This window comes from Cupressus sempervirens, chromosome 5 (assembly GCF_028749045.1).
Source record: "Cupressus sempervirens isolate cs-2001-9-10 chromosome 5, ASM2874904v1, whole genome shotgun sequence".
Lineage (NCBI taxonomy): Eukaryota > Viridiplantae > Streptophyta > Pinopsida > Cupressales > Cupressaceae > Cupressus > Cupressus sempervirens.
In genome coordinates this window covers 328,823,021-328,895,109 of record NC_143122.1, presented here as the reverse complement: position 1 = coordinate 328,895,109, position 72,089 = coordinate 328,823,021, and the positions used below count along the sequence as shown (strand labels likewise).

The 72,089-nt window shown below is 33.7% G+C and overlaps 1 protein-coding gene and 1 long non-coding RNA gene across 2 annotated transcripts; both read left to right on the top strand.

Annotated features, from left to right (window-relative positions):
• The first annotated feature begins 45,918 nt into the window (after positions 1-45,918).
• Positions 45,919-69,661, top strand: LOC149556015 (uncharacterized). Its single transcript, XM_089830130.1, has 4 exons — positions 45,919-46,398; positions 66,081-66,821; positions 68,594-69,035; positions 69,145-69,661. The coding sequence occupies exons 1-4, from the start codon at positions 46,111-46,113 to the stop codon at positions 69,339-69,341; spliced, it is 1,668 nt and encodes a 555-aa protein (XP_089686256.1). The 5' UTR covers positions 45,919-46,110; the 3' UTR covers positions 69,342-69,661.
• On the top strand, positions 47,431-48,386 carry LOC149556016 (uncharacterized). Its single transcript, XR_016364614.1, has 2 exons — positions 47,431-47,762; positions 47,908-48,386. It is a non-coding gene; the product is annotated as an uncharacterized LOC149556016 (long non-coding RNA).
• Positions 69,662-72,089: the final 2,428 nt, after the last annotated feature.

Here is a 72,089-nt window from a genome sequence, read left to right as displayed (position 1 = left end):
AACCTAGTGGGAAAAACACTACTCCAAAAAGAGAGCAGAAAACCTAGCGAAGGATTGCAAAAGCCTCCAACTAGTGGATTGTTCCTAAAAATAGGAACAATTAGAAATCATGAAGAAAATTATTGAAGAATGTAGAAGCTACAAAGATTTGTCAAAAGTAATTGCTAATATGAAGAACCTCCACTAAAATAGAACCTGACCAAGTAGAGAAGATTGTAATTTGCATCGAATCAGGAGGCATAGAAAGGTAAACAACTAAAATTGGAGATATAGATGGCATGAAACACCAAATATTAAAGAGATGATCAATCAAACATGGAAGGTTACAACCAAAGTAGGCCCAAAAAGAAGAGTCTCAATATGGTAAATGATCCATCTCACTAAAATGCATAAGTACCCAGCCACTGCATCCTCCTAGTACATAGGAACAAAAACTAAATACTAGCTCACTCCATTGAACCAAGGAAGCATGAGAAACAACAGAACCTGCCCCCTAATGCAGACATGAGTGAGTTGACAGGCAGCTGGAAAAGTGGGGCAAAAGAACTGCAAGTCAAGGAACCACGATCAAGATGTAGAAAAGAGTACATATGTGTGTATTGAGGTGATCAATCTTAGACACATCATGAGGCTAATGTCTCAAAAGGGAAGATCATTGGAAAAAGGAAGATGGAAAATAAAGGCAACACATCAACCCCCATGGCACTTTAATCATGAGTAATGCATGTACAATAAGGCACAAGATATGGTGAATCCCAAGAATACATGAATCTACACGAGTGTCCTCAGATGACACTACTTGAATCAAAAGCAAAAATAAGGAAAAAATATTGAAACAACAATATAGATGCAATATGACACTTTATCTTAGCGCATTTGCAAGAATGTATACAAATGATATCAATAATGAGCAAAAAGGGCAAAGAGCTATTACAACAAATAATACAACCCAAAAGAAGAAATCCCATGCCACAAAAATGATCCCCAAACCTAAAACATCCTAGATATCCATAACAGTGCAATAAAAAAAAACCATAATAGAAAGAGCTTGGAGTAGAATCTATAAAACACACTAGTGTAACGCCCCGCCAAGGCATCCAAAAGAATTAACCTAAAGTTTCACTAAGTTTGCTAAACATTTTTTTTTTTTTAAAGTAAGAAAGTATAACATACACATCAAACACATAGTAGCGGAAGCAATAACATGTAATCATCGACAAACATACATTGTAAGTTACATTTCTTAAAGATCCCAAGATGTTGAGTCACGTTTAAATTTAATTAATTCTAAGTCTAACAACTATCACATACATAAGAAAGAATAATCAGAAAGTCCCATGTCCATAATATACATTTGTTCTGAATGCCTCTCGGCAAATTAATTCGGAATGCTCAATCATCCACTGTACAAGTCACAGGGTATGAAAGGCTTAAAAGAATATACATATGTAAAGATAAAGATACAACATCCTCAAATCCATGATACAAAGTACAGTAAAAATATATGAAACTATTCCCCATACATCATACATCCATACATCCATAATGATAAAACATCTATCATAAAATCTAACCATCCATCATAATAATCCAAGAACGTAGTGAAGGTAAATGCCAACCACGAAAACTTCAGCCACGGTGACCACAGAACGGATCTCAATGGTAAGAGTAAAAGCACTACCACCCGACCGCGTGGAACCTAAATGGTCCACTCCCACCGCGCTGAGGAGATAGTCTCAAGTCCCAAATAGGATAACGAAACCTATAATCATAAATACTCTCTAAGTCCAGGAAATCCTATAAGTATGCTAACTCAAGGGTTCCTAAAAAGATCGACATCTAAATCCCAGAGGTACCACAAGACACGTAGGAAACCTAATATGCAAGTGGGAAAGTGTCATCGCAAAATTCACGTAGAAGTTACCCGAGCAATCCCTTAGGAATCCCGGGTCCCTACTGATCCTGCGGCCACTAGTATCCTCTCGTACTGATGAGGCCTACTATGGAATGCAAGGTCGTAACCAAGTGTTCTCTCTACCCCATCCTAGTCTGTACTAGCACTCAAGGCATGGGAGAGAACATACAATTATCTTGTTACGTTCATTTTCTCTCATTTAGTGTAAATGTTTTCACTTATTAAAAATGACTTACAATGGGTTTCTCAAGGCAGCCTCTTAGGGCTCCGACCCCCATTGCAAGCCACTTCCCAACTCTACACATAGATAACCTACCCTAGGCTCATGAAATCATAAATCAAAGAATCATAATAAAACCACCTCATTCCTATACAAGCAACTGAAAAACATCATAAAAGGATAAGCCAAAAAATTACATCAGTTCTTCATGAGCAATAGATAATATCAAATAGTAATCATATGATCACGACAGTTCTCTATCAGCAACTGAAGGCATCAATGATAAGTCACAAAATCCAATGGTTCTCCAATGAGCAACCAGAAAGTATCCCAATAGAAAGTTACAATATTGATCGAAGACTCCAAATGGTCAAGTCAACACATGGCATCATCAAGAACATAACAAACATTTCAGTCTAAGCAACCAGAAGGTAATACAAGTATAACTAATCGAGACTCAGAAATGGTTATCAAATATAACCGATCGAGACTCAAAAATGGTTAAGTTAGGTATCTTAAATACATACACCTCAGCTTCACACAAGGAAACTGGAAAGCAATAACAAACAGTAAACACAATCATGTCATAGAGCACTTCATCACATTACCATGGTCGGGTTAAGAAAGATCGAGACCAAATCATCATGACATCACATTCACAACCCCGAGCCTTTGGTAACAACCTAAACTGGTCAACGCTAAACCAACCTCAAAACATTCAAAGCACAAAGATAACATTAAAGTTTCAGAGATTGGATTTGAAAGTATATTATTGAGTTAAGGTAAGGTTTATGTTTCAGTTTAATGTCGAATTTCATGTAACTAAGTTTTCATATCTACCCCTTACGATTAACCCATTTCTATAATAACTTCAATTAAGTCAATCTTCCAAATCTACTATTTAATCAGATAATATTCATTATTAATTAACTTTAATTAAACTAATTTTAATTAAATTAATCAATAATCATTTGTTCTAATTACTTATTTTAATCTATCCATTAATTGTTAATTTATTAATATTTAACCAAAATTATTAATAAATTAATATTTACAAACTATGTTAAATGCATTATTATTTAATTATTAAATATTAATAAAAATTAAAATATTTATTAATTAAAAAATATATATTAAAAATTTATTAATTAAAAATTTTAAATAATAATTAAAAAAAAATTTATAAATAATAAAAATTATATATAAAAAAAAAAAAAAAATTTATTTTAAACATACGTTTATAGCCCGTCGGCTAAATAGACCTCTGCGGTCTGTCGCAGGCCTACGGCGGTAGGTACTCTGTACCTGTCGTCGTAGTACCTGCGATGCAGGTACTGTTGGCCCGCCGACAGTGGGGGTGGGTACGGGGTGATCCCTCTCCCCCACTTAAAATTACATTATTATATATATATATTTTTTAAGGAGTACGAATATGTGTTTTATCAAATTTTTTTTTTTTTTTTTTAAATTTAAATTTGTTTGGATATAAATATATATATATAAATTTATAACTATATATATATTAAAATAATTTCTTTTAATATATATATAAATATATGCATTGAAAAATTGTTTCCTTCTCTATATTGATATAGAAAATATAGTCAATCATCCAAACGTTTAATTAAAAATTTCAGTCTAAGATTCAGCCCTTCCCATTTAAATTTTGTATACAGAAGTTTATAGACAAGTATCTGATAAATTCCAATATTGTAATGTTTAAACATTCATCATAGAGAATTCAGATTTACAAACCCCAAACACGAAGAAGACAAGAAAGGATAATTGCGTATTTAATCGATAATCAAAAACACAAGACCCTACCTGATCCTGATGCTATTATGAAATCCCCAGGAACTGTAAGAGAATTCGCTCCTCTCAATAACCTTCTTCCCAAAATCTTTCTTTGGTATTCGCCTTCTGAAAATCGCTTCCAAAAGTTGTCTCCCCAAAAATTCCCGTCCAACTTCGTATATCCCAAAAATGAACCCCCAAAGTTGTGATAAGCAATTTTTCCTCGAATCGGGGCACTAATTGTGCGTTTACCCGAGAAGACTCTTTGCACAACTCAGTTAACTCCAAATTAACCTTTATTATCTTTTCTTTTATTTTGCATTCAACTTTCATGCACATTAAGTTAATTTATTAAATAAATTTATTTAATATTCTACTTGACTTCTATTTTAAATTAATTTATTACTTTAATCTCATGTGCACTTTTAAGAAATTAAAATAACATTATTAATTTCTATATTTTAATCTTTTAATTTATTACTCAAATTTAAACTCATGCTTAGATCATGCGATCTAAAATTCTTTAATAATTTAATGTCTTTCAACTTTTTAAATTAATTTTAGAAACTTAATTGATAACATATTTAATTAATTTAATTAACAATAATATTTAGCATTTATTTAAAAATGAACTCCAATTATAATATTATTAAATTAAATAAATATTATCCTGTTCTAAATTTATCTTTGAACTTTAATCTCCAAATTTAGTTCTTTTATTTAATTAATTTCTCAATTAATTAAATATTAAAGATATCATAATAATTCTCTATTAAATTAAATCATTAATTAATATTTTTAATTAGACTTAATTAATATAAAACACATCAAGGACTCATATAACAATATACGAAAACCCTACATAGAAAAGCATATACTAAATCAAAACAAAAAGGTTATAATCCTGAAATTACATCATTTGATGCATTCAGAGGGTACTTAACTCAGATACTTGTTCTAATTATCAATTAGGACAATTGGCTAAAGGGTTTAGGAATTGGACTTAAGAGTTTATCTCCCCTCTCTTACCATTGAGATAGTGCGATAGGGTACGCTCATCCTGACAATTCAGGGAAGTCGATACCCGGTACCTGCAACCTGCATAAAATTCACGCATGTACAAACACAATATTCTAAGCTAAACAGACAATGGCAGGAAGTGGTGCATCGTGTAGATCCCGACTAGCAGGTGACTACGACTCCCTTCCTTAACCATATCAGAAACACCATACATAAATAAAACAACACGCACCCCATACACATGCAGTATGGGGTAAGTATCCATAAGAAGCACATGGAATAATAAACCATCTAACTAATCATCATCGATAACTAAAACCATTGAATAATCATCATACATGCATGAAATATAGAGTACCAAGTAATCTCATCACATAATAAACTGAGTGTAAACATCATCTGATAATCTCTAAAATAATAATACTAATCATCAAACATAAATTGGCCTAAAAGAGTTTGGCAATGATATCAGAAATGTAACTCGAAAATGTAGACTAGGGGTAGGCACTACATCCACCCCCCCTAGACTTAGGCTTACTCTTGGAAGCCTATAAAAAAATAGGGATATAAATCCCGTAATCTAGATGTATCCTCCCATGTAGCTAAAGAGTCATCAGTAGGGTCCCATTGGTCCCTTACCTACTCTATGGTTCGACCCCCGAGGGTCAACTCCCGCTGCTCCAGAATATGAATTGGCTCCAAAGCCAGCTGCCCGTCCTCTACCTGCAATGCATTCCAATCAAGAATATGTACAACATTAGGGATATACTGTCTAATTACTGAAACGTGGAAAACATCATGAATGCGAGCAAGGCTGGGTGGTAAAGCAAGACGATAGGCAACTGGACCAATCCTCTCAAGAATATCGAATGGTCCCACAAAGCGAGGTGCTAGCTTTGAGCCCTTTCCATAACGGATCAGACTCTTCTGTGGACACACTCTCAAGAAAACCTTCTCTCCCACAGCAAACTGCTTATCTGACCTATGTGCATCAGCATACTTTTTCTGCCTATCCTGTGCCGTTGTCAAGTGCTCTCGGATACGCACCACCTATTGCTCCATGTCACGAAGCATCTCTGGACCCAACAAGATGTGATCCTCAAGGCTATCCCAACTCAAAGGTGTATGACAGGGGCATTCATATAAGGCTTGGAAAGGTGCCATGCCAATAGAACTGTGATACCCGTTGTTGTAAGCAAACTCCACTAGATAGAGATAGTCCTCCCAATGAGTCTGCCTATCCATCACGTACATCCTCAACATATCTTCGAGAACCTGAATCACTCTCTTTGTTTTCCCATCTGTCTCTGGGTGATATGCTGAACTGAAATTCAACTGCGCTCCAAGATCATGCTGTAGTGATGTCCAAAATGCGGAAGTGAAAACATGATCCCTATCCGAAATGATCTTTCGGGGAATACCATGTAGTCTCACAATGTCACGCATGAAGACATTAGCTACTGAAGCTGCAGTGTAGGAAGACCTGATTGGTGAAAAATGTGCCACCTTAGTCAACTAGTCAACAGTGACCATGATAGCATCATGACGACGAGGAGTCATAGGTAATCCTACTATGAAATCCATAGATATGATGTCCCACTTCCATGAAGGAACGAGATTCGATTGCAAAAGTCCTGCCGGATGTTGGTGTTCTGCCTTGACTCTCTGACACTCAAGACATCTAGCCACAAAATAAGCAATGTCGCACTTCATCTCGGACCAATAGAATAAACGTCGCAAATCTACATGCATCTTCTTGACACCTAGATTTGCTGAGTAAGGTGCACGATGGGCCTCTGATAGGATCAATATGCGAAGCTCATCTAGTAGCGGCACATAGATCCTTCCTGAATGTCTCAAAAGGCCATCTGACTCTAGGACATAGCTTGAAAACTTACCCTCCAAGGGTCTCCCTGAATTGATCTCACTGCACACCTCCAGATACCATGAATCAGTGGGGAGTGCCTGAAGTATCTGACACCTCAAATTGACACTAAGAGTCATAGATGATATCACATGTTTCCTGCGACTCAAAGCATCAGCTACAACATTCTCCTTCCCCTGGATATACTTTACCTCAAAGTCATACTCGCACAAAAACTCCATCCAACGCCTTTGCCTAGCATTCAGATTAGGCTGCGTGAATATGTACTGAAGACTACGATGATCACTATGTAGTTTAAATCTGTGTCCCAACAAGAAATGTCTCCATCTCACTAAGGCATGAACTACTGCGGCTAACTCAAGGTCATGTGTAGGATAATTCAACTCATGATCCTTGAGTTTGCGTGATTCATAAGCAATCACTCGACCATTCTGCATTAGAACTGCTCCAATACCCTCAAGGGAAGCATCCGTACACACCATGAAATCACCTTCTGGATCAGGTACTGCTAAGATCGGTGCACTAGTCAGAAGCTCCTTGAGTTTCTGAAATGCTTCTACACATTTTTCTGTCCAAAGAAACTTCTTTCCTTTCCTCTGAAGGGAGGTAATAGGGTGTGCTATTCTAGAGAAGTTTTGAACAAATCTGCGATAATAACCAGCTAGACCCATGAAACTACGAATCTCTGACACAGTAGTGGGTGCAGGCCAATCTACTATTGCCTGGATCTTCGCAGGGTCTACAGAGATACCTTCGCCTGAAATAATGTGTCCCAAATACTGTATCTCTGATTGAAAGAAATCACACTTTTCCGCATTGGCATAAAGTTGATTATCTCTCAAGCACTGCAAAACTAAACTCAAATGTTCCTCATGTTCCTTTTGGGACCTAGAATATATCAAAATATCATCGAGGAACACAAGAACAAATCTATCAAGATAGGAACGGAACACCCCATTCATTAAGCACATGAAAACTGATGGAGCGTTCGTTAGTCCAAAGGGTGCCACTGTGAACTCATAATTCTCGTAGCGAGTTTGGAAGGTGGTCTTATGAATATCAGCCTCCTTGATGCGAAGTTGATGGTATCCTAACTTAAGATCAATCTTAGAGAACACTGTAGCCCCCTTGATCTGATCAAATAAATCGTCAATCCTTGGTAAAGGATACATGTTCTTTATTGTCACCTTATTCAGCTGTCTGTAATCAATGCAAAGGTGCAAAGAACCATCCTTCTTCTTCACGAAGAGCACTGGAGCTCCCCATGGTGATACACTAGGTCGAATACTACCCTTGGCCAAAAGTTCCTCTAATTGCAAACGCAACTCACTTAACTCTTGAGTGGTCATACGGTAAGGAGCTCTAGAGATAGGTTCCGCTCCTGGAGTGAGCTCAATGCTAAAATCAATGTCTCTCTTCGGAGGCATGCCTGGAATCTCACTCGGAAAGACATTAGCATACTCCTGTAAAATAGGGTGATATAGGTCTTCCTTGTCGAGTCTTCCTCATCTAGCTCATTTATCGTAATGGCAAATACCTGACATCCCTTACGAAAGCTTCGCTTTAATTGCATAGCAGAGATCATCCATAGGGATATAGGCTTCAGTATCCCCACAATCTCAACATCCTTCCCTTGGTCATCCTGACACATAATGGTCTTCTTTTTGCAGTCTATACTAGCCCTATGAGAGCCAAGCCAATCCATACCTAAGATCACATCGTAGGAGCCAAGAGGAATAACTCAAAAATTGACTGAAGTCTCAAACCCTCCTATGCTAAGTCCACACTTATGAACTACAAAATCTGTGGAAACTTTAGCGCCTGAGGCTAGTTCCACTTGCCAACCATGATCTTGCTTAACCGACTCCAGCTTACACTTATCAACTAGAGATGGAGAAATGAAAGAATCTGTAGCACTCGAATCAAATAATACAGAGAGAGGTGTACCTCGAATAGCTCCTGTAGTCTCAACTACTGTCCCCTGATGGTCTGCCTGACAGTGATCCACCGCTGCAAATACTTTATGAGATCCACCTACATTTTCGACTGTAGGCTCAGATGCTGCTGGCCTAGGTCCTGAATACTGAGATGCTCGCTGTGGGCAGTACGCTGCAATATGACCAATCTGTCCACATGAATAACATCCCGTGCTTCTACCAGATCCTCTCCCTATAGGTGGTGCATTCGACCGCTGGTGGCTACCCCTGCTAGCAAAAGACTGGCTGCTTTGTGCAGGCCGAGATTGCTAATACTGTTTATTACATTGAGCATTGCGATTGATCCTAGAGTTGGATCTACCGCCACCACTCTATGCTTGAGGGTAAAATCCCTTATGCTGCTGAGGCTGTTGCTGAGAATGTTGATTCCTCCTAGGGAAGGGAGGCTTCCTGATTCCACCGGAGTTGTGGTTGCCCTTAGATCCTACTATAGTAGGTGCTCCCACAAATCCCCCTTGCCCAAAGTTGACACTCTGCTCTACTAGGATAGCTCGATGTACTGCATCCTTGAGGGTCTTAGGCTCAAATACCTTAACATCCCCAATAAAACGGTTGTTCAAGCCTCGAATGAAATGTTGTGCCAACTATGCTAGGTTGTCACTGAATCTCAAAAAAGGCATGAGCTCATAGAACTTGCGCTCATACTCTACAACGGTCATAGTGAACTGTCTCAGGTTATGGAACTCATCTACTCTATGCTGCTTCCATTCCTTTGGTAGGAATCGCTCATGAAAACTCTCCAAGAAAATATCCCAAGTGACACTACCCATGTTAATGCCCAACTTCTTCTCCTCAATAGTCCACTAGGTGGCCCCAAATAACTCTAGATTGGTAATGGCATCATCAAGAACATAACAAACATTTCAGTCTAAGCAACCAGAAGGTAATACAAGTATAACTGATCAAGACTCAGAAATGGTTATCAAATATAACCGATCGAGACTCAAAAATGGTTAAGTTAGGTATCTTAAATACATACACCTTAGCTTCACACAAGGAAACTGGAAAGCAATAACAAACAGTAAACACAATCATGTCATAGAGCACTTCATCACATTACCATGGTCGGGTTAAGAAAGATCGAGACCAAATCATCATGACATCACATTCACAACCCCGAGCCTTTGGTAACAACCTAAACTGGTCAACGCTAAACCAACCTCAAAACATTCAAAGCACAAAGACAACATTAAAGTTTCAGAGATTGGATTTGAAAGTATATTATTGAGTTAAGGTAAGGTTTATATTTCAGTTTAATGTCGAATTTCAAGTAACTAAGTTTTCATATCTACCCCTTACGATTAACCCATTTCTATAATAACTTCAATTAAGTCAATCTTCCAAATCTACTATTTAATCAGATAATATTCATTATTAATTAACTTTAATTAAACTAATTTTAATTAAATTAATCAATAATCATTTGTTCTAATTACTTATTTTAATCTGTCCATTAATTGTTAATTTATTAATATTTAACCAAAATTATTAATAAATTAATATTTACAAACTATGTTAAATGCATTATTATTTAATTATTAAATATTAATAAAAATTAAAATATTTATTAATTAAAAAATATATATTAAAAATTTATTAATTAAAAATTTTAAATAATAATAAAATTTGTTTTTATAAATAATAAAAATTATATATAAAAACAAAAAAAAACATATTTTAAACATACGTTTATAGCCCGTCGGCTAAATAGACCTCTGCGGTCTGTCGCAGGCCTACGGCGGTAGGTACTATATAGAAAATATAGTCAATCATCCAAACGTTTAATTAAAAATTTCAGTCTAAGATTCAGCCCTTCCCATTTAAATTTTGTATACAGAAGTTTATAGACAAGTATCTGATAAATTCCAATATTGTAATGTTTAAACATTCATCATAGAGAATTCAGATTTACAAACCCCAAACACGAAGAAGACAAGAAAGGATAATTGCGTATTTAATCGATAATCAAAAACACAAGACCCTACCTGATCCTGATGCTATTATGAAATCCCCAGGAACTGTAAGAGAATTCGCTCCTCTCAATAACCTTCTTCCCAAAATCTTTCTTTGGTATTCGCCTTCTGAAAATCGCTTCCAAAAGTTGTCTCCCCAAAAATTCCCGTCCAACTTCGTATATCCCAAAAATGAACCCCCAAAGTTGTGATAAGCAATTTTTCCTCGAATCGGGGCACTAATTGTGCGTTTACCCGAGAAGACTCTTTGCACAACTCAGTTAACTCCAAATTAACCTTTATTATCTTTTCTTTTATTTTGCATTCAACTTTCATGCACATTAAGTTAATTTATTAAATAAATTTATTTAATATTCTACTTGACTTCTATTTTAAATTAATTTATTACTTTAATCTCATGTGCACTTTTAAGAAATTAAAATAACATTATTAATTTCTATATTTTAATCTTTTAATTTATTACTCAAATTTAAACTCATGCTTAGATCATGCGATCTAAAATTCTTTAATAATTTAATGTCTTTCAACTTTTTAAATTAATTTTAGAAACTTAATTGATAACATATTTAATTAATTTAATTAACAATAATATTTAGCATTTATTTAAAAATGAACTCCAATTATATTATTATTAAATTAAATAAATATTATCTTGTTCTAAATTTATCTTTGAACTTTAATCTCCAAATTTAGTTCTTTTATTTAATTAATTTCTCAATTAATTAAATATTAAAGATATCATAATAATTCTCTATTATTTAAATCATTAATTAATCTTTTTAATTAGACTTAATTAATAGAAAACACATCAAGGACTCATATAACAACATACGAAAACCCTACATAGAAAAGCATATACTAAATCAAAACAAAAAGGTTATAATCCCGAGATTACATCATTTGATGCATTCAGAGGGTACTTAACTCAGATACTTGTCCTAATTATCAATTAGGACAATTGGCTAAAGGGTTTAGGAATTGGACTTAAGAGTTTATCTCCCCTCTCTTACCATTGAGATAGTGCGATAGGGTACGCTCATCCTGACAATTCAGGGAAGTCGATACCTGGTACCTGCAACCTGCATAAAATTCACGCATGTACAAACACAATATTCTAAGCTAAACAGACAATGGCAGGAAGTGGTGCATCGTGTAGATCCCGACTAGCAGGTGACTACGACTCCCTTCCTTAACCATATCAGAAACACCATACACATGTAGTATGGGGTAAGTATCCATAAGAAGCACATGGAATAATAAACCATCTAACTAATCATCATCGATAACTGAAACCATTGAATAATCATCATACATGCATGAAATATAGAGTACCAAGTAATCTCATCATATAATAAACTGAGTGTAAACATCATTTGATAATCTCTAAAATAATAATACTAATCATCAAACATAAATTGGCCTAAAAGATTTTGGCAATGATATCAGAAATGTAACTCGAAAATGTAGACTAGGGGCAGGCACTACAACTAGCATTTCTAGAAAGAGTACTAAACAATCTTTCCAAAAATATAACGTTTTCAAAAGATAGAGTTGGGATACTCAAGATATGCCCTCTGGAGAGAAAAATAGAAAATCCAACTTTGATTGCCCAAATAGGCAACCAAACTACATCAAAATCCAAAAATTCCCATACAATTGTCTCCATCTGGAATCAGCTTTCTCGTACTTCTTTTGGATCAAAAAAAGACATTTATATAATCAAGATACAACCAAATAATGATAGGGCTCCTAGAAATGCATAAAAAAAAATTAATATATATATTTTAAATAATAATAAAAACTTTTTTAAAAAGGCAATGCTAAAAGAGGCGGTGGCAAGTGGTGGGCCATAGCCACTAAGAAGTGACTGCCAACAGAGATTGCAACAGAGCCGCACCAGTTATGTAACTGTAGTGGTGCAAAAATTGCAATATTTCTTTTTTTTGCAATTTTTAATTAAAAAATCTACCTTAGAGTGCATGCAAGAGGTCATACGACCTTTTGGACAATTTTTTTTGCCTCCCAGGTCAACGTTGTCCAAAATGGACAAACTTTATATGGAAACATGGGTTTTGACCCCTTCTCAATCCATTTGTGAAGTTTTTTTGGCCTTAGACTGCTCTGAAAATTAGTGACTCCCCTATTCTCTCAAGAAATACCCAAAAAAAATTAGATATGATCTGTCAAATGAAACTAGCTTTCTAGAGATATCTCTTTTGTTAAAAAAAATATCCATATGCCTGAGATATGAGCAAAAAAGTGAAGATGGGTCCAAATAGAGGTCGAGGAGATGATAGGAAGTGGTGATGCAATGTTGACGGTGGTGCTAACATCAACAAGTGACAAGCCCAAATTTGGTGGTCAAATGGCCGTCGAGGCAAAAAATGCCTAAAAAATACCCCTATCAAAAAAAATTTGATTGCTGAAAATAAGACAAAGCTGAAATGATATGATATGATATGATAGATTTTAATGAAGTCCATGAGACTAAAGTAGTCTATGGGACCCATGCAATCGCCCTCCCGAGTCAGGAGCCAAACTAGTCAGTTGCAAAGTTTTGGTTAACTTGTCTCTTCTTCTCTGAATTTTGATAATCAACTCCGCTGTTCTCTTCACTTGATCTTCCTCAAATAAATAGTTGAAGTCCTTGTTCTGCAAAATTTTTGTATAATCAGATCTGATGTCGTTGTAAGCCAAGCATTCCATGACAAAGTGTTGCTCTGTCTCCACTATTCCCATATTGCAAAATAAACATGTTCTGTCTGCCCACTCTTCCTTTGGAACTTGCCATCTACCAGTTTCACATCGCAGCTGATGTGAACTAGTTCTAATTTGTGCCATCAACATTTTTGCTTTCCAGTTAATAGGTGCCCTTATATAGGCCTTTTCATTATGACTAGAAGTGGGATTAAATTCTTTAATGTAATAAGATTTTTTCCTCCCTATGTGTCTTGTCCACAGAATATTGCGAAATTTTTCATTGACAAACTTTTTTATTTCTGTAATGTTATCCGGGCAAGCTTGGATGTTGATATCCCATTTTTGCATCCATTTGTCATTTTGTTTCATCCATGTGCTTTTCCGCCTCACAAGTTTTTCCTCTATTACCAACTTGGGCCAACGATGTGTTTCTAGACCTTGGGTTTTCTTTAAATAGCTTAGCATTCGGGTCAATGCGACGGCTTCTAATGGAAAGGAACCCACCTCCGCCAAAAGGATTTCATATGGAACTGTGGTCTTGACTTTAAGATTGCATGTGATAAAGTGTTTTTGAATTCTTTCTACTTGCCACCATTTCTGTTTGGACATACTACCGCCCCACACTTCACATCCATATAGAATAACCGGATTGACCAGCAAACTAAACAGAGTTTTCATGGTCGTCCAATCCCATAATTCTGCATTCCTGCACTTGTTTTGTAAAGAGTATAACGCCTTCCAGCCCCCTTGGATTCTTTTCGATCTACAAGTATCCCAGTTGAGTTTGTTATGAAAATCGATGCCCAAGTATTTGTACTCTTCCACAATCTCAAGGGGGCTATTTTCAAACAGAAACTTGTCTTGTATGCCCCTATTCTTCTTTAGTGAGAAGATCATAATTTTGGTTTTGCTAGTGTTAACTTGCATTCCTACATCATAAAAATCTATCACTAGTAAAAAAGATGGTGCTAAAGAAAAATATCAGGTGGCCAAAATGGTTGCCATGTGTTAAAATGAGATTGGTTGTTAAATAAAACCACTTATGCATGAGCACAAAAACCGATGTTTGCCAAAAAAATTGCAAAAACCTCCAATGCAAAAAACCTAAACAAAGTGATGGCTTGGAAAAAACTACGTGGCAGTCATGGAGGAACATCATGGACAGATGTAAAAAAAATCCTCACCAAACCGCAACACCACCGATGTGATAAATTGCTAATCAATAACAAGGGCATGAGCAACCACAAGCACTGAGGTGCAATAAATAGACTAGAGTCCATGAAGGATAAAGTGTATCTTCAAAATTGGGGGCAAGTTCAAATTGCATATTCCAAGGCGCAAGTCCCCCACATTTTCTCAAAAAACAAGGCTCGGGTCTCCCACATCGCCAATCGTATTTGACCAGCTAGAGTCTAAGAGTCCAATTTGTCATATGCAGATTCCATAAAATAGAGCCACATGGGATTGAGTGCACAATACAAAAGGAGAATGAGTTGTTGGAAAGGCACACAACTCACATTTCCACCTATCAAGGAGAAAAACATACCAATCATGGCCCAAAAAATAATTGCCAAAACACCCGATGAAGAGGAAAGCCATCCACATCAGACTACCAATGTGGGAGTTCACCAAACGTAGCATTTTTTATGGTGAAGTAGAGATGGTCAGATAGTTGTGACATGATCTCCAAAAAACCATGTTTTTAAAAATATGCCTTGAATTTTACAAAATTACCATCAACCTCCAAAAAAGCTTGGAGGAAACAATGGTGCATGAAGGCAAAAAGCACCAAATCTGCCTGTGAAACCAGCTAGAAAACCTCAAGAAACCAACAGTGTAAAACTTAGACCACTCCAAACTGCATAGAAGCTGGTAGCACCAAAAATAATAAACTCCACCAAAACTTGCACTCCATATTGTTGGCTCTAATCATGCCAAAAATGATTGGCACCAATAGAGTGGGGACAACTTTCATGCATTTCACCATGTGTGGGATGGAAGGCTGAGTTTAAGAGATAAACTACCCATGTATGCACCAAACCACCTTATTACAAAATTCTAAAGAATAAGCCTCAATTAAGGGGTAGAAAAATTAGAGGAGGACAGAGGATCCTTAGGTGTGGCAGAGGGCACACTGACTTGGCTTCCCATGTACATGAAAAAGTGTGTAGATCACTCTTCAAAAAAAATGTTGAGGTGAATCTTGTAAACATATGAATGCTCCTTCAATAAAAATCATTAGTACTGACCAAAAATTTGGGATAGCCCATGTGAACAGATCAAATTGCCTCCCAAGGTTAAAGCCAAATTGCAAGAGGAGGCACCTTCCAAGAAACAAGATTCGCTAACAACATAGGCACGTGAGCATGGAAAATTTCACCTTTCAACCATAGAAAAGCATGTCGTCCCATAACACAATTAATTAACTCCTAAAATCCTCAAATCCATGGAAGACCTTCACAAATTGAGAAAGCTCGTTGACTGTGATCTACTAGTGTGGAGGCCAAAGGAGGAGGAGAGTGCTCAAGAAGGCTGGGGCTGATTCCCAAAATTGTGAAAATAAAATTGAAAAATCATCATCTCAAAAAAACTGCCCAAGTCAATACGACCTAGGTGCAAAAAGATTTTGCCTTAGATTTCAACAACATCCAAATTGAATGTATTTTATATGGAAATGGGGGTTTTCAAGTGCTCTAAGCTCAACAGTGATGTCCATTTGGGGTCCAAGTGCCTCAAAAATTAGTGACCCCCCAAAATTAATAAGAAATTGTTGAAAGCCCCCATCTAAAAACTAATGTCAAATCTCTTGTTCTCCATTTTCTCCAAATACTGAACAAGCTACAATAGATCTAGCTCTGATACCATGAAGGATTTGAGCAAATATGCAAAACAAATCCATGAAGCCCTTGAATACCTACATGTACAAAACCTATAACAAAGAAGAAAAAGACAAGAGGAGGCAAGGGTTTACTTTGAAAATATGCAAATTGTATTCTTAGATAAAGAAAAGATGTATATTATTAAAAAAGATCAATCCTTATTAAAGGAGATTGAAACTCGAAAGGGTAAGCTAAAAGGTAAAAGCTATTTAATAATTACTAATTAATTATTAAATAGAGAATGCAAAAAGCACATAAAACGAAATCTTAAGAAGGGAGAAAAGGTAATTTAATTAATGAAATTAAATTAACCTTTTTCTCTAACATCATTAACTTCAACAACACACACATAGAGTTGAATATTTTTTCTTTTACAAATAAAGGAACACTATAAATTTGAAGTTAGAGTTTTAGAGAAAAAGTCATTTTATTTAAGTGTTTATGAGACTAATCTAAATTACTTTAAAGAATAAGTAAAATTGACCATTTAATTTACACTCTAGTAATAAATACAAATACAAATACAAATAATAAAACTTATTTAATATACAATTTTACTGAAAAAATCTATATATTCATTATAGGTATTGATGAGAGGAAATTGAATCTAAATTAATTAATCTATTTCAACTTATAATGAGAAATTTAAATTTAAAAAAATAATATTTCTACTTTTCCCTATAAAATTAATGTTAAATTTCTATATGAAATGTTCATGAATAGTACTTTCCACTATTTATATATTTTTAAAACTATTAATAGTACATTTTCATATTTATTTATTTGTAAGTACTTTTGTTTAAATGAGACGAGAGTAAGAAAATAACACAAAATCCATGATCTTTATTTCAAATGGAGAACACCCAAAGATAAATGTAGAATTCAAAAAAGAAGTTATTATTTCTAAAGTAAACCCCACATTCAAATGCTTTATTACTAGCACTTGCACCATATGACATGCGAGGGAACAACCAATAGGCAACTTTGGATGTGATGATTTTGATAATTGTTAACTTATTAAAAAATTTAAGGCTCCATGATGTGAAGCCCCTTCAAATTTTAGTTCATTTAATCATCCAAGACACAATGCCTTGAAGTGAGTGAGTTAACCTTAGTGCCAAGTTGGAGGTTAGTTACATGCACATGTGGAACAAACTCATAATACTTTACATGATAAATGATACACTGATACAAGGGTGCTTAGATGATAATTAACTCAATAGACATTTTTACCTTTATTATTAAAGTGAACATTTTATTGAATAAGGATTTTGTAATTAGCATGTCTTTCCTTTTGACCTATCTCATTTAGATAGAAAACTTACTCATTTGCAAATGATTTCTCAAGTTACACCTCTAGAGGAATCGTTCATTAATCTCTAGATGTTGCCTAACAACATCTGTGCATGGCATATCCTAAACTATTTGTTATCCATGACATCATAATTTGTATGGGTAATTTTTCAAACACATTTCATGCACCTTTAATACTTCCACATTTACCATACATAGCGACCATCATTTCCTACAAGCACATATGATTTGAAAGAATATCTCAAAATCCATGCATATGCTTCTAAGAAAATATCTCAAGAGTTGATTGTACAAAATGATGCAATAATATCTTTCAGAAAGAAAAAACACCATTATTTGTTTTAATCATCTTGTAGTCTACCTTGACTTTGACATTATGATTTACAATTTGAGCACAACGCCCTAAAAGGATGGGTCTGTCTAATGCTTCAAAGAAGGAACCTAGATTGAAGCATGCAATCATCAAGTATAACTTGTTCCTCTGATTGAATCCTACAATATACGACTAAATTGTTGTGCATTAACACACATAATACTCATGGAATCCAAAATTTCATTCTATTAAACCTTCCTAAAATTAACCTATAATGATTGCATTTGATGAGACAATTTGAGCCTTGCCCATTTCATCAAACATTTGGTGTGCATCCTCAATTTTATTGCACTATGCAAACATGTCAATTAGGGAACTCTTAATGAAATTATTAAACTCGACAAGAAGTCCTAATGATCACACTATGAATTAGCACTCCCTCACTTAGAGATGAAGTATAGGCACTCATGTGAATCAAACCTGTAAATATGTATGTGTGTATCATCACTCATCCTCATTGTATTTTCTAGTTTTAACTAGTAATCAAAACATATTTACATTAAAGATAATGACCTTCTTCACTTCTTGAGCACTTCTCAACATGTTGTTTCTATATTACTTCCTTTGTTGAGTAACAATCCTTAACTTCTATGAAAACCTACATGCTATAAGAAATCCATAGTTCTTCCCAACTAGAATTGTTAGGGTTAAGTCCACATTTGTGCTTTGGTAATAATTGAATGTTCAATTCTTTGGAGACCACCCAATGGAATTATCTTCACACTTTTCCCCAATACACGCAAAATTCACATTTCCTTACACAATTTGGCATGAGAAAAGCTGATTAGTTTTTGGGTTATAGAGATGGTTCATTAATTTTTCTCACCACACAAATCCTCATGCACTCGTTGCTCAGATCATGCACCCCACCTTGCATCATTTCTTCTACTATGTATATCGAAAGGAATACACAAAATAAGAGCTAAAAAAAGAGGCATTGGAGAGCATTGGATAAAAAACACGTAAGTATTCCATAACACATAAAGGACATCATTGAAATAATAGAATGAAAAAAGAAGCATTCAAGTTCTAAAGATTGATTGGAAAATACATACCTCTTTGTGTTTGTACATCCTCTACTTTGAAACAATAAATGCAAACTCTTTCTACACAAAATCCAATAAAGATAGTAGTTAGTATCTTAAATGAATAATTAAAACTTAACACTATATGAAATAGACAACTACAAAAATTTTGACAATTGAAAATTCAATTTGAACCTAATTCATATGAGGGTTAGTGCAAAAAGTTGGGTCACACTTTTGGGCAAAAAGTGGTAGTGTTTTTCTTGCTTTTAGAATTTATTGTCAAATGATGTTAGAATTCAAGGGACTTATAGTTTGAATATTAGAAAACTTTGGTAATAGTAATTGTAGTGCTCAAAGTCTAATTTTTGAATATGTAATTTATTTGAGTACTTGTATGACTAATATATTTTTTTGTATGGACCTTTAAAAACCACTTTTTCAAAATATTTATTTAAGAATCATACTGCACTCATGTACAAACACCATAATTTGACACAAATAAATGATTTTTGTGAATCTTTTTAAAGGAAGGAACATGACACACCAAATATTGATGAGAATATTCTTCCTTAATATTTTATTGAATTTTTTTATTAATTTTTAATTGATGACTAAGCTGATTTTTAAAAACTCTCATGTACATACACCATAAATTCATCAAAATTTCACTTTTTTCAAAGATTTTTTTTTAAACTTCAAAATAATTGTATGTAGATTGATGGCATGCAAATTTATTTAAGAAATATTAAAAATTAAAAAGTTATTAAAGTTTTAGTGAACCTCACTATTTTACATTTAGATGACTCTTTTGATTGATAAATAATGTTAAAATGGTAAATAAAATCATAACACTATAAAATTTGTATATTTGAAAACATGACAGTAAGAGTTGTAATGGGTTTTCATTTCATCAAAAACTTTGATCGGGAAAACTCTCTAAAAACTCTGGCAATGCCCAAAATCACTGAATAATTGCCTTAGTCAAATTTTGATGCATCAAGACATAGGGTTGGTCCCACCAAACATGTACCATGCCTTTCCCCAAGAAAAAACTTGAAGCCAATGATAAATTCATGTCCATGGCTTTAGAATCGGGTGCTATATTATTCTTAAATTCAAAAATTGATTGCCTAGTTCCAATTTAGTTGTTGCTTAAATTGAGAACTCAATTGTATAAATAATCAAGCACCCAATTTATAAATTGAGCACCCAATTCTTAGATAGTCTTTGGCGCCCAAACATCAGCCCACATGAGAAAAATAAAATCATTTCAATCATTATCCAAAGTCTCGAGCTGCAACAACATAATTATGACACATAATTATGTTTTCTTGGCATCTTTTGCATTTCACATGATCTGATTGATTTGAATTCAAAATTGGTGCCAACATGGGATCCAAACAATGAAGAAAGAAGAAAATAAAAGTTCTAACAAATGAGGAGATTAAAACAATAAAAGAGAAGGATGTACAATGACAACAAAAGAGAAGACAAAAAATTAGAGAGTTAAGCAATGTTGGGGCTTCAATTTCAAATATTGTTTTAGAAGATAAGAATATTGAGGATACCATGATGGATGAAGAGGTTGAAGAAAAGAACCCCATACAAGGAGATTTAGGTGCACATTCTAATCAAATATTCAATATAGGTGTGTCTCCACAACCTAGAGTGTATTCTCATGATGAAATTGGTGATTTTTTAGAAGCAAGTTACGATTTAAATAATTTAGATATTCCTTATGAGAATATTTTATGAATGATTATGCATAACAAACTCCAATTGAAATCCAAACCACAAATAAATTACAAAAAAGAAAAGAAAAATGAGATTCAAATTCCAATTAACATTGAAAATCAAATGGCAATTGAAAACAATAATACAAATGTAGACATGGAAACAACAAGTAATGAAAAAATCATGTTTGAATGATGTCGAAGTACCTGAACATTTTTCATTTTTCTAATGATGTGCTAGATAATTTTCATGGATTGGTTTCCTGGGGACAGATTATGATACATGCTAATAGATCATATAGACATTTTTTTAATAATAAGAAATTTGGGTTTCAATGTCAATTAATATTGCAACTAATTAGAATGTTGAAAATGCAAAAAATGATGAAAAGGTTAGGAATTTATGCAAAATCGAAGAATAAAGATGAATCTTTAAAACAAGTTTTTATATATTGTTTCTTGTGACTTTAATGTTATTGGAAAGAGATGTCACACTAAAGATAAGAATGCAACACAAAGAGTAATAACAACAACTTTTGTTAACAAATCAACTTTTAATAAAAGATTGATTAGTAACATAAGTGGATATCTTAATGTGAGTCATAAAACTTTAGAAAGAGTTGTAAAGAGAAGGGTTAATGGGTTAACTTTGAATGTGATCCAACAAATAGTTTGTGGAATTCTAGCAGTGAACTCTCGAGATCTGATATGAAATTTACTAGTGAAGTGAAAAGTTGGGTTGAAATTTGATGGCATGATAATACAAGAGTATCACCTAATTCAAGAGATGTTCTTAAATTGAGAGTTGGCTCAAAAATACATGATCCACATCCTAAACACCTTTTGGACATGACTCAAACTGAACTAATGAAAAAAAAATTTAGATGATAAGGTGTTAACTATTAACATTAGCCAAAGATTTTGTGAAAAGTGTAAACCATGGTATGTAAGGACTAACAAGGAAAGAGTCACATGTTGTTGTAAAACTCATGTTCAATTATGTTACCATTATGATGTATTTCGATCTATATGTAGTACCATGCACACTAATGAAATGTTGCAGGAATGTGGTATACAAATACCACCTCAAACTATAAAGGATTTCAAATCAGGTTTGTTTTGTAAGCCACCTAATGAGCAATATTTTCTTTTCAATGCATGTCTTTATGGCACATGTGATATGTGTGTGAATCCTACTTTGTTATATAAATGTTTGCATGAAAATTATTTGCATGATTTTGGACAACAATTATTTGATGTAAAAACATTCAAAACTATTGAATACCCATTGAAGGATGGAAAGGTTGGAAGCATGTGTGATCTAGTTACAAAAAAGTTAGTTTTCATGCATCTATGAACAAGTTTAAGAGTAAGATCATACCAAATATGTTAAACACTCGCAATAAGTTAGATGGCTTGATGAACAAATTCCATATGTAAGAATAAGTTTCCAATTCGTAGTATACTTTCAGTTGTTGACTTTACAGAGAACTACACACTTGCACCCAAGATGAGGTACACACAATATTACAATTTAGTGCAAGTAGCAATTTTTTTTCATATATTTTATAGACATGCACTTGATAATACAAAAGAGGATCAAAAAATATTGAGATGATACCATTTCTATATGAGTGATAATAAACTACATTCATCTGTGGTGTAGGAGCACCTAGGTAAGGCTACTTGGTAACCTAGGGTTCCTAGTTTAGTTTTGGCTTGTAGTGGCCTTAGCCAAGCCACTAGTGTAATAAAGGGGCTAATGAGTCCTAGAGTAAGACTTAGCTATTAGGAAGTCTAATTAGGCCCTCAATGCTATTTTTTTTCCAAAGTCGCTAGGTGATGTGCAATTGATGTTATCATCGTTAAAGGTGGCAATTATGCATTTAGAAGGCTAGATTAGACAAAGAAAGGGTGGAATTCTAGTTTCATGTCCTATGTGACATATTCAAGAATTTAGTAGAGTTTTAGAAGGCTTTGACCAAGCATGGTCTAGTTAGGTAAAAAGTTGTCAAGTAGCATGACAATTTTGCAAAATTGCAAAAGTTGTCATGACAATGTTTATCACAAAAAGTGAAATTTCAAGAAGAAGGTGGAATAACCACTTCAAATATGTTGGGACATGTTTTTTGGACCTATACAAGGCCTCCCTCAACCCATGATAGGGTTTGATGGCACTTTGATGAAATTTTGGTTAATGAACAAATAATTTTATTGAGTTGTTTTACCACAGTCAGAGTCTTGCTTCATTAGAATATTTAATTGATTGAAATCCATAATGTGACTTGTGTAGGATTTGGTAGATTTAATTACTAGATAAATTGTGTTTGATTAGATAGTACTTTCAATTTTATTTCTTTTCATTTTGAAAACCTTTTGTTTTCTTCACTGTTGCTTTTCTGAACCAGACAATTTTTGAAGATGGGATCATAACTCACCTTTCCACCATGGAATTTGTATAATCTCTTGGAATGTGTGAGATTAATCCTTGTAACATAAGTCTATAAGAGCTTGGACCCTAGAAAGAAACTTTGGGATTTTTGTATAGTGATTCCCTAGGCAAGCCAAGTGAGCATTGTTAGGGATCACAATGATTGAAACAACATTTGACGAGATTGAGTGCATTGGTTGCTTCAGTCCAAGTGTACAAAGAAAAGGATGCAAGGGTGGAGAAGTCTCATTCCCAAGGAGAAGTCCTTCTAACATTCTTTGTTAGGGATTTGAACAAACACTTGTGAATTCTATCAACATATTGGAAAACCCTTAATTTTAGGCTTAAAAACAACAACCCATTGTATGCATAGGTTGGGGAAGTGAGACCAGGTAAATCTCAAAGGTCTTCCAAAAGGGTATCACAATATGTAGTTTTATTTCCCCTTTGTTAAGCCATTTTTAGATTTTTGTGCCAAAAGGGGAGTTTGGATGCCTAATTCCTTGTAGCCCTATTAGGCCTAATTAGGAGCAATTTCTTGAAATCGATGGAGATTTCTATGGATTTTTGGTGGATGAGTATTGGAATGGCCCCGATGCCCTAGGATCAATCCTCCCTCTTCATTTTGGGTAAGTTTTGATAATGGGTGGTCATTTGGTGTGGATGACCCAATAAAGCATCTAAGGAATCTTGATTGGATGGAGTTGAGTTATACATTTTTGTGGACAAGTTGAAAGAAGGGAGGATTGGGAATGCAATCCTTCTAAGGTAGAGTTAGTGTAAGAGCCCCAATAGGATAGAGTAGTGGCCTATAAGACCCTAAGAGAAGATAGGGTTAAGAAGAAAAACTTGTCTTTACATCAATACTTTGCACAATATTGCTTCAAGGTATTTTATGATAATTTAAGGGAGAGAAAAATTAAAATGACACAACATCTAATATGGTCATATAATTGTATAGGAGAATTCAAGAATGTTGGAATTTTCTATTGGTTGAGTAGGACACATAGACAAACTAATATCCAACATATGTAGAGTTTTTTTCAGGCTAGATATTGTAAAGGAGAACATATTGGTGTTGGTGCATGCCTAAAGAGAGCCCTTTGCAGAGAGAAATTAAAATTTGAGGAAAAATCCAATTCAAAAATGCACATGACATTGTGGAATGATGTAACAAATATTTATACACAAGATCAAGTCATAACTCTATAAGAATCTTGATGTTTCTTCTAGCTAGTTGAAGAGAAGAATATCTGTTCAAGATATGACTATGATAAAATTAGTGGGCTAGCTAAATGAAATTCATTTAGGAGTTCTAATTCTAACATTTGGACTATATGGACTAGGGAGCTTGCATGTTTTGTCAATTTTGTGTTGTGTGTGAATCGTAAAAATACAAGAATATGAATTGGGTTGAAGAATGACAAATAAAATTATTAGTACCTACTGACACACACATTGAAGATGATATAATAAGCAAAGGCCCAAATGTTACATTTGCATTAGAGGACCGTGATCATGTTTCAAACCTCATACAACCTAGTATGTATAAGTTAATTCAATTTTTTGTAATTGTGCTTCAATTTATATTATTTAATTATGTATTTCATAATCATAATTCAAGTACATGCATGTGTACTTTAACTTATCTTGTAGGACATGTTTATGATGTTATTGCACCTAATGATAATAATGAATAGACTAAGTATTGGCTAGCTAGATGTGTGGAACCTAAGAAAAAAATGATATGTCATCAATTAGATGATGATGGTTTTCAATATCCAATTGGGTTTGTCGTTGTAGATGGCACCTAGCTATACATATACCTAACAAGAATAAATGGTTTACCAACATTCCAAGACTATCAATTAGAAAAGAAGATTTTACACTATTCTCATTTGGTAGTGACAACATATATCAAATTAGAAAAATACAAAGGGAGAGCTGCCAATAAGGTACTACGAACAATTTCAATGGAAGAGCATGAGATAATCATATATGCATTGCAAAAGAGAGAGGATGCAAATGGTACAATATGTTGACTACATATTTACACACATGTAAGTTATTTTTATCATGCTCTTTTTTATATGTACTTGTATAATAAATGTATGTACACGGTGGCAATAGTATTAATTTGTGTACTTCTTACTCAGGTTTCAAGTACAACTTATGAAAAAATTGATGATGTCATGGATAAGATCAATATCTTGTACAATTACACATGGTGAGTGTACACTAAACATATTTATATTATATGCATTGGACTTATAAAATTATTCTTTTAATAACATTTCAACAAATTTATTTTTTATTTTGCAGGACCTAATTTAAAGAAATGTGTTCATCCAATTTTGTATTTGAATCGAATACTATTCTAAACTTTTAAAAACATGAGTTCAATTCTATTTACATCCTTCATATTGTTTTTAATATAAGCTTTCACTTGTTTTAAATATGACTTTAGTTGTTTAAAGTATATGAGTTCACTTCTATTTGAAAGTTATTGGGTGTGCAGTTGATATTAAATTCTTTGTCAAATTTTAATGATCTCCTATACATTTCCATTATGTTTACATTCAAACATGTATAAATTATTGTTCCTACATTTAATTAAATATGAGTGTGCATTAGATATGCTTGTAAAAATATGTCAATTAAAAGTGATAACAAAATGTATGGAATCTAAAAGTTCATCATAATATTTATAAAATGTGTTGTAAAAACATAATATAGCATGGTCTAATATGTGATAACATGATAACAAGTCATACATATGCAATAGAGATAAGCATCCTAATAGAAAGTGTATCATAATAAATAAAACATCATAAAAATAGAATGTAAAGATATCCTTGTAACAAGTTTTAAAATAAAAATATAAGACCTAATCTATCTAATCTACATTACTTATATGGATCATCTTGTGCAACATCATGTGGGACATCCTATGCAACATCATCTGTGGCATCTTGTGGACATCCTACACAACATCTTGTGTGACATCCTAAGAAGACACCATGTAGATGTTTAATTGAAACAATTTTCATAATCTAGTTCACAAGTAAGATTAAATAATGGACTTATTTTAAATTTTACCATGTGATAGGAGGAGATGCACTCTCATAGCCACCAAATGTGGTAGTGGTCAAGTCCTGCAAGATAATACATAAATTCTAACAATTTGATAAAGATCATACTGACCTACATTAAACAATACTAACCTCAAAGGATGATGTGTGTACCTCCATATGTCTTAGTCCTATACTCCCACCAACACTCATGGTGACATCCTCCTAAAATCATGAATACATAAACCTTGAGTCAAACTTATATATACATGAACTATAAATTACATAAGTTTAAAAGTACATAATTTACACTACAATTTTATGAAATAAAAACATATATATATCATACTCGAGTATTGGACGATGTCACAAATGTGTTTACAGATATGCTTGTAGCATGATGATCACATACTCCAATGGCCTACAATTGCAATACATAGAGATGACTCAGAGTTGTAGATATAAGTTAGTAAGCATGTATGTGTATCACCTAGATTAGTAATGCAAATTGAATACTAACTATTAAATTGAAGCATCAACAATACTAAGCAAGCTAACACTTAAGATAGGACCAAGGGTTATCCCCACAAAAAGGAAGCAAACCAAGAATGGTAGGCTCCTAATGGCATAACACAATGATGCAATGGATTTGTCCTTGATTGTAGGAATGTATGCTTACAAGTTATGCTTCAAACTTCAAATGGATGGGTGGAGTGAGTAAAACAAGGTTTCAACAATGGAGTCATGAAGTGATTTTGCCATTATAATGGAATTTTGGTAGTTTATGAGCTCTCAAAATAGCATTATAACTTTGCATGGAAGGTGGATGATTTTAGTGAAGGAGGAGGGTTCAATTTATAGGCTAAGGGCTTGAGGGATGGAGGGCCAAGATGAAAGGAGAGATGAAAGCTTAAGGAGGGCTAGGATGCACTTAAAGGGGAGCACATGGATTGTGCTTGTTTAGCACCAATAGGGAGGTGACACTTGTCACAAGGAGGATGGGTGTGAGAGGATAGGATAAGGGTTGGCCAAATGCTTGATGAGGGTGGTTGGGTATGTAAGAGTCATGAGTGAGGATGTAAGAGCCATTTATGGCTTTATAAGAGCATTGAAGGCTTATGGTTGGGATATTTTGGAGGGAGTTGATATTGTTGACTTTGCTTGGTTTAGGAAAGTCTTAAGCTCACTTAGGGAATGTGACAAGGTTAGGGGGTGATTAGGCTTGGGTTAGGATTAGATTAAGGATGTTAGAGATGTGCAAGTGGATGGCATTCATGAGGGTGGGTGAGTTAGTGGCTAAGCTAGGTTAGTATGGGTGGATGGGGTGGATTAGGCTAAATGGAGGATTTAGGATAGTTTAGGGGTTATTAGTTTTGAGGATTTTATTTATTAAAGTGATTTTAATAAATTTGGGATTTTGGAATTAGATAGGAGAATAGGATTTAATTGATAAATGATAGGTTATTTGATTTATCAATTAGGACTATAGATGATTAATTAAATTAATCAGCTAGGGGATGACAAAGGATTAATTAAATAGGAATTTAATTAATGATGTCTTTTAGAGATAGCTAAATAGGATTACCAAAGCGGTGTAATCAGATTTAGGTGTCTACAGTATGTATATAAACAATAACAAAATAATCTCAAAAAAGTACATACACTAGGTATTTGAGGTTGAGCCTTACTAGTGGATGAACCAACACATTCAAAACTACCAATAGTTGAAGGTCTAAAAAACAAACAATATCAAGGCCTAGATGGAACAATAGCATCCATCCTATGTTCATAAAATCAACATTTTATTATCCATGAATCAGGGTTGAAGATAAGTTAATAAGCATATGTAAAAATAGTAAAAACTAGTTTTCTTGAAAAGATCATACTATAGGTATTTGAGGTTGTGCCTCACTAGTGGATGGATTGAGACCTGTAGAAGTGACTATGTAACATATGGAAATCCCTACAAAATCAAACAAAAAGAATTCATTAGTACATGCTATTAACTTTTAGTTTCAATGTACATTATTTTAACTATAATTCAAAGTGCATATTGTATGAGGGGCGTCAATGCCTAAAGGTCTCAAAAAAAGGTTATACTGTCTCCTAGGAGGAACAATGTCATCCATCCTTTGTTCATTCAAAATCAATGTACGTTATGGTTCATACAATTATATATATGTAGAATGCAAATAATTATGTACTCTATAAATTATAATTAAATTTGTAATTGATGCTCTTGATTATCTTCCTCCGCATAAAGAAGGTTAACATATGATGACACATCAAAATAATCATCATTAACACCACCATGAGCAACATATGCCTTGTCATCAAAATCACCACCTTGGGTAGCTTGGGCATCTTGTGTAGTATCTGGATCACTCTGGAGACCTCTGTATATATCCCCACAACTAGTACAAAGTGTCCAAGGCTAGGAACAACTCTCACATCCATCCACTAATCTAAATTTCTCAAAAGGAAAATCAATGAAATAAGAGAAGATGCCATTGCTCGATGATGGACAAACATTGGAGCAATTGGTGTAGGAAGAGGAACAAGAGGTAGACAATGTCAATGATTCTAGATACTATCACTAAGATTTGCCCCATGCCTATCCTGAGACATCCAACCCCTTGAAATGGTTTCATATCAAAATAATTGGATTTCAAATTGAATTCAAAATCTACCCATACTTTCTTAAGAAAGTACATGGGTACCTCATGATTATCAAGTGGTGTATGGTCAAATACGAACCACCATTGCTCCCAAAAATCCTCTAATATTTAGAGGATATAAATGTGGGGCTTCTTGTCACTTATAGCTTCACCCATCTTTGGGTTTACAAAACATCTTCTTAAATTATTTTTTGATATTTTCAAATCATGTACCTATTTATAAGAGAAGTCATCAGAATAATATGCCCACATGGATACTATCTATATCAAAATAGCTCTATATTGATTCTACAATGCCCAACATGTTATTTGCAAGGCAAAGAAGCTGGGGGGAATGTTACTTGAGAGTATCAATGTCTTGCATGAGGTTGCATATGTTATGCCTCATGTTCTCTCATAGCTCCTCAAGGGTAGGTGGTGGAGGGGCACTAGGTGGTCATGAAGGTGGGGGGGTGGGAGGCTATGGAGGTGGAGATGGAGGGGGCATGGATGGGTCCTCACCAAATATGTCATCCATGGATATAATTTGCACATGGGTGCATGCACACACACATACACATGCAACATAACAATTCATAATTACTATTTAATTTTTAAAAAATAAAACATAAATCTAATTACATCTTTAAAACTATTTAAACACCTTAATACATGTCTTTAACCATGAATACATCTTTAATGTTAGGGTATTGATATGGGTTTATAGTTCATGATTTTCATTAACATTTAGAATTGAGCATCTATGATAGGGTTAGGAATATAAGGTTTGATATTTTCATTATTGTCTAGTTAGGTATTTGAGGTTTGGCGTTATTTTTAGAATTACGGTAAGGGTTTGGTATTATGCATTAGTTAAGGTTCAAACTAGTAATGTGACTCTAGTTAGGATTGGATTATGGTTAGGGTTCAAACTAGGATAAATTTATATAATTCATCTTTAAATCTAAAACATAAATATAATTACATCTTTGAAACTATCTAAACATCTAATACATCTTTAACTATAAATATATCAAAAAGGGGAGGAGACAGTTTAAACTATGACTAACTATAATTCTGAACATCTAAAACATAAATTTAAATGAACATCTACAAAATAAAATTTAAATGCACATGACTAAATATTGCAAAAGGGAGGAGAAAGAGAGGAGAGAGAAAGAAGAAGGGGGGAGAAAGAAAGATTATGGTAGGAGACAAAAATAGAGAAGAGATAAAGTGGAAGGAAGGAGAGAGCATATAAAGTTCATTTGTCATAGGTTGGTACTAATTTTAAAAATGGAAACCTGTGTTATATTCAAAAAAAAGAGACTAGGTACTAGTTATGAGTAACATGGATAGATCTTTTTGTGAAAATGATAAAAATGAATAAATTTAAGTCATACCCATTCATTACATAGGTCACTTTATATGGATATACAAAATGTAATCTCTTAACACCTATCATCGCTAATATAAGTTCATCTTGAGAATTTTAGGCATGCTTAAATTTATCTTTATATAAGGCATATATATGTATAGATGAAATCATGTGAACTTATCCACCTACATGAACTAATCCTTATTAATTTTTAATGAATGATAGTATGAACCATTTTGAGAATTTTATGCATCGTCACCAAACTCAAGAACCATATCATATTGTTCTACACTCCATAGTCTACGTAATTATACAACTTTAACTTAGTTGACTTACAACTAACTTTCATAAGTTAACAATAAAATTAAAAAAGGATTTGGTGAAGATGATAAAAAAGTTGAGAAATTTTAAAATTATCTAAACAAATATTTAGGATCTTTATATGAATATCTTACCATGGTTATAAAGTAAATTTTTAATTTTGAAACACAAGAATATGAAAAATAACCACAAAGGTATCATGAGACCAATGCAAAAGCTTATTAGGTAATCTAATCTTACAAGGTAATCTTATGTTATAAGGTGCTATGAGATCAAAGCTTATCTCATCTCAACAATAATTCATTGAGGTAATTTAGAGGATCATTAGAGTAGATTGGAATATTTTATACAAAATCTTGACAAATAAACCTAAGATGATCAAATGAACAAAGAAATATGATACGCTTGATAAGTAAATTCAAAATTTTGCCAATCTTATATGCTCATTGATATGTTGTTTAGTTGAAAATATAAGAGATTGTAAGATAAATTTATCTTAATGAATGGTTATGACAAGTGAATTTGTTCATCTGTATATCCTTATATGAGAAGTTCATCACTAATATAGGTCCTAGGTAGGAGAGAGAAAGAGATAGGGAGGATAAAGAAAGTGGGGAAAGAGATAGGGATGACAAAGAAAAAGAGAGGGATGAGAGAGAATGGGAGGAAAGAGAAAGGAAGGAGAGAAAAAGATAGTGAGGAGAGAGAAAAAGAGAGGGAGGAGAGAAAAAGGGAGAGAGAAAAAGAGATGAAGAAAAAGAGAGGGAGGAGAGAGAAAGGGAGAGAGAAAAAGAGATGAAGGAGAGAGAAAGGGAGGAGAGACAAAAAGAGAGGGAAGAGAGAGAAAAAAGAGAGGGAGGAGAGAGAAGAAAGAGAGGGAATCCCTCTTTTTTCTCTTTTCTCTCTTTTTCTCTCCTCTCTGTTTCTCTCTCCTCTGTTTCTCTCTATTCCCTCTCTTTTTATTTGTCCCCGCTCTCTTTTTAGAAAATGGTGTTTGGGGATGAAAAGAGAGAGAAAGGGAGGAGCTCGAGGACAATACAAAATGAATGCAATTTTTTATGTTTTTTCATTTTCTAAGTTTAGGATTTTCAAATTTTAGATTTTACTATGTGATGAAGTTTTTTTTATTGTTTTACCTAATATTAACATGTTTTGTTTTTATTGTTTTACCTAAAGCTAATGTTTATGTTTTCTAGCTAAAGTTTATGTTTTTGAATTGAAATTGAACCTATAGTTTATGGTTTTAGTATCAGTTAAACCAATGGTTTATGTTTTCTTTATAGTTTATTTACCTATTCTATGTTTCATACACTACATTTATTTTTATCATCCTCAAGCTCCTCAAAATAATAAAATAAAATAATAGAAAATAAATAGAAATACCTGGAATACTGAAAAAAATTAGTTGGGTGAATGGTAGGGCTCTCAAAATGGGGCTCTCGTCTCTTTGATATCACTATCCCAAATTTGTAGTAGTCAAAATGACAAAAAAAATGTCTAAAAACTAATTTTTAAAATTTAACAAATCGGGCACTTGATTAGTTTAAAACTGAGAGCCCAAGTCGGTTTGGTTGCCCAATTTGTATTAAAAAATCAAGCAACCAATTTTTGAATATGAATCAGGCTATTGAAGCTAATCAAGCATTTTATTCTTAAAAAGTGAGCACCCAATTCCGAAGAGCTCTCAATCCGCAAAACAAACTTCTAAAGAATTGGGACTCATCTTCTTGTTCTTACCCATGAATATGTCAAATACCTTTCAATGTGTGAGTCTTCTCAAATTTGTGGTTCTTTGAAATACTTTGACCCTATATTTATATGCAGAAGTTCAACATATGAGAAGATTTATGCATAGTTTTTAATGCAAATTTAAAAAATTCAAAATAAAGAATTTTTTTTTTCATATTTTTTTTAGAGATTTATGATCTTATGATTGTTAAGGTTGATAGGTTAATGTTGATAGGCATTCTAAAATGGAAGAAATGGTGGAGTGGGATGGTATGAATGTGTTAATACTAAAATTTACCATTTAAAGTTAAATTTGACAATTATCTACATGTCAAAATATTAATATTTATTATAAGCAAAGTATATTTTTAAAAATAATTTAATAAATACTATATAAAATACTTGCTAAAATTATAAACTTTAAAGACATAAATAATCATTTTTTGGAAATTCGTCCCAAAATAGAATCCTCACAGTAGATCGATTTACCAAAATAGGTTTGAAAGGTCCTTTGAGATGCCCCTTAAGAAAAAAGGCATCAAATACGGTAGATCACCTTCTCTATCAGTGTAGCTTTGCTAAATCATGTTGGTATTGGATATGGGAGAAATTGAATTAGTCTTCAGCTCTCCATTCCAACCTTTGGGAACATCTTAAAAGGTTGCCAAAAGATAGTCAATCCACAATATATAACAACCTTTGGAAATTTTCACCATCCATCCTCATAGTGAAGGACGTTATATCACCAATGCAAACAAACATATCCTCAAATCATTCTTAATGAAGTTTGAAAAAGTAGCACGCCTAATTGGTCACCAAACTCAAAACTTGAAACAACACTAAACATGGTGGATAAATTTGAAGAGATTAGGTTTCAACATATATATATAGGGAAGGCAAAAAAATAGTAGATGACTTAGCAAACTTTAGAGCTGATGGTCAAAATTTCACTATCTATAATTCTGATGAATCTTCATCTGTGCAATAATTGGCCAAATATGCAACCCTCTAGGATAGCTCTAGTCCAATCTCACCTAGTTTTTAAAACTTTTAAATAGCCATTTTTGTTGATCCATTTACGTGTGGATGCATGCTATTTAATCTTTGTAATCATCAAATTCAAATGCTTTTGGTAAGTGAGATAGGAGGGATTTAATCATGGAAACTTGCGGCTCCCTCTACAAATTTCAAAAGTTCTTTCCACACATTCCACCAATCACTTTTAATATAGTTTTTGTACCCTACTATTTGGAAACTCATGAGTATTTGGACAACACACTTGGTAAAGGACATATCAATGCAATGATCAATTACAAATATCTTGTTGTAAGATCTTCCAAAAAATTTGGCATGAGCTCCCAAAGTGAAGGTATCCCCTAATGATGATGTCCAGGCTTCTATTGAAGAAACTTAAAGATTTAGTCTACGTATTCACAATTGAGATTATCATGTGTTGTTGGGGTTTAATAGTGGCCTTTTTGTGCTTTTTAACTTTCAAGTTTCTCAGATGAACACGTCAATTAGGATGAAGCTTGGTCATAGAGAGATGGAATTTTTGGGGGAGATTTCTATCCTTAGAATTAGGAAGATGGTCAAATCCAAGGATCACTGGTTCTTTGAACCATCAAGATCTTTCTAGGTGAGGAATTTTTTGCTTTAGCCGATAGGCCCAAGCATAACTCTAACATAGTGGCTCTATGTTTATAGCTACCATTTTGCACATGGATAGGGATAGAATGGTGCTTAGGGATTTTTGTAAGGTTTTTTTTAAAGTTCCCTTACTCTGTGAACTAGATGTTGTCTTAGGTAACATTGATGATGACCTTTGCATCCCTAAGAGAAGCAAGATCAATGTTTGAGATAAGATGATTGAAGTTTTCCCTATTTTGATTATGTAAGACAAGAGAGATTTTATGCAGCATATGGAACAAATCACCCACAACTAGATGTTTCTTCTGGTCACCACCAACATGCACATCTTTATTGACTGGAGGGGCATGGAATGGTACTACATGATGGAGGATATTTTGGGAGATTAACTATGTTTTTCTCTTGATTGTCCTTCTCTGGTGGCTACTTTTGTAGGGCTCACTCCCTTCATTATTTTGAGCTTCTGGAGTGGTTCTTTGGTTCTCTGTTCCTAGCGTTATGCTTGTTTCATAGTTTTATTTGCTTGGTGTTTTACCATTTTGGGTAGCCTATCCTCTTGTTTCTATTTTTCTTGTGTTATTTTCTTGTTCTTTGGCTTCTCAACAGTTATGCTCAAGATCTTCTTAGTATTTTCCTTTTTGGTTTTCTGTCTTCATGTTTATGTAGATATATAATCTTATATGATCCTTTGAATATAGTAAGATATTGAATTTTATCTCATATCAGGTGTGGACTTGTGTCTTTTATTATTCATCCTTGGATCTTATTCAATGATGGATTTTATCTTCTTTTGAGCATTTGTGTCAATCGTTGATTTGGATCCTATCTTTATCTTGCCACTTCAGTTTCTCTTTGTCTCAATCAATCACATAGACGGATCACATTATAAAGCTAGCACCTGTTCATTATAGATCTACACAGATAAATTTTTTATTTTTTTTTGAAATTTGAAACATAAAAATAGTAAAAATCATAATAACAATTTAAAATCATCAAAGAATCATCAAATTTGATACGTTTAAGGGAATTTTATATTATTCTAATAAAACTCAAACTAAGATTATGATACCTAAGTAAAATGATATCAACTAGACTCAAAAGGTTGCTAAATAAGATTTTTTTCTCACAATACTAATGCTTCAAAGAAATCTTACATGAGTGCTTGTAGGAAGGGAGGAAGGGTGCTTATCCTTTCTCTCAAATATAGTAGTAGACTGCTAATTATGTATCATCATCAAAACACTAGCAATATTTAGTATCATTATACCCATTCTAAATTTGCATCAAAAGATTAATATTTTGGATTTAAGTTATAATTGTGCTTCCCTATCTATTAAGAGTTCAGTCCCATTGATACTATTCATGTTTTACTCACTGTCCCACTTGTATAAGAAACATATTCAACCTAGGGCTCTCAATACAATTAGATTATTATGAACAACAACTAGTTAGGATTATATTCTTCCATACCATTAACTCAAAGAACCCTTGACATAAACACATTCATGGGGCAAAGCAACAACTATTTGAGAAAAAGAAATCCATTACACAAACTTATTAATGTTACAAAGAAAGATAAGATTTTTGGGATTTTTACCCTTACTAATAATTTCAATGAGTTTGAAGTTCATGACAGAAAGTAGAAGGATGACATGCAATACCGAACTCTATCAAATGATGGTGTATTACTCTTGAACATCATCGCTAAAGTAGCATGCTGAAACATATAATTTATTTATCAACTTAGCTCTATGTAAACTAGGGTATGCCCCTTTTGATATGTAATTTTGTATAGGACGAAAGTCTCAGGCAAGACTGGAGGTTTTTTTCTCCGTTCTTTCCTACTAGTGGCCATTTGAACAAAGTAAATTATGATGTATACATGACCTTTTTGTTATACATATAATCAAATGGCTTTGACCTTTTACTGATAAAAAAATTTAAAAGTAAAATAAAATCAATTTTTTAGAAATAAAAATTAAAAACTTAAATAAGTTTTAAAAGGAACGAAAACGCATGGAAATATAAATATATGAAGTAAAATAGATTTTAATCATTTTATAATGTATATCTATTGGCATTTCTTTAAATAGATTTATTTAATATATCTATACTAATTTATTCTAATTTTGATATTTTTATTTAATAAAATAAACAATTTATATTAATTTTATTTATTTTTAAATATATTTAATTATCAAAATAAAAATAAAAATATATTTGTTCAATTATTACAAATCTATTGTATTTATTATTCAAGAGATTTGAATATCTTTTTATTGTTTATTTTAAGTTTGAAATTTTTATTAAATAAAAAAAATACTTATAGTGATTTTTCTACTATCAGTAAATGACTAAAGCCTAATGCTTTATATTATTAAGTAAAAAATTACAATTTTCTCTGTTCAAATGGGCAAAGGTAGGAAAGAACAAAGAAGAAAACCTCCAGTGTTGCCTGAGACCTTGGTCCTATTTAATATACATATCTAAAAGGGGCATACCCTATTTTTTTAAAAGTACACATATAATATCTATTTTACATCCACATTCCTTTGAACTTCATAATAGTACAACTTTTTCATGAATACATAATGATGCTTGAATACTGCAGAGAGCCTTCCTTTCACTTTATATTGCTCGTTTAAGGTTTATCTGTAAATAGTGATGGGGTTGTTAAAATCTTTAGATTTGTGATCCTTTCTTGATTACCTATAACTTAACATCACTTTCAAACTTTAAATAAATATTAGTACTCATGTGTTAGATTTTTCCAATGAAGTTCATTTACCTTTCTACCAATTTTGTCATTTGAAGTTTATTCTAAGGTAGATCCCTAATATCCTTGATTATGCTTTAGCATAGAAGCTATTTAAAACTGTTGTTAGAGTAAATAATTAATTAATTAATTATTATTTATTCTATTTACTTAAGCTTACTTCGGTTAATGGATTTATTTAATATTTAGTAGTTATTAGTTGTTGACAACACGAGATTTTGTTCCTTTCTAGCATGTTCCACTTTTTTGTGGAAGAGTGCTTAGTTGTCAACTTTATCTTTTACCTCCTTCCAACTTGTTCTACAAGCTTCCTTAAGGCTTTTATAAGTGGTCTCTCTCTCTCATTGTAAATTCATCCATTCACATAGCAATTTCATTTTTCTTATTGTGAAATATTTTCTCTTGCTTTGTTTTCTTCAAGCTCTTACTCCTTAGGTTTCTCTTCGGCAAGCTATTTGCACTGCAGGTGATCTTGGCGACTGCGGAGTTGGATTTCATCAACTCCTCCATGGTATCATAGCCTCCCTGCTGCTTCTTATTCAAATGATATTTTTGAAGCTGCGATTCAGAGACACAAACCCTAGTTTATTTGTGATTTTTTCTTCAATCAGGAGGAAGAGCATTTGTTTTTAGTATTTGGAGAAAAAGGAGAAAGAGGGTTTGGTATAATAGATCTAATATTTTTTGGGCTTTTTTCTTTATTTTTTGGAGGTGCAACTGCGGCGATTCAGAAAAAATAACTACAGAGGTGATTTTCAAACAACGATATCTCCCTCATACGAACTCATTTTTTTGAGCAATTTTTTTTGTTTTGGGGTAGGATTTTGTGATCTACACATTGGTGCAGGTGGTTTGACATCTCTATTCCTGAAGTTTTCTGCAACTTGTAAATTTTAATTTTTGCCACTTTAAATGCTTTGTATGGGCTCATCTGGACACATAATCAGGTTCCATTTTTTTTGAAAGTGCATTTTTTTTGTCTACTTTCTAGATGTGCAATTAGATTATAGGTTCTATGGATAGAAATATTACTTTAAAAAATAGGCCCTAAATTGGCTATTGTAATTGCACTAAGTAAAGAGTGCCCAATTTATACATTGGGGGGGGGGGGGGGGTTGCATTTTCTTTTCTATAATTTACTTCAGAATAAAACCCTTCTACTTTTATCTTCTTCTTTCTCTCAATGGAAAATCCATCTGTGACCCGTCTCATGCCACACAACTATCACACCTAGAAGGCACAAATGACAAGGCTTCTCATGTCAAGAGGCTTATGGTCATGTTTGGATGAGAATCAACCTATTCTTACATGAGCTTTTGAAGTTCTTCAACATAGGAACAAAGTGGATGAGGTCATGGGATTGATTGCACTAAACATTTAAGACAATCTACTATTTCACTTGGATGGTTTGACTACTCCATGAACTTATTGGCTCAAATTTCAAACTTTGTTTGGCCAAGTGAATGAGTTTCAGGCACTTTAGCTAGATGCAGAGTTGACTTCTTTGACAGTTGATAGCTTGACCACCATTGAGGACTTCTTGATGAAATTCAAATCTTTGTGTACACTTTTGCAAGGATGTGGGAAAACCAAGATAGATGATGAGTGTATCTTTTTGATACTCTCAAAGTTGAGGGGACAATATCAGGTCTTCTCTTCCACTTTCTACTCCACTATGGATGCCGTGGGTGATAGACATAGGATGCCTTCATTTGAGATATTTTGTGATCAGTTAACACATGAACACTCCAAAATTAATTAGATGGATACATTTTTAGGTTTACAGTCAAAGGCATTGCTTGTCAAGGATATGCAGGAGTAGAAGTCAGAGCAGATATCGGATCCCTCTTCTACTAGTTCATTATCTTCTAAGAAGAAGGAGAAAAAGAAGACTGAGACTCCTACTTGTTCCTACTGTGGGAAACGATCTCATGATGAGGCACATTATTTTCAGAAGAGATTTGATGGCTATAAGAAACAAATTGTAGATTTGCAAGCTCTTCTTCAGAAGAACACCGTTTCTTCTCCATCCTCTTCTACCTCACAGGGGTTTGCCTTTCAGTCTTCTTCCACATCTTCACCATCTACATCAGATATTGGAAAGGTTCATGCATTACAGGCTACCATTACATCTCCTTCATAGGTTCCTTGGATACTAGATTCAGGTGCTTCTCACCATATGACATCTTCTCAAGGTGTCTTCTCTACTCTTGAGGCTTCTCCTATTCCTCATATTCTCATGGGGACTAACACTGCACTACCAGTCTACAGGAAAGGTTCAATTCACATCCAAGATGGTATATATTCAATGATGTATTGTATGTTCCATCTTTGTTTGCCAACCTTCTCTCAATTTCTCAGATTACATGTAGTGGATCAAGGAAGACAGTTAAGTTCACTACTGATTTAGTCTTCATTCGAGATTGTGTAATAGGAGGTCTTATTGCTATAAGGGCAATTGATCCTTCCACTCATCTTTACACCTTCTTGCACTTTGGTCCACCATCTCCATTATTGGAGCACACTTCTTCTCTTTTGCAGGAGCATCATGTGGTGCAGTCAGGATACTTGAACCTTTGTATTATTCTCGAGATCCCTATTTTGACTACCATGCCATATCCAGTTGAAGACTTTTCTCTTCAGTAGGATTCTTCTTCTTTTGCTTTGCTTGATCCTCCAGCTTCGTTCATCAAGCCTCCAGGTGCACCTGTTGTGAATTCTATAATGGACATTCATGACAGTGTCATCACACTTGCCTTAGGGATTCCCTTTTCGATTTCTCATGCATTCTCCTCTAGGCATCAACAAGGCTTTCTAGATTTGCCTCTCATTCAAGGATTCCCTTGTTATGTACCCTTGTTTCTTCCATATTGGAGTTGCATTGGTTTGATCCCTCCTTCAGGGGCTCCTTTATTCTGGGGAGGCTTTAGTATCTGTCATGGGGGGGTTGGTTGTACTTGTGGTTTTGAGTGGGTCTCTTGACTCTTTTCTGATGGAAGTTGTCTTTGGGGGGATTGGTTGAGGCCTTCCTTCCTTCACTTTATGTTTTTTTTCTGCATGTTGTTTTTACCTCTTTTTGGGGGAGGATTTTTCCCACATGGTTTTCCCTCTTTCCCCATTTTTAGAAGTTGTATTTCTTTGCATTGTACATGGGTACCTAACATGGCCTTGTTGCTGGGACCCATTTTACATTTTCTCTTAGCTTTTTGTGAGCTTAAGACATTCCCCTAAGTTGCACTTAAGGAGGGGTGTTAGAGTAAATAATTAATTAATTATTTATTATTTATTCTATTTACTTAAGCTTACTTAGGTTAATGCATTTATTTAATATTTAGTAGTTATTGGTTGTAATGATGAGTTGTTGACAACACGAGAGTTTGTTCCTTTCTAGCATGTTCCACTTTTTTGTGGAAGAGTGCTTAGTTGTCAACCTTATCTTCTACCTCCTTCCAGCTTGTTCTACAAGCTTCCTTGAGGCCTTTATAAGTGGTCTCTCTCTCATTGTAAATTCATCCATTCACATAGAAATTTCATTTTTCTTATTGTGAAATATTTTCTCTTGCTTTTTTTTCTTCAAGCTCTTGCTCCTTAGGTTTCTCTTCAGCAAGCTATTTGCAATGCAGGTGATCTTGGCGACTGTGGAGTTGGATTTCATCAACTCCTACAATTGTAGTGGAAAAATCTTATGGTTTGATTTAACATTTTGGATTGTAGCTATGTAGTTGTCTCAAAATATAGATGCTTGTTAATTTAATATAGTGATACCATTATGATCTTTTAATGACTTTCTTTTGTCCCGAAGCAAAGTTAGTTTAGTTCAAAATTGATTAAAAGACAAAATACAAATGTAAGTTGGCTTACTCTATATCATCAAATTTAACACAAAATATGTTTAACCTATTTAAATATCTATTGAGAAAGTGTGAAAGATAAACACAATCTAATATTGACCCTAATTTATTAGAGTAATTCTTTTTTCGATTAAGATCAGATTAGTTTTGTGGCAGGAAGTAATGTTTTCCTCCACTTCTTCCTCACTAGGAAAAAATGGTAATTCAAGCAGACTTGCATCTAGTGAGGAATTCCCCTCCCAAGCTTCAATTTCCTCTTCTTTTAAATATATACCCATCCAATTGTTACAATACACCAAATGAATATGAAAGAATATAAACAGAAAGGTAAGATTCCTTTTGACAATAGGAAACCATTTTATCAACCTATTGGAGTCAAGGGATAACACTAATGCATAAAGAGGTATGAGTTGTCATTTTTCAATAGGAGTTTCATAATGGCAAGGCTTGTAAATGTATATTTCATTTCTAATACAAGCCACAACTTTGCCTATGTTTTTGAGAAACTCTGGTTTGAAAAGCCACTTACATAAGGACACAATATTGGATTTGTCCGATTCCAACAAGCATGTCATGACAAGGAACATGACAGACTTGATACTAATAAATGTTATTTACAAATTTCTTTCCTAAGACTCTGAATATTGCTCTCTTAATCAGAGAATGGGAATTTTGTAAGACATCCAAAAGATGTCATTCTAAAATAGGTTCGTCAAATGCGATTTGAGACAAAGGTTCTATCAGTTCAATGATGGAATTCATATTGGAGACCTAAGTCCGAGGTACATCTAGAACTATCTTATAAGGGTTCACAAATAGGGATCAACCTCAAAAAAGAAAGATTGGGGAAGAGGAAAGAGAAGGAACAAAGATGCTTCAGATTACCCAATTGATGCTACGCTAACTCGATATTGATCCTAACATAGGAATATGGAGTGCCAGACAAAACAGAAATTAGTGTTAACAATCTAGAGTAGAATATATATAAGAATCATTAAACTTATCTTAACCTGAAATTAAAGTGTTCTGAAAATGAAAATTAACCCTAAATCTTTGACTACTTAGGCCAACTTATATGCAACTGAAAAGAGAAGATTATTAATCAATGATAATTTAATAACTTAAATAATAGAATAAGCTAATAATACCAGATCTATCTCTTTGAGCATGTGAAAAAATTCAATAACCCACTGGTCTATGAACAAGAATAACCAATATCCACTTAAAGCAAACGAGCTAATTGGATTAAGCTAAAGAAAAGAAAGACAAAAAAGAAAAAAATACCGAACCAAAAAGGAATGGGAGAACAAACAAAACACTAGGACCTAAGCTAGCTGAAGGTTAGGCAAGTCATATATGGTTGAGGTAAGAAAGGATAAAAAATATTTAAAAAAAGGAAAAGGATAGGAGAGAAAACCTGGCCAGAGAGACTAAGGAGGACATGGGCCGAGAGAGAACAAGAGCTAGAGCAAGAGAAGCTAGAGGCTGAAGGGAAGAGAAAGGAAGGGGCAAAGCAAGAAGATATACATAGCTAAAGGAAAAAGACAAGAGGAAATAGAGTGGGAGACTAGAGAAAAGAGAAGAAGGTGACGAAAGAACATAGAATGAAGAGAGAAGAAAGACCATAAGAATGAGACTGAATATACATGAAAAATAACAAGTAGAGAACAAGATTTCAGCCATATCTATATTATGTTAATTGTCCTTAAGATATGTACATAAGATCTCAAAAAGAAACAAAAAGAGCCCATTAGAGTTGAGCCTTGCTAAACTACCATCTAGCCCCTATAATTAGATACATTGATGTATACTTATAGTGATTATTTTAATTATTAACAAATAGATAAAAATAAATATTTTTATTTTATTGTCAAAATTCAATTTTACTAATTATTTTAATTAATAAAAAATGGATAACAAACATTTTTGAATTTTATTGTTATAAAACATTTAATTATATTTTTTCAATTAATATAAATCTATTTTTATTTATGATTATAAAGATTTAGGAGTATTATGTTAGTTTTATGTAAATTTTTTAATTAATTAAATATAAGATTTTTTTTTTGAATTTTTTTTTTAAAATTTACTATAAAAGTAATCTTAAATTTAGTATATAGTTTTTTTTATTAATTAAACATATTTTTTAATGAAAATAAAAATATTGAGAAAAGACTTATTTAATTTTTAATATAAAAAGTAATTTTAAATTTAGTATATAAAAACTTAAACATATTATTGTAATTTTCTTTTAATTTAAAGATTTTATCATTGCATTTATATTATTTCTATTTTACTCACTCAAAAATATTATTATTTTCTAATTAATAAAAAAGAGAATTTGTAATGATTATTTAAATTAATAAAAAAGATAAAAAAAAATATTTTTACTTTTATTAGGAATAATTTAGTTAAAGAATAAATAAACTATATAATTTAAAAAATATATATAATCATTATACTTACAATACTTTTTTCCATTATCACATATCATTTTTACACAAAAAACAATATAACTTTTGAGTTTCATACAATTATTCTATTATTTTGTACAATATTAGTATTTATTGTTTATTTGAAATTGTTATTTTTAGTTAAGGACATTTTTATTTTGTTGGATTTTAAAATTAATAAAAAGACAATTAGTAATGATTTATTTACTAAATAAAAAATAGATAAAAATACTTTTTCAAATAAAAATGGAAATATATGATGTTAAGCATCATTTTCTTAACGTGAAAAGATTTTTTGATCATTACGAAACAATTTTACGGTTTTTAAAAGGTTGTTTTGTAGCTTTTAAAGTAGGTTCATGGTATGAGACAAATTTTCTAGTCAAAAAATATGAGGGTGATCCCACATTAAAAACCTATCCACTAATTATTCTAATTTATATTATGAAAGTAAATTTGTAAATAATTAATATATAATTATTTAAGAATCACATCAATATTTGTGATAAATATTTAAAAATTAATTGTGAATAATATACCAGTTTAGTTTTAAGATTGATATATAAATAGAATTGTTAAAAAAAAATTTAAAATTTAATTTAACATAAAGAAGTATAATTTTTTTTTAAAATACTTAATTGATTTTTAAGTAATTTTAATCAAATATATAAGAATTTAGTTTTAAAATATATATCAATATAATGTTGAAGTTCTTTTCAATTGTATGGATAATGATTATTTAACAAAGTTAACATAAAAAAATTGTAGATTGATTTTTAGAGTTTAATTTTTATTTTAGTTATTTATTTTTAGTATGTGTAAATATAACATGAGTATGCAGTAAATATAATACTTTGTGAAGCTTTTACAAATGAGGTTGCAGTAGAGTGAGCTTAACTATGGAAGAAACTCCATAGTTAAGTGCACTAGACCTAGAGTAGTACTGGGAATATGGGTGATCTCTTAGGAAGTCTTGACGCTTCACCTCTGTGAGCATCACCTAAATCCAATGAGTGTTAAGTGTTCCATTTATTCTAACAAGATATGGATTCATGTATGTATCACGACTCACGAACCACGAGTCAATGAGTTTGACACAAAAGCTACAGAGTTAAATCCTAATAGAAATATCACAATTTGACTTGTTGTGGAAAATATCTCCTACTTATCAATTGATGAGCTTAAGGGGCTTTTTAATGAATGGTTCATAAGGCACAACACTTGGTGAAGGTTTTGCAAATGGGGTTACAAGTAGAGTGGATTTAACCCTAGAGGAAACTCCATAGTAAAGCATGCTCAAGCTGGAGTAGTATTGGGATGGGTGACTTCTCGAGAAGTCTTGGTGCTTCACCTTTGTGAGCATCACCTAGATCCAATGAGTGTCAAGTGTTCCATTTATTCTCATGAGAGATGGATTTGTGTATGAATCACTACTCATGAACCATGGGTCAATGAGTTGGACTCAAAAACTACACAATTAATCCTGATAGCAATATCACAATTTTGACTTATTGTGGAAAATATCTCCTACTTATTAGTTGATGAGCTTAAGGAGCTTTCTAACGAATGGTTCATAAGGCACACCACTTGGTAAAGGTTTTGCAAATGGGGTTGCAAGTAGAGTGGGTTTAACCATGGAGGAAGCTCTATAGTTAAGTGCACTCAAGTTGAAGTAGTACTGGGATGGGTGACCTTCTGGGAAGTCCCGATGCTTCACCTCTGTGAGCATAACCTAGATCCAATGAATGCTAAGTGTTCCATTTATTCTCACGAGAGATGGATTTGTATATAAAACACTACTCATGAAACATGGGTTGATGAGCTTGACTCAAAAGATACACATTTAAATCCTAATAGAAATATCACAATTTGACTTGTTCTGGAAAATATCTACTACTTATTAATTGATGAGCTTAAGGGGCTTTCTAATGAATGGTTCATAAGGCACAACACTTGGTGAAGGTTTTGCAAATAGGGCTGCAAGTAGAGTGGGTTTAACCATGGAGGAAACTCCATGTAGTTAAGCTCTATCAAGTTGGAGTAAAACTAGGATAGATAACCTCTTGAGAAGTCTTGGTACTTCACCTCTGTGAGCATCACCCAGATCCAATGAGTGCTAGGTGTTCCATTTATTCTAATGAGAGATGGATTTGTGTATGAATCACTACTCATGAACCATGGGTCAATGAGTTTGACTCAAAAACTACATAGCTAAATCATGATAGCAATATCACAATTTGACTTGCTATGGAAAATATCTCTTGGTATGTAGGCTTGGGTTAGAAATATAACAAGATTATTTATTCAAAGTATATATGAATATTCTACTAAGACTTTAACATACTAAATAAAAAGCAATCTACAAATTTAACAATATAGATAGTTTATGATTGTTGTAATAATTCATATGAAGATTTACCAATGAATATTGTATCAAAATTTATTGTATTTTGACTATTGCATCAAATACAAATTTATACTATTATGATTTTACTATTTCACCCTATTAATATAATAAAAATTTGTTTTTAAATTATGATTTGACTATTGCACCCTATTGATATAAATACAATTTTATGTTATTATTTTGTTTTATTGATCGACGAGACTTACCTATATTAAAATTATGATTTGACTATTGCACCCTATAGAAACTTATTTCAGTATTTTAGTTTATTGATGGACGAGACTTATACATATTATAGGCAAATAAATGTGCTTATCACTTCAGTTATAAGCTATAGTTTATTTATTTTTTAACTTGGTTAACCACTATAAATTTAATTTTTTTCAAAAGTTTACAATATTACGCATTTAGAATGCTTGCTGCCACTGTAGTATTTAGGTGGACTCTATCGTATCGAGCAGAGACAATACCGTCTCTTTCACGTTTGCCAATAATTTGGTGTCTTCACCCTTCATGAGTATGTCTTTCTTGCTGTGAAGGAAAGTTGCAGCAAGCTATGGCGAACATCAAGAGCAATCCCACAGAAACACCCCTTTTAGAAGCAACAGAGACTCCAATTGGAGCCTTCAGAGAATGGAAGCTGTTCCCGCCATCCATTAAATTCATATTCTGGAACGAATTCTGTGAGAGATTCTCCTTCTATGGCCTCAAGGCAATTCTGGCCTTGTTTCTCGCAGATCGTCTGGGCCTCTCTGAGCTAAAGGCGACAGAAATGCTTCATCTCTTTACCATGGCGTGCTATGGCACTCCAATTCTCGGAGCCATTATTAGCGACGTCTACCTGGTAAAAGAAAATATATTATTTAAGAGATTTAAAGGTTTTATCAATTATGGATATAATGGCTTGCGGAAAAAAATGCTATTATTTTCGATCATGCTACTTGTCTGCTTCTATGTAAAGTTTTGACTCTACAGATGCAATTAGTTGATAATAATTGAGCAGTATAGGGAAAAACCGATGTAATCACACTTTTTGGGCAAAATTCTCGTAGTGTATGGATAATTATCTTTTTGTAAGTTTAATTGCAATTTAATTTGTTTTAATAAGTCAACATGAATTTTCTTAGAAGGGGTGTCAAATGGCTGGAAACGCAGGACCAGCCATCACTCATGGGGATCGCAGCCTGCGCCTAGTCCTAAGACTGGGAAATTACCAGGTTTAGTGTTCTTTAAACATTACAGCTTGTGTATAACAATAACTGCCCACAACTATAAGAGGATCAGGGAGTTACAGCCTGTAGGTAGCAGCACCTAGGATCAAGTGTTATTCTTACAAGTCATAGGGCGTTCCCAAGATTTGGGTGTCATTCTTACGAGATTCAGTCTGCAACTAGCAATATCCAGTGTTGTTATTGACAGACATCAAATCCTGCAGGTGCAGTAAAAGTAGAGCTTTCCAAGAGTTGGTATCATTTCCGGGAGTTTCCGCCTACAGGTAGCCCTATGACCGAAACCTGCCATTTTTGCAGTAATCTTCCATTTATCCACCAATAGACCAAATACCCCAGACACTTAAATTTCAATTTTAATATAAAGTTGAATATAAATTAGCTGAAGGAAATGGAAATATGCTTTTAATGGCGGTAAATGATAAGGCTTTCTTCCTTATTGATATTTCTGCTGCTGTGAATGAATAAATTTGCTGAGCCTGTTGATCATGGCCCTTATATTAAAATTCAATTTCCTATAAATGTTCCTCGTTTATTGTAGTATCTCTTTCGTTGATGCATTAGCGTGCTGACTTTGAGGCTTGTTTTCGTTGTCCGATAGATTGCTTTGCTGACTTTGAGGTGGGTGATGTTGTTGGATATATTAGTTCGCGGATATTGAGGTTGGAGTGAGTAGGAAGGAAAATGACAGCTACGAATGGGCTATATCTGTTTGTGTCACAGTAACAGAAAGCTCTGAGAAGGGGAAGAAAAAGGAAGTTCGTTTGGGATTTTTGTCCTGGAGAAAAGGATAGAGCATGTAAAATGTCTCACATGGGATCGTTGGATGTGGGGTATGAAGGTCATGGAGTGAATATTCTTGAAGATTTATTGAAGAGATCAGAAGCTCTTGAAGTACGTTGCAGTCTGAAGCGTCATGATGCAGAACATAGAGGAACTGAAGCAGGCTTTGCACAACCTATTGAGAGGTTAAGCAGAGGTTTCAAAATTTTGAGAAGAATAAAATCTTGAACTATTTTTCTATTGGTTACTGAAATTTAAGAAAATATTGGAAGTCTTTGGGACATGCAGTTCACGGTTTGTTAATAGTTTTTGTAAAATCACTTTTGGTTTGTTGTCTTCAGCATTATGGCAGCAGAGGAGGTAACTTAAAATGGAGAATATTGAGGAGGATGACCCTTGGAGTATGAAGCTTTCAGTGGCAGAAATAAAACAATATGCTGCCATTTGTTGGGATGTCTTTTCAGCGTGGGAGAAGAAAATAGGCCAAAATAGAATAAGATTTGGGCACATATGAAAGAATTAAGTTTCCTTTCTAACTACCATATTCCAGAATATTAGATAAATGTTATTATATTTTTTTAGGCTTTAAATCAAGACTAGCCTTTAAGAAGACGAAGAAGTAGCATTTAAGTATATTAATAGTCTGCATTTCGATCTCTGGATGAATTGACTTTTGGTGAAGTTGCATTCAGTAGATAACCCATACTAATATGCTTTAAAAGCTGACAACGAATGGAGAAAAAGGTGAACAGCAGTGTTATTAGTGCACCAAGTACAAGGAGGGTTTCAAGAATTTTTGAAGGCTGAATACTCTCAATGCAAGAGAAATGAAAATCCAGAAAAGGGAGTCAATAAAACAAAGAGAAGAACCACAAATATGCAAAAGGGGAGGAATTTCGTTTCATGTATAGAGATTGAGGACAGTCGAAATTGACTGTTGAAGACCATTAAAATGCCATATTTTAAATGCAATAAATAAAACTATAAATTGCCATTTAGCTCAATAATGGCTTCAGAAGAACCTCAAGTGGACAACATTGAAGCTTAATCTGGAAAGCGTTTATTGATATGAAGAGCTCATGTAAAGGGAAGCAATTTACATTACAGAAGCTTGTTGGAGAAGAAAAAGGTGTCTTCAAGATGTGATTCAAGTGCACAGGTAAGTTATCTATGCAAAATAATTTTTGAGAGTGGTTTATCTAGAAATGTAGGTTAAGTACTAAATGGTAGAGAAAATATAGCTTCCATGCATCCCTAATTTCAATTTCTATGGAATTTCATGGTTAACAAAGGACCATCGTGATGTGGCTAAGGGGTTCCAGTTAGGAGCTGTCTGCTTCTCGCATCCTAACAAAATTCTCTTAAAAAAGTGAAAAAGAAACATGCATGTGTTCAACTCATTAAATTAAGATCTCTTACATAACTACTCTACATCATACAAATCCTTCACTTATGTATTCAAAATATGTAGGTCATATATGACGTGTGCTTTTAGAAATGGACATTTGGGTTACACAACCAGAATAGAGTTCGAAGGCTCTTGATGCTTGCTGCTTGATCAAGTGTTCAGAAGCAATACTCATGTTTGTTTTCTCCTTTAAAAAATAGAGATGAAATGTTTTTACCACCTGTAACACTTTGAGAGTTAGTAAACTGTATGGGGCATTCAAAAACTCTGCATCGATGACAACAGAGATGTTGTTAAACTACACTTTCATGGACCTATTAACATGTTAATTTCATGGAGTAAATTTACTTATGTTTAAAATCTTGCACGTGATTTTATTTTTATATTGAAAAACCATAAGCAATGTATATTGTATATCTCTCTTAACCTTCTTTTCTCCTCCAGTTCTTCCTCACATTTCTTTTAAACAAAAAGAGGTGAGAGTTCAATTTTGGTAAACTCATAATCATAGTTACAGGGCTCTGTGAGTCTCGAGCTGAGTTAGGGCTCCAGGGATTTTTGGCCTCTAGACTTTGACTTGGCTGAGTCCTAAAGAGTCTTGCCGGGACTCGCAGAGTCTATGGACTCTGCCGACTCAACGAGTCCCGTGGCAAGGACTCTGCCACAGCCAACTGAGCCCTAAAGCAAAAAATGAACAATTTTTTATTGTCTTTATTATTTCATGATTCATTTTGGCTTATATCTCTTCTCTAAGACCTTAGAAGGTCATTCTATCATTTGCAAGCACAAAGACAACATGTAATGAAGCATAAGGAAGCATTCTTACAGTCATAGGGAAGATTTGATAATATTAGTAGTGGTATCATAGCATGGACAAAAGTTTTGATAAAAGGATACATTATTGTCATGATACCGACTCAAGAAGGCAGTAGTCAGATAAAGGGACAGTGAATAACAGACATTCCATAAATATATAGCAATGTGTTTCAAAAAATATTGTTAATATATTGCATCACAGTAGTCAATACAATGCGTAACACTGGAGGCATAACAATGTTGGGAGCAAAGAATAATCAAGAACTGTCATATGATATCAGATGGTTGTTCAAAACAATGATATGCTTAAGAGACCCAAGAACAACAAGATACAAGCACAGTTACAACATTAATTAAGACAATGGGTGTTAATGAAAGAGTGTTCAAGGAGATATGTAGCAGTGGAAAGATAAAGTACAATTATCAATAAGCAGTCCCAAGATCAATCAAAGGCAATGATGTATGCATCTATGTCAAGGTCACCTAGTACAAAGTAGAAGCTCCATTATTTGAAAGAGGGACACTGCACAATTTTAATGGTACTATTGCAGCACTAAAGAACAAAGATGGGAAAAATGTGGAAAGTAGTAGTAAAAGAAGATAGTAAAGAAACCCACTTTGAAGCCCATAAGGCTTACTGAAATGATGAATATTGTAGACATTTGACAAAGACAGTATATATATTCCTATGGTATTATTTAGTAACTAGTTTAATAGTTAACTTATTTCCTTCAAAAATTCACATTTATACTAATGTGATCAATGTAAACTTGCTTTCTGTAGAAAGTAGCTTCTATTTATCTCAATTATTGTGTCCTTGATGTTAATTGACTAAGTATTGCATGAAAAAAGTTTTAAATTTTTAAAAATCTTTGAATTTCTTGGGTTTTACATTTTGTTGAGTACTTGTTGAGTGTGGCACCGAGCTTGAGTTCGAGACCGAACTCAGCTTGCCGAGTCTAAGTCTTTTTTATCTAGTGCAAAAATGTGGGTGGCACATGATCTGGCTCTTGTCGTTGACAATGAGCATAACAGATCAGATGCAGAAGGGGAAGATGAAATGACATGTTTTGGAGCATTTAAGACTATAGTTACAAGACTCTACGAGTCTTGAGCCAAGACTGGGCTCTAGGGTTTTTTTGCCTCTACACTTTGACTTGACCGAGTCCTTCCAGGACTCACAAAGTTCATGGACTCTACTGACTTGTTGTCCCGTGGCTAGGAGTCTGCCGCACCCAGCTGAGCCCTAAAGTAAAAAATGAACAAATTTTAATTGTTTTTAACTATTCTCTTTGTCTTACATCCCTTCTCCAAAACCTTAGAAGGTCATTCCATCATTTGCAATCACAAATACAAAATACAACATTTAATGAAGCATATGGAAGCATTCTTACAGTCATAGGGAATAATTCATGATATTAGCAGTGGTATCATAGCATGGACAAAAGTTTTGATATAAGGATACATTATTGTCATGATACAGACACAAGGCGGACAGTAGTCAGATAAAGGGACAGTGAATAACACACATTCCATAAATATGTAGAAATAAATGTATCAAAAAAGATCATAAATAGAGTGGATCACAGTAGTCGATACAATGCATAACACAGGAGGTATAACAATATTGGGAGCAAAGAATGATCAAGAACTGTTGTATGATATGAGATTGTTGTTCAAAACAATGATATGCATAAAAGATCCAAGAACAGCAAGATAGAAGCACAGTCACAACATTAATTGAGATAATGGGTATTAATGAAGAGTGTTCAAGAAGATATGTAGCAGTGGAAAGATAAAGTGCAATTATCAGTAAGCAGTCCTTAGATCAACTGCAGACAATAATATATGCATCTATGTCAAGGTCATCTAGTACAAATTAGAAGCTCCATGATTTGAAAGAGGGCAAATGCACAATATTAATGGTATTGTTGTAGTGCTAAAGAAAAGAGATAGGGAAGATGTGGAAAGCAGTAGTAAAAGAAGATAATAAAGCAACCCACTATGAAACCTATAAAGCTTAGTGAAATGATGAATATTGTAGACATTTGACAATGAAACTATTTATATTCCTAAGTTGTTATTTAGTAACTAGCTTAACAGTTAACTTATTTCCTTCAGAAATTTGCATTTATACTTATGCAATCAATGTAAACTTGTGATGTGTGCTAAGTAGCTTTTATTTGTCTCAAGTATTGTGTCTTTGATGTTAATTGACTAAATGATGCATGAAAAAAGTTTTCAATCCTCAAAAGTCTTTGAATTTCTTGGGATTTTCAATTTGCGGAGTATGAATGCTGAGTTTGAGTCTGAGCCCGAAACTAGCTTCCCGAGTCTGAGTCTTGTAATTATGTTCAAGACAGCTGCCCCTCACTTGAGAGTGTATTTGTGCATAATTTAAAGGTGGATCCCCCATCTTACACAAAAAGCATGTCTATAGTTTCTCTTGAGGAGATCCAAACCTTCCAATCGTTAGAACACTATGTTGTCCTCATGGAGGCTAAAATGAATATTGTTTCAGTCTCGAGGTTGCTGATGTCTTATTTAATGGTTGGCTTCATTCATAAAAGAAAAGCCCCACCTTGAATCCATTCTTAGATCAGTCAGTATTTCCAGTTTTGTTTGAACCAATACATGTGAGCTGTAGTATCCTCAACAGCTATTATTGTAAAACATTTACCACTTTCTAATGATCAAGATCCTATGAGGGTGAGGTGAAAGTATACGCCTAGGAAATATTATTATTCACCAATTTTGTGAGATTGCTCTCAGAAAATCAAAGTATTTTCAGCCTTCAAATTCTAGTAAACCAAAGGAGCTTTGTCCTTTCTTCTCTATGATCTAACCATTTTTATTCTCAATTCCATAGCCAAACAAAAGGCTCAAACTATGAAAGAAAAGACTGAATAATTAAATAGGCTCTCAAAGACCAAGAAGCACCCCAGCATATAGCATCAAAAGGCCCTGATTTCCCTCTCAAAGATAAGAAATAAAAAATTAATTGGATTCTTTTCTAAAAATTGCCCCACTTTATCTTGTAACTCTTCAGTCATTTTTGTCGTAGAATTTGTTTTTAAGAAGCTGACAATGTCTTTTGTGTTACAACAACCTTTTATGCATACCCACACCCCTATGTTATTTATTTTAATTTTATTTGTTGCTACTAAATCATGGTTCCTTTAATTAAGTTCTTTTATGTCTTTATTGGCAAAATAAGGATGGGACTCACATGAGTTAATTAATTAAAATGTTATATCACAAGTCCACCCTTAAATTGTTTGTCAACAAGTAATGCAAAGTTGGATGCTCAATAATCTCTACTCCCTCCCATATAGCATTTTTTGCTGGTAGGTTCCTCAAGAAAACCAAGTACTCTGTAACTGTCTTGTTCCTTAGCTTATTCTCCTTTGCATCAATGATAGTCTTTGACACCAAGTGAGGTTTCTTTCACCAGTCAATGGTGGTAACTCTATAGATGTGTGATATGTTGTCTAGGTGCTCTTTTGAGGCAAGACAGATGGAAAACATTGTGATTTCTACCATTTTTTTCCAATTCCAACTCATAATCAACTTCACTGACCTTTCTCATATATCTGTAAGATCCCTAGAAAATCAATTTGAGTTTTAGAGCATTATGGCAATAGACTTTTTCCTTTAAGGCTATAGGCATGGAAAATCCATGTCTCCAATCTCAAATGGCCTTTCAATATAGTGTTAATCTACATAAAAAATTATGTTGATTTTGAGCTTGTTGTAAATGATTCTTGAGGGACCTTAAAATAGCATTTCTGGCCACTAGCTAATGGTACCTTGCTGTTAGAGAAAACCAAATCTGGGAGTATCCATACAAATCCATAAAAGGGGCCTTATCAATGGACATGTAATGGTTGGTATTGTAGCAATATTCTCTGAGTTGCAACCACTTGACTCATGGTGCTTGTTGATCTATGCAATATATTGCTTAATATCTGTCAACCCATTTATGGACTATTTTGTTTGTCCATTGGGTTGTAAGTGATAAGTAGTACCAGGAATAAGCTTGGTGTCAATCAAGAAAAACATTTTGTACCAAGAGAAATTAAGGAATCTAGTATCCTTGTCGCTGAGAATAGTTTTAGGCAATCCATGCAATCTAAAGATTTCTTTGAAAAATAAATTATCTATTTTGTGTGCTTTGATTCTGATGGAAATAACAAATAAGCGTGCATTTAGTTAATCTATCCACTACAACATATATAAAATAATTTCCATTTACATGTGAAGGGCTTGTGATGAAGTTGATTGATATACTTTCCCTCTTTTGACTGGGAATAGGCAATGGCTGTAGTAATCCTGCAAGAGAAACATGTTCTGTTTTATTCTGTTGACAAATACTCCACTTCTTGATGTCTTAGAGTATACCCTCTATAAGGTCCTTCCAAGGAAATCTCCTCTAGTTTGCATGTATTTCTTGCAAAATTCAAGGTTTCCTTCCATGGTTGCATCATGAAGGGATTACGAAATCTTTTCTATCACTTTAGATCCAGCTATTAAAGAGATTATCACAATGTCATTATATAGTGGGACATGTTGGGCCTTGAAATCACGGCTCACATTTCCAGATGGACTAATTTACTCCAAGGCTAGGGAAATGCTATCCTTGAAGGGTGGATAAATCAAGTCATCAACAAAGAATAAGCGGTGATAGGCCAATTATTGAGAATAAATAATCTCTCCTAAGCTATGGGCCTAGCTAGGCTTGGGAGGGTGTTCTTAGAGATATCCTTAACAAGATGGAGTACAAATGAAAATAAATAAATTTTAAACAAAACAATATTATCCAATGTACATCATATCCTGAAAGCTATCACTAGACCAAAGACTAACCCACAAGACATATGACCTCTGTTGAGCTAATGAAAATATGCAAGGCGTGATTCTCTAAGGATAAAAACTCTTGAAGCTTGTTAGAGATGTTTTCTTGGGAATAGGAATGAATCATGAAATGTGCTAAAACTAACTTCCTATTTCGAGATCCAAGTTACCAATTCAAGTATACATGTGAGTATGAGTATTGGAATAGATACGGCTGTACAATTTTTCCAACTTGGGTTTGGGTGTGAAAATACATACATACATGTTCAAAATTATAAATTATAAGAACACGCATGCTAATAATTTCCAATAAATAGAATATTTAAATACCTACCCATAATATGCAGAAATAAATATGGTCAAGTCTCAAAATGCCATTACACATGAAAATTCAAAAGTACAAGCAATATTTAAGTATTAATACTCTTTTTTATCTTAGGTAGTCGACCTAGTTTGGTTAAGGTTCGGATTCTAGATTTGGGCAAATTCTTTTTTGGGTGGGTTCCTGTACTATGTCATCCGGTTTTCTTGAGTCTAAATTAACATCTATCTTACTCAAAGAATACAGTTACTACTTCATTTCATAGGAAGACAATTATATCATTCAGGTTCATGTGAATAAGATTTACTGTTAAAAATCAGTTAGACAAAATTTCTTAACTAAAAACTTAAAAACACCATCAAATGACATTACTATAGAAATTAAAACCACATACCTCGGAAAATTGTGATTGAAATCAACTAGGGATACTTCTGTAACCACCCGGGTTAGTCCACAAATACCTCTATAACAATACCACAAAAATGACTTCTATCCAATATTGTTAAACCAAAATCAAATGATGATTATCATTAAATACCATTATATAAAATTAGGGCATCACATACCACTGTATGAATTAGGGCATTGTTTACCTTTGGTTCATTTAGGGTTCACTTAGGGCTTCTGCAACCACGGATTCAATTAGGACTTCCGATACCACTGATTTAAAATAGGGCTTCCAACACCATAGATTCAAATAGGGCTTTCAATACCACGGATTCAATTAGGGCTTTTGAGCCCCACTGTATCACTTAGGGTTCCAGTCATCACTCCATCAATTTTGTGCTTCAGGAATCCTTTCCTTTCGATTACTTAATTGTGACAGTGTCTCAAGATTAGAAATATGCTTATACTCGATATTCATATAAATGAAAGCAATCCATGATTCTATCTCTTATATCTAGGTGTAAAATAACAGTAACAATGAAATAACTCAATTTAATCTTACCTCCTCATAAATAAAAGTAATATTACCTGTTTTCCGATAAACAATTGAATGCTAGCTTATCTCTATCTGATGCATTTCCAACATGTTGAGGAGGGGTGAAACATTGTCAGGGGCTTAACCACCCAACCTCGGACCACAACTTTATCCCCACACAATCTCTAACGAGAAAGGTCCTCCCTACTCGGAATAGGCAAGGGTCATCTTGCCATCTACTGGGCTTCTTGGTAGTTAACTCACCATATGACTTGGCAATAGGAGATCACATTAACAGGAATATGCATGAACTATTAATTATTCATATTTAAAGTGATAAGCATTAGCATGTTATATCTGATATTGATTCATATTATTAATGATTCCTTTCTCACACCTCATCACCCATCTTCTTGGCTACACAGCCAGGTGAGTCCTAGGTATTCGGATTTTCTCAGAGCAAACAACTCTATCAATTATTCAAGAAGATTACATACAACCATCATTTCACATTCTATGATTATGTTCTTTAAAGATCTCAAAATTGACAACATTCTTCATGAGTGGAGCATGCATGAGCTAAAGTAATGTTTTATGTATTATATTTATGAATACTGATGTCAACCTCAATTTGCAAGTTCTCTACACTTTCTCACCTTATTCAGGCCTCCAAGCCAGTGATTCCTAGGTGTTATCATACTATAACTCCCTCATAACACTTCACCTTCTTCACCATATATTGGCATTTTCACCTGGTGAATTCCTTGGTGAACTGGTTTCAATATCTCACTCTTAGTTATTTATATTATATCAGGATGCAATTGATTTCCAACTGGGATGGTAACTTTCTTGCCATTTACCATAAATGTTTTAGAGAAATTTTACATATTCGGATATTTATATGGACGAAAGAAATTATCAAGCTTATGTATAAATCATTGTAACGTTATCACAAAAGGAAAGACGTCAATTGACAATGGATTTCGACAGACTTCAAGCATTTATCGTTGTCATAATACCACATAAGGAAACAACAAACTTTGCAATGGAAATATGAAAGACTTTCAAAGATCATGACAACTTTAAAAGGAAAATGATAGGATTCAAGCTTTGATCACAATCATAAACCATAAATGAAAAATGATTATATCTGTAATGGAAATCGGTGGTCTTTTATACAAGTCGGGTTTTACTAATATGAAACTAAGATATGATCTACCGGCACATGGATTAAACTTTGAAGTTGCAATATGAAAAGGGAAGTATAAACTACCATACATATTGAATTTATATTCCTTACGTGACTCAATCTCTGTCACCGATTGCTTAGAAGGCCGCACTTGTTTAATCCGCATATCTCGTTCAGTAACCCGCGGAAGTTGGTATTGACGTAAGGCAAGACAAAAATATTAATATCAGATCTGGTTCTGTCTCTATTGCTATCAGGGAAACTCAACTGTTGGAGAAAATAGGAAAGCCGATGAAGTATATGTGAAAGGATGCCAAGAGACCATAATAAAGATTTAGCTTGTCTCTACAACTACCTACGGTTACAAAAAACTATTCGAATACTCTCAAATTGATTTAAAGAATAAAAAGAAAGGAGGAAAAGAAAGAAAGAAAGAAGATGAAAGGTTTAAATAGTTATTATAATTATTAAAACCTAATATGTACAAGCAACTTAATTAATTATTAAATTATAATGGTGCTAAATCATTTATACATATATGAACGTTTATAAATATTGATTAAAATAATATGATGAAAGATATATTAAAATCCTTTGAGATATATTTATATTTTAACTCAATTATTTTGATTAAATTATTTATTAAATAACTCATGCGGGTCTTGCAGATGTAATCCGTTCCAAGTCCTTAGGTTCTCTACCCATCTGCTCAGTGATGGTGATGTCCTACCTAATTCTTTTCTGACAATGCTTCCACCCCTTCGACATGCTCCCTGCAAGGAATTTCTCCATAATTAAATTACAAATTATATAATCATAAATAATCATAACAGTTATCCTTTCATCTTAATTCCATGAATTCGTGATTAACGATCAACGAACATATCATCTTCACTTGAATTCATAACGACCAACTATCTTACCATTTCGCTAGATTATTTCAAATTAAACTGCCAACTGACTTCATGCGAACCTCAACGGCTATATTTCAAGCTAGGTCAAAAATTGGGATGTAACAATGTGTGTGTGTATAAATGTAATATGTATGTATGTATGCATGTGTGTATCTGTGTGTGTATGTATATTCATAGATTCATACATGTCACATGCCAATGTTCATTCATTTTGAGTATCATGCTTCTACCTTGTAAGTTATTATATGTTTAAAGTTTTGAACCAATGATGAATGAAGGATTCCAGAATTGGGCAAATTCTTTATTGGGTGGGTTCCTGTACTATGTGTGTGTGTGTAAATGCAATATGTTTGTATGTATGCATGTGTGTATGTGTGTGTGTATGTATATTCATAGATTCATACACGTCACATGTCAATGTTCATTCATCATTGGTTCAAAACTTTAAACATATAATAACTTATAAGTTAGAAGCATGATACTTAAAATGATAAATTCATATTTGCCAATAAAGTTCTAAGTAAAATATCTCATATATCATATTTATACTTGCAAAAGTTTCAAAATGTCATTGCACAATGAAAATTTAATTACAAGCCATTTTTAAAAATTTGTATCCGAATTCATCTTCATTGTCTTTGTAGGAATCAAGGTCAACTTTTAAGTTACAAGGCAGATTTAACCACTAAATCTAAATCTGCCTTCCCCAATGATTCCCAAGTTTGATGCAGGTCTTAATCCTTTGTAGCATTCAGCTTCAAAGAAAAATGCTATAGCTGAAGAACAAAGAAAACAATGGTGAAAAATTATTGAGAGAAAAATGAATGATCATCAAATGAACAAATGCATATGTTATTGGTCCAAATTCTAGATTAGATTCTCTCTAGATTTAAAAGGAAAATAAAAATTAGCATGTGGTGCTTGTTTTTGGGCACCCACGGCCATGGATTCCTGTCCGGAATCTTGTTAGAATCTGGGTAGAATCAGAATCAAACTCGCACTAGAACCAGGATCTGAAGTGAAAATGAAGGATCCAGTAACTTAGTTATTATCAAAAGCGTCAAGGTAAAAATGCTATCCACCAAAAGCGTGGTTACTTGTTTTTTTGTGAATAGAAGAATCATGGGTTCTATTATTTTTTCCAATGGACTTCATATTACCTCATTGTGAAGGGAAAATTGGGCATCCTAGAAAGACCTTTGAGATCCAGTACGACCATCTAGTATCCAATATTTCTTTGAAATAGATTCTGTGATACAAGCACATACCATACACTTTACCATAAAAGCAGAAGCATAGTTGCTTTTCCTTAAATTAAACCTTAAAGTAAAGATGGCGTAATTTACTGATCTTTGCAGATGTAAGAATGTTTCAAAAGCATTAAGACATATAGATCCAACATTGTAGAATCATGAAAAAAGAAAAATGCGATGAGAAAACACAAATATAAGTGGGAAAATCCTTTCAAGTAAAAACTCCACACTCCAAAACATTGAGCACAATATATTACTCAACAGCAAGTTATAATACATTTTAAGATCTACGCTTTTACTTGTAGAATTATATCTTGCTCTATTTGTGTAAGAAAGATGGAGAAATAATTTGTATGTGAATCACTCTCCTCTCCTACTCCTTAGTAAAGACTTCTATTTGTAGAGCTTATAATGCATTAATCGCGAAGTTTTCAAAACCTATACGTAAGTGTGAAGATGCGCATGGAAGGTGTCACTCTTTTCTTCTAAATCTGGTCCCCGTGTCTCCATATCATCCTCAATATGGGAACAAGGTATCCAACATAGGGAACACTTCCCCATGGAGCATAGCTCCTTGTGCCTTTCTTATCCCCCTTTGATAAATCTTTCTCTACCACTTGTATTCTAGACAACTTTGCCTTTAAGGCATATTGATGTGCTTCATCTACAATAATCAGAATGATTGGACTCAAGTAAACTTTGATTTGAATTCTTGGTCCATTGAAATATATAGTAGCTTCTTGCTCCTCTTGCACAAACAACTCTTTTTGACTCAAATTCTGAAATTACTTGAACTTGTTTTGTTGTCATCTAGGGCATGAAATTTGCACTACTTTCTCCTTGCTATATCTTCACTAGGCTTCTTGAAAGTTGCCATAACACAAGAAACATGTGATTTCATTTTGGTGATGCAAACTTGACTCTTCTAGGATCATTTCCTCTTGAATTATATTTCTCCTAATCTGCAAAGAGGGGTGGGTTTAATTCTTCCATAAAGCTTGATACATTTGGCTAATATGAATTGAATTGATATCTCCATATGATCTTCAGCCCCAGAGGGAACCCCTTGTGCTTATGTTTCATCCTTAATTTCTTCATGTGGTAGGCTATCCCACAAGTCATCCATTCTAAAAACTTCTTCATTGGGATCTCTCCTTGGCCCTCGTCTACCTCACCTAACCCCATCAACATTAGATCTTGTTTGGTCCATCTTACTTATATAATGCACCTAAGTCACAAGGTTCGAATTCAAATTTGAGTTTGTTGAATTAAATTCGGATAAAATTCGGCAAGGGTAAAAAGTTGAAAAAAAATTGATATTGAATTTTACCTCATGTTGATGTCAGTTTTATACCACTACATAACATATAGCAATTGAACACTTGATATAGAATACCAAACACTCAACCCTCTCTTGAAAAGTCAATACTCATGAAGAACATGAGAAAACTCCAAGGTTCCTTACACCTATGGATTACTAACTCAATTATATTAATGTGATTTGTTGGTTAATCACGTAGGCAGGCTTATGCTGTTCTTTCCAGGATGTCGAACTTTTGTTGTGATGGTGATGAAATCTAGCTTTGCAACATATATTACCACCAAATAATGTTGATGGCAATGATGGAGGGTTTGCGCATCATCAATGCTCAAATTTTCTAACTTTCTTCTTGAATGGACTCCAACTACCAAACTACTTACTGCTTTACTTCTACTCCTAGGAATGGAAAGCTTAGCAAATGGACAGGGATCAAATCTAATGAAAGCTTACTAGCAGCTCTACCTCCATAGATGCAATGATTCAAGGGAAAAAAAGACTAGATTATCACACAAGGCTTCCTAACAAGCCACAAGGATGCTAGTGGCCTAGTTTATGGATCCCTATCAAACATCCACTAATATCACCATGCAACTATCCATCTATTCTTACTCTTTCTTAACAACTTTCTTGGAATAAAATCTACTTTAACAACTTCAATGGAATTTAACTTTAACTATAGGAAGTAGAAACCATGCAATAACACCAAGTGTTCTTAATCACCATGCAAGACACAACAATGATAAGAGAAGCAATTTTGGTATTATCTAAGCAACAATTTTCTTCAACCCTTTACAAATGAGGCCAAATGGCCTTATATAGGGGCCAAAATTACAACCAATGGTAGAGATTAAGAGGCAGAATCAATGATCCATATCATATCCTAGAAACCCTAACTAGGGTTGCCACCCCTTGGCCAATGAAAAGATGTCATGTCCCCTTTTCAAATAATTAAAAATAATAATCTTTGCTAAGGCAGGCAAGCCCAAAAAGGCGAAGTTTCAACAAAAGGGGATAATCTTTAGAAGCGAATGGACTAATAAATGAAAATTATTATTAAAATATGTTTTATTAACCCCTCTTGGACGTGAGTTAGGGTTATTCCCTCTTTTAAGGGGTTTGGAGGCATTCTGGGCTCATTCCAGAACTTGATTTTTGCTCATTTTTTTGTTATTCTTCAGAGGCTGCCAAACCTATGGAGAAGGAGACCCAAGAACGGGAGTTTGCAGGTTTCCAGGGAGACCCAAGAATGGGAGTTTGCAGGTTTCCAGGAAGGCTAAGGACGGGAGTTTGAAGCCATTCCATGTGTATGCTCATGCAGAGTTTGCCTTTGTGTTGAACAGTGCAGATTTGTGAGTTTTCGGGTGTATTTTTTTGTAAGAGTTTGGTGTTTCCGGTTGAGTATTTCATATCAGTTTGGGTTGCTGTTGTATATCAGACTTTAAAATGTTAAAATAGAGCTGAAAATATGTATTTGGATATGATTATACTTCTGTGATAGATTATTAAGTTTCTGTGGTGATTCCGGGCTATTTTGTGCTATTTTCGGGAGCCCGATGAGCATTGTTTTTGTTCTTTGTTTGGGAGCTATTGTGTGCATGTTATACAGATCTGAAAATGTCATTTTATAGGCTGTTATGCTGCTCAAATTTCTGTAAAAATTTTCACTTTCATATTTATTAATAATAGGTGAAGCTGTGAAGCTTTTGGCACTATTTCTGGCATACCCGATTTGGGGTTTCTTGAAAAATTTGGTGGATCTTTGTGATATTAGTTGTTTGATTTTGGAAATCTGATTAGAGGCGTGAAATATCATATAAAATCAGTAAAGGGACATTTCAGTGGTATCAGAGCCATGATCTTGCCAGCCTGAGGGTTTGTAGAAGTTTGCATGTCAGTTTTGACAACTACCCAGATCTTGCATGTCAGTTTTGACAACTACCCAGATCTTGCATGTCATAATTTATGGTTGCATGTTGCTTCTAATCAGCTGCATGCCAAAATTTGTGGTTGCATTCTACTTCTAATCATTTGCATGTTAGTTCTTGGTGAATTTGGTGGTTGCATGTTGCTTCTAATCAGCTGCATGTCAAAATTTATGGTTGCATGCAACTAAGTGAAAGAGAAAAGAGATATTTACAGCGAGAAAAGAATAAAGAAATTTTGATCAAACCTCCAGTTGAAAGTAAAAGTATAAAATCCAAGGAAGGAAAAAAGTATGGCTAATCTAGATGAGATGACAAAGAAATTCTTCCAAGACATCCAAAATACTCAGAAGCAAACAGTGGATAGTTTAGCAGAAACTAGAGAGGCTTTGCGAATATTGACAAAAAAATTGCAAGGAGTTGCATCTATTAATGAAAAAGGGAGCACTTCAGAGGAGTCAAAAAATTTGAAACTCACACCCTCTCAATCAACAAAAACTATTTTTCTGCATGCAGATGAGCCACCAGTGCCAAATCCAGCCCTTAATCCCATGGAAGAGGTTACAGGTAACTTGATTGCATTAAGAGCTACTTACAATGGTTTAGATGATGAATTTTGCAGTTTAGTTCCTTTTAGAGAATATGTGGATATGATGAACACTTTGATGCCCAAGAAAGAGTACAAAAGGAAGCATGACATAAGTGGAAGAGAGCTCAAAAATAAAATAAGCAAGTTTATAGCACCTACTTTCGATGGAACAAATAAAATTTCAGCTAGAGCATGGCTACAAAAATTACAGACCTTCTTCACACTTAACCCCATGAAGGAGAGTGATGCTGTTCAAATTGCAAGTCTACACTTGGAAGATGCAACCTATGATTGGTGGTATCATGGAATGACTACTCAAGGTCATGATCAGGTAACTACATTTGATGATTTTAGTCAAAGAGTGATAGATAGATTTGACCTCAAGGATGATGATTATGAGGATGTTGTTGTGCATGATGGTGAGATACCTAGTAGAGATGAGCAGACATTGAGCATTCATGACTTTTCTGAGAGAGAGTATCAGGCACAGTCAGATGCTTCGACACATGAGGTTGAGACTGGTAGTACTTTACATGATTTGTCCAGCCAGCTGAAAGTGAACAAAGACAGTATTTTGAATTCATTATCTCATCATGACAAGTATTTGGAGTTAGTTGGTAAATTTCGGTTGTAGAGACATCATTGATAATAGATCACACTGTTGAGAGAGTGTTCGCAACAAGTGATCATATCATACCCCAAAGATATATACTCAATGCACAATCATATATTATGGTGGCATCTAGACAAAGATCACAATCATAGCATTTTCATTTGAGGCTCATAACATATCACATTATTTGTGATTCACAACATGGATGCCTATTGTTGGAGACTAATCACACTATATTATTTGACTGCATTAGCGGGCTCATCCAGGGAGATGGTCGATGCTAATGAATGAAGCTGCATTGCACATGTGGTGAACAGGATCAAGGAGCCGCAAAATAACCTTTCAAGCTCTACAGTTTCATTATTGAAACCTCAAAGGCTGGGAGGGAACTTGCTCTGATATCAAGTTGATATTAGTGCTCATTTAACCACAGGCACTGATTTCTGACAAGCGCTACTACTACTGCATAATGTAGATTGAGTGTATTATTTTGTTCTTGAGAGAGGAAGATGCATTCTTCCTCTTTACCAATCAGAGGTACCCCTTTATCAAGGGATGCCACTCTTCCAAGTTGGCCCCAATAATTGATTTGATATATATATAATAAATTTAAAATATAATTATATTATCACAATAAATATAATTATATTATATTATCAATATAATAATTATACAACCTTTTTGTTATCTATATCGTCTTGAAGGAATCCAGCCATAGCAAAAATAGCATTAAGAGGGAAATGAAGTCCACCTCTGGAGGACATTCTAAAAATCAACACGGAGGGTTCTGATCAGGGAAACCCAAGTCCTGCTGGTATTGGTGTAGTTGGTTATGATAGCTTGGAGATTGTTCAGTTTATGTTTTCTGTTTATAAAGGTCATCATACCAACAATTTGATGAAGGCTATTACTATTTTGTATGTTGTGGAGCATGCTTGTACTCTTGGATGGGGCAGGCTCATTTGTGAATCTGATTTGTAAGTGGTGGTGCATCTATTGACTTCACAACATTTTGAGGATGTTAGTTGGCTGTTAGCTTTGGTTGTTAACCAAATTCTTAATTTGTGTGCTTCATTGGATTTTGTTACTTTCACTCTTATCCCCAAGGAGTGGAATGGTGTCTTGTAATGCCTAGCCAAATGGGTTTCTGATCACATGCAAAATTGGAATATTGTGGACAAGGGTCAATTACCTCTAGGTTTGTCTTAACAATTTGACCACTTAGTGGATCTTGATAGGGATGTTTGATAACCCTGGTCTGTATTTCTTCTTGTTTGAATAAATTTTAACCCCTCTTTTAGTTCAATAATTCGTAACTTTACATAGTGTTTTCTAGCTCCTCTTTTTTAAATCTAATGGATTCTCAAAACCTCGTGCATATTGATGATTAGATAACTCCAAGATAATGAAAAATTCAAAACTATTATTCTACCATAGTTTATAAAACTACATTTTATATTTTTTGACGTATGCTTTTATCTATTTTTAAATAAGGAACTACAGTTTACAGTTTAAACATGCTGTACACTGTGAAAAGGGGCAAAACATGATGGATATACGGATATTCATCCTATTTGGTAACCATGGTAGAAAGCAACAAATTTTCCAAAAATATGTTATAAGCTGCATCTCAAATACAGAAAAACCAATCAATTTAAAAATATAATGTGTAGGAAAATAAACTGTAATGGCATATTTATATTTGGTAATTATGAGCAGTATTTCATCAAAATATCTGTGGAGGTAGTAAATCTATTTCTTTTTTCAGGACAAATTCTGAACATGCATGCTTTGTGTCTGAAGAAGTGCAACTTATTCAACCCACAGCAGTAATTGCAAATTAATGTCTTTTAGTGGTTCAGAATTCAGGTTAGTCAGTTTCTAGTAATTAGGTAAAGGTTGATAGAGCTACTTTCAGTTGTCAAACTATTTTGTATATATACTTTTTATTAGAAAACGTGAGAAGCTTTTTATTTTATTCATATGAAAATGAAAGGTTTTTTTTCCCTTCCATATGAAGCTTGTTCCCATGAATTGTTGTCTTGTTGATATCAATTTATTGCTGATACCTGTTCCACTGGTGCATGATTTTTTTCTGCACTAGAGTTGTTATCTAGTTTAGTACCATTGCAATTTGAATATGAAATTCAGTGCCAAATTGCTCCATAATTATTCATGATTAATCTTTCCCACTGCTGTAAATTTTTAGTTTGAAATTGATTCCAAACACCTAATTCATGATTAATCTCTGCCATTACTCCATAGCTTAATGGTTTTCAAGTTATTGTATTTTATTGCAAACATCTGTGGGTACAAAATACAAATGCCTTATATTATAGGTGGATTAAGTGTTAGTATGTCACATTCTCTACTTTTAATGATACATGGCAGGGGAAATATAGAACAATTTTATCTCTATCACTTCTATATGCAGTAGGAAACTGGGTCATGTCCTTGGCTGCAATACCAAACCTCGACCCAGTAACTAAAACAGCTTCAAACCATGCAATTTTGGGGACAACAGTAGGACTTTTATTAATTGCCATAGGCACTGGGGGAATCAAACCATGTGTGGCAGCATTTGGAGGGGACCAGATAGAATTCTCTATGCCTGCCAGTCACGCCAAAGACAGGCTGCAGATGGTGTTTTTCTCAGTGTTTTACTTTGCAATCAATGTGGGATCCTTTCTGTCCATGGTTATTACACCATTGTTAAGGACCAATGTATCCTATGCAGCTGCATTTGGCATGCCAGCTATTCTTATGGTGCTTTCCGTGCTCATATTTTGGGCAGGACGAGGAGGCTACATAGACAGAGGAGCAGTTGGAAGTGTTTTCTCCAATGTGGTTAGAGTTATAGTGGATGCTGTAAAGTTGAGGAAGGATAACTCTAGTCATGCACCAATAAATTCTAGTGCTTCTCATTGGCTTGATTCTGCAAAGCTTAGGAACAGTGAGGATGAAGTTGAAGATGTGAAGGCTTTGGTGAGGTTTTTTGTCTTCCTACTGCCTGCTCCAATGTTTACATGTTTGTTTGGTCAGAAGGCTTCTGTGTGGGTTTTTCAGGCAAGGCAGATGGATGGTCAGGTGTCCTGGCTTGGAGACCTCACAATTAGGCCGGATCAGATGCAGGTAAATTTTCTATTTTACTATACTTGGATTTGCAGTTACTTCTGACTACATATAATTTCAATCAAAAATAGCATAAAAACCATCAGATGCATATTGTATATAGAACCTTCCATGCCATGGAGCTTTACACAGTCTTAACATAGCATGATGGCATATCTTTAAATGAGATTACATTTCACATTTATATTCTTCTTCTCAGATGTGTGTTTTTAACAACTGTGATAAAAGAGGTTTTATGAGGCATTACCCACACCAAAAGCTTTGTCAATTTACAAGCAGGCTTTGGGTAACAATTCCTTTGGTTACAGTTCTCCTTCTAAATTCTATCTGTACAAACATTCCCAGCTGATACGAAACCTTGTTGGAAGGATGACAGTTGAACTAATTATTGAATTAATTCCTCAAATACTGTCATAAATTTTAATTTGCCTTAGCACTTTCTGCCAAGGAACTAAGTAGTTTGCCATATTGTTAATGCTCTGGTAGGAATTTATCACATTAGGATTCGGAATGCCAATAAATTCACAAGGAAGGAGCTAGGAAAACAAAAATGATATGATATGCAGATTTATTAGATATTATCGTTGGACAGGAAGATTCTAACTTTCTAACTTGCCCTTGAAGCTGCTTCACTGACAAAGCTTTATGTTTTATGCATCATCCCATCAGCTTACTAGTTTATACTTATAGAGACCTGTCCACATGTGGGATCGGATAGTAGATTTTTTTAAATTTCTTGCTTCTAGCAGCAGCTGTATGTGGGTAAAAGGCCAAGTGCATAAGCCATAAACCTTGGAAACAGCACAGGGAAATGGGCAATTGTTTTATTTTCATTCTTAAAAATTCTGAAACTTCATCTTCAGAAAACAATAATTTCTAACTAGATCATAAATTTCATAAGGAAATAGGATTCTTATAACGCTATTTCTATTAGCCAGGGAGAACTAAAAGTTTGAAAGTGTATTTAATTGTTATTATGCTGAAGCTCCAAATACTATTCTTGGAATTATTTTGCTTTTTCCCGAGTTCCCCATGTTCCCATCTTTTTCATTTCCTTTTGAGTTATTGAACCTTCAAATGTTATTTCTGATATCAATTTAGTTGTTTCCTGTTGTTCTCATTTCCCATTATTCCTATTGATGTACACCCATGGTTCCAGATTCCCTCAGTTTCCTGATATATCCTATATAGTATATGCTTTAATTTGTTATTTCCTACTACTTGGCATTCTTTATGTAATACAGCTGGCAAGAATTGTATACTTCATCTTTTTCCACTAAAAGACAATACATATTAAATCAGAACTCAGATTACATACCATCTACCTTTCTTCTAGTGTCATCTATACTTAGATTTCAACGATACCAATATCAAGCCCCAGGCAATTCAGTTCATATATTAAAATTAAAAATAAGCATTTAACTGTTTTTAGCACTCCAATCTTTTCCATGTCTAAGCTAGTCACTCCTGAATCCTGAGCAGGGGAGAGAACTTGGGAGTCCTCCATTCCTATAGATCTCCAAGAAATTTCATTTTCTTAGCTTGAAACCTTTAAACAGCTGGAAGAATTTCAGCATGACTATACATGGCAGAATCTACTTTTGTAATCACTGCCGAATCATTTGATAATCATAAACCACCACAATACAGTCTGACTGAATCACATTGAAAGGATGATATAGCATAAGACATTTTCATTGCACAAAATAAATGTAGAATAGCATGAATATGTCATAGCTTAAGTCTAATATGATTGGGATTGACTTTCACAGGCTTTGGATCCTCTCCTCATCCTCATTTTAATTCCACTGTTCAGCCAAATCATTTATCCATTCTTAGAAAAACATGGAGTTGGTCTGAAGCCAATGAAAAGAATGGTTTGGGGTATGTTTTTATGTTCTCTCGCATTTGTTGCATCAGGAATACTGCAGTTAGTAATAGATAAAACAGCTACATCTGGGTCTACTGGATATTATTCTAACCCCATTACAGATGGGAAGCTTGATAATAGAATTCACTACGGATTGTTTAGTGCGACACATGCAAATGGAAATGCAAAGCAGTTGTCAATACTTTGGCAGGTACCTCAGTACGTACTGCTCACAACATCAGAAGTATTATTTAGCATCACTGGACTGGAATTTGCTTATTCACAGGCTCCCGTTTCCATGAAATCAGTTGTTCAGGCAGTGTGGCTTTTGACATCAGCTGCAGGTTAGGTTCTGTCTCATTCAGTGTATAAGGAAATCAATCTCATTTCCAAGTTAATACACATCATTAAACGCAATTTAAATATTATATTAACCATAATGACTATTGACAGGTGATATCATAACCATTTTGCTTGTTGGTATTATTGGCAACAAGCTATCCACAGCATACAGATCATTAGTATTTGCAATGGGAGGTTTTGTTGCAACACTGCTGATGATGTGGGCTAGTAACTCTTTCCAATATAGAAAGAATCCCAATGGTGAAGAAGTTGCCGACTGTTTGGAAATTGAGTCTACAATCACGTGAAAAGGTTTGGCAGCCTTGCAACAGGGTAGCATGTATATTTGAGAGCAGGATGAACCTGAGAGCTGGGGTCCAGTGGTAAATTCTAGGAACTTTACTGTGGTTGGCATGGGTTCAGGATGCAGCCTAGCTCTAAGACAAAACTACTTTTCAAAGCTTAAGAAAAATGATTGTAAAACTCAGAACAAGCTCCCAATGAGTTGTATAGTGAAACATGAAACGTAAATTTAATAAATAGAAGATAAATCATCTCTACAAGATTTGCAGCTGTACTTGGTACCTTTGGAACTGCCATTAAGAATAGTAAAACATTACATGTGCAACTTTTGGTATTGTGGATCTTACTAAAAAAATTCTTCCCATTTCAAGCCACATTGCAGTCTGAGTCCAGGATGCCAGCATCTTTTTCTTGGCATAACGAAATAACTTAACTGCAATTCAGCAAAACTAACACAATTCACAATGAATGACAAGTGTGGCAGGTGACCTTTTCAATTTGTAATATATGATTGTTCTAGAGCTTTTCACAGGGTTCACAGTTCTCTTCCATTGAAATACATGTGAGTTTTTTTTGGAAGATGAGTGTGATTTTGTTCCCATTCCATAGGCTGTTTAGTCTAGTGGATGTCATTAAAATCTTTCATTCATTCATTAAGTATATTTTAGATATTCTAAAAGTAAAAGACTTGGCTAGTATGTATTGTCAAAACCAGAAGTGAGATAGTTAAAATAGTTTAAACACAAGCAACTGTTCTACAAGAAGGGGAAGTCTCATATAGCAACCACTCATTAGGCATGCTCATCACGTGCCTATCAAGTTCCCAAACACTATTCACTACAAATTAATTAAAAAATCGATTATGACTAGTTTGGAAAGTAATATTTAACAGATTATAAGTTAGTAATGCAACATGGACATGCAATATTTTTTAAAAATACAATAAAAAAGGTGATTAAATTGTGTTATAATTATTAGGATGGGGTATCTTTGAGGGGGCTTCCTAAAGAATTTCAGACTTTTTAAGAAACATTTTAAAGTGGTTGGTCCCATGAATTTTACAGTGCAACCTAAGTTTAAAAGCTTAAGTTTTGAAATTTATGGAAGTTGGTGGTCTCATGAATTTTATTATTTTGCACATTCAATTTAATAGGGTAGATAAAAAAACCATTGGAATTTAAAACCCCCAAGTGATTGATAAATTGCAAAAAAAGAGCAATGGAACAATTTCTATTCCAATATCAAATGTGGTTTCATAAATATTGAATGTGAAAATAGAGGTTTCTATTATTGAGATATATAGAATTTAATCGTATGATATTTCTTGTTTGTTACATGGGATCCTCAATTTGTTCAAAGTGGATAGTGAAAGTCCTTAGCATGAGATCCAAGCCTCAAGTCATTTTGTTCATTTTCAACAATGAATTGACAACATGAAGTCTATTTTTGCTTACAAAAGTGGTAGAATTTAAACTCTAAGAAGATACGTTAAATATTTTTTCGCCTTCACCCACTTTGTCAAGCAGCAAATATCATGCCAAACGCAACCCACACATTCGTTGTCTCACACTCTATTAATCTATAAGATATGATCATCAAAGCACATTACAAATTGATATTTACACTATTGCTCATTCACTTTTGCATCCACATCGTTCACTCTCAGTCTACACTATAACTCAAACATCTACACATCTAATTGTATAAATTTGATCTCTGAAATGCTCAACTAAGTCAACCATGGTAGGAATAAACATTATCTACACAAAACCAACCACTATGAACAAGTGCACTCAATGCATTCCACTCTAGGAGATAAAGGGGACCTTAATACACCACACCACATGAATTAGACACAACACAACATCTTCCAAATTCAACATCAAACATGATGGGTAGAAAAACAACGAAGCATGTTAACCAATTGGTCCCAAAAACATCCTCCAATGAAAATTATGTAATATAGATCTTAACACGTCATGGTAGACCCATAACAACTTCATAACTCAACCTCCAATTGCATACTTTGATCAAAAGACTATAATTCAATTAAGATGATTCACTAAGTCACTTAGAGATCAAGATAGACAATAATATTGACAACATACCAACACAACTTCATTTGTAGAACAAACCAAGTTATGAATTTTGAATTAGAACATTTCTCTAAAATATTAAGAATGTCCATCAAGCCGCACACCTAGAAACAATACTACATAGCATTCTCTAGACTATTTCTGACAAACAGCCCCCGTGTCAACAAATTCCAAATTATAGCTATATCAACTAATTTGGTGGGGGCTTCATTCATAGTAGTGCAACATTCATAGAATATAGACATGACAATTAGAACTCCAAGCCATCAACCCTTTTATGTAGAGGAATGAAGACACCCCCCGTAAGGACTTTATATACTCTTTCTTGCATATTCAAGCTTCTCATACTATCACCTTTTGTGAACACCACATACTAGCTCATAATCATCACTAAACATCATAAAAATATCAATAACACTCTTATTTGAACATATATCAATGACTACACGCCAAGAAGCACTTCACTTCATTAGTTTGACAATAATGCATGCATCAATTTGACATCAATGACAACACCGAATCCATATTACGAATAGTTCTTTCTCAACTATTCTCTAATTTTTGTACTTCAAAGATTTTTCGTTGTATGAACACACCCAAGTTTTATGTCCATTCTTAATAAAGGTCTATGAGTTTAATCTCAACACACAAAATCTA

Coding starts and splice junctions, on each gene's coding strand:
- LOC149556015 (XM_089830130.1), top strand. CDS start 46,111: ATGGCGAACATCAAGAGCAATCCCACAGAAACACCCCTTTTAGAAGCA. Junction 46,399..66,080: donor TTATTAGCGACGTCTACCTG/GTAAAAGAAAAT, acceptor GATACATGGCAG/GGGAAATATAGAACAATTTT. Junction 66,822..68,593: donor TTAGGCCGGATCAGATGCAG/GTAAATTTTCTA, acceptor TGACTTTCACAG/GCTTTGGATCCTCTCCTCAT.